The sequence below is a fragment of the Lygodium microphyllum genome, chromosome 15 (genome assembly GCF_053477565.2).
Source record: "Lygodium microphyllum isolate KBCC chromosome 15, Lygodium_microphyllum_v1.1.10, whole genome shotgun sequence".
Classification (NCBI taxonomy): domain Eukaryota; kingdom Viridiplantae; phylum Streptophyta; class Polypodiopsida; order Schizaeales; family Lygodiaceae; genus Lygodium; species Lygodium microphyllum.
In genome coordinates this window covers 106,761,730-106,833,818 of record NC_141149.1, presented here as the reverse complement: position 1 = coordinate 106,833,818, position 72,089 = coordinate 106,761,730, and the positions used below count along the sequence as shown (strand labels likewise).

General features: G+C 40.1%; 2 protein-coding genes across 3 annotated transcripts; both read right to left on the bottom strand.

Annotated features, from left to right (window-relative positions):
* Positions 1–3,743: 3,743 nt before the first annotated feature.
* LOC148024879 (4-hydroxy-3-methylbut-2-enyl diphosphate reductase, chloroplastic-like) lies at positions 3,744–7,077 on the bottom strand. The gene is made up of 10 exons (XM_087694550.1): positions 6,550–7,077; positions 6,070–6,266; positions 5,798–5,977; positions 5,580–5,711; positions 5,424–5,498; positions 5,230–5,335; positions 4,922–5,016; positions 4,619–4,804; positions 4,431–4,517; positions 3,744–4,332 (listed from the first exon to the last, which is right to left on the bottom strand). The coding sequence occupies exons 1-10, from the start codon at positions 6,833–6,835 to the stop codon at positions 4,267–4,269; spliced, it is 1,410 nt and encodes a 469-aa protein (XP_087550676.1). The 5' UTR covers positions 6,836–7,077; the 3' UTR covers positions 3,744–4,266.
* Positions 7,078–17,980: 10,903 nt separating this feature from the next.
* On the bottom strand, positions 17,981–56,204 carry LOC148024878 (O-fucosyltransferase family protein). 2 transcript variants are annotated; one of them, XM_087694548.1, is made up of 10 exons: positions 55,350–56,204; positions 40,396–40,471; positions 22,074–22,141; positions 21,840–21,928; positions 21,552–21,749; positions 20,859–21,066; positions 20,585–20,752; positions 19,458–19,625; positions 19,130–19,320; positions 17,981–19,037 (listed from the first exon to the last, which is right to left on the bottom strand). In XM_087694548.1, the coding sequence occupies exons 1-10, from the start codon at positions 55,809–55,811 to the stop codon at positions 18,830–18,832; spliced, it is 1,836 nt and encodes a 611-aa protein (XP_087550674.1). In that variant the 5' UTR covers positions 55,812–56,204; the 3' UTR covers positions 17,981–18,829. The 2 variants fall into 2 exon arrangements, with proteins under 2 accessions (XP_087550674.1, XP_087550675.1); XM_087694549.1 differs by lacking the exon at positions 55,350–56,204 and adding an exon at positions 50,723–50,821 and having other exon boundaries at positions 17,982–19,037.
* Positions 56,205–72,089: the final 15,885 nt, after the last annotated feature.

The window sequence follows — 72,089 nt, the reverse complement described above, 5'->3', positions numbered from 1 at the left end:
AGAAAAGGTGAGTTAGACCTATTGTTGTCTTCATCATGCGTGCTTTTCTCCATCATTCCTCTCTATGATATCATAAGCACAAGGGAACTATATTTTGGCACCTAAGGAGGAGTAATTCTAGGGGGCATTTTGCATTCAGAGCTCAAATCAAGATTTGTGTATGTGGTTAGATTCATAAGACTAGGCATGAATATAATTACTTTTTTCCATACTTATAAGTTTATGTAGAGTATTTTGTGAAATGTTTTGATAGCATGGAGGGACATACTAAAGTTCTTATTTTGTTCTCTAGCACTAAATAATCCCGTTTATCGTACTTAGGTAGTGAGGGTCTCCTTGGGTATGGTCCTTTGGCTAGAGTTGCAACAAGACGTACGAAGATCTTTGGAAGTACTAATATGGCTTTCTTACAACGCATTCAACAATTGTGTTGTGAAATATCAAACTAGTAGAATGATTCCCTTAGCGATCCCTTGCCACAAGTTGTTGTGACCGATGTTTTAGGGACTTCTTCACCTATGTACGGCACAAAACTAATGCAGGTCTCTACCTCCTCATTAACCAAAATAGACACATGCCTACCAACTGGCATCAAAGCAAGTGAGGAGAAGTTTCAAACCTTCGCTTTCTAGCAAAAGTTTTGAAATGCACATATTGCCCTACAAATCGCGAAAACAAACCTTGAAATCATTGCATAAAGGATTTTCCTAAGAAATCATCATGCTTTTTCTTGTTTGGAAACACATTGTGTGAAACCCCACCAATCTTTTATAAGCAGCGTCAACCATTTCCAATTGACCAAGTTAACGTTTGGGTAAGGTTTTAAAAGCTAGGAAACGGTTATTTACATGCAAATCGTTCTTAAAAAACAACGACAATGTACACGTATATGTATATAATAGTATATTGCAACGGGATGGGCGAAATTGCATGTTTGTCTCTCGGAACCTTAAATGCGCCTCATCAAACGAGGACTGCACTTGTGATTCGGCTTAAAAGGCCTCTCTCTCTCTCCCTCTCTCTCAACACGAAGCTCTTTCCTCCTCTCCCCCTCCTACCCTCATTCTAATCGTGATCACCACACTGTTGCAGGTATCTTTGCTTTTGTACGCTAATTATTTCATCCACGCAAGCTTGTCTTCATCGGTCATCGGTGCCGGCTAGTGTTAATTCTGTCGGTTTTAGCCACTGCTGTAGGGCTGGTGCACCAACAGTATAGTAACTAATACAGAGCTACGGTCGGCTAAATAAACGATCTTGGCAATGCATGCTACGGGGTCCCTCTGCTCATTCTTTGCCTCATATGCACAGTGTAATCGTGTGAGTTTGTGGTATGAACCTGCGCACGCGTTACCGCTGCCCCATTCTGATCTCTTGATCTGAGAGTGCAAAGCAGTTATGTCAATATCACTGCTCATCTGACACTCCGTCCCCGACGAATCCAAGTAAGCCGTAGGGACAACCTCCTCAGGCAGCCCGTTTTTGTTTGCGAATTCTGTCGGTTCCACACATAAAATGTGTAAAGAGTCGCATAGCATCTCACCCTTGGAATATGAAGTATCGAAGGATTGTGTCACATATTGAAGCTCCAGCTCCACCTTCCCGGTGCTTCGAACTGTGTGTTTCGCGAAGAATGCCCTCTTAGACTCGGCTGTTCCGGTAAAACTCTATCCTCTTTATTCTTCAGCATATTCAACTTCTATTTTCTCTGACACAAATCTGATAGAAACATGTTGATGTTACATATCATATCCTAGTTTCTCTGCACCAATTTTGTATACATGGGTATCTGAAACCTAGTAGAACATCTATTGTGCACCTGTAACTCGTTAGAAGGATATAAAATTTCAGCAATCCATACATAATGCTAGCCCAGATTTGTAAGATGACCTGACACACGTATCATTGAAAAAACAAGGAAACTATCCAGTGCGCACTATTGCGTGCGAGAGCATTGCCCTTCTGTCTTCTGTTTTTAAATAAAGAGAGTTTGAAGTATATTGGTTTTTTCATCTCTAAAAGGCTACAATTGTGCCTATTGAGACGAAACAAGTGAGTACATTAACCATATTATCTCGACTTCATAATAAAATGAAATGAAAACAACTAATAATATTGATACTCATATTCCTAAGAACTGCTAGTCTAAGCTAATACCATGTATCAACAAAATGGCAAGTAGGACTTTCTTCCAACAAGCGAGAATCTCCCTATCATGGGGTGATCTAAAACGAGTTGTCTATTGTGAGAGAAAGAGAGAGAGACTCAGCTTTTTAGTTTCCTTGTGACTGCTATTTTAGTAATTAGTACATTTACCCTTTACAAAAAGGGAAAGAGAAACTCAAAAATGAAGAACATTGAAGACCGAAATTTGAAACACAATATGTACAACAGCTAAATATCTAAAGTTGATTAGTCTTCTCCCATATACCTACATACAAGGTGGTTATTTGCCTATAGTCATGCATCATGTGTAGCGATTAATCACTAAATTGTGTTCTAACATATATCCTTATGGAGCAGGAAAGCTACAATGGTGAGAACCATTCCTTCTTTATTAAGACACCTGATTGTGTATTGGCCTATTGTACACCTGTAAAAGTGAGGACATATATATGAAGGCTTATGGGTATATATGGAGAAGGCAAAGCAAGGGGGGGAGGGGGAGGTCGAGAGGAATACAAGGCAATAAAAGTACAAGAGGTAAAAACAAAGAAAATAGAAGAAAATCTAGTGGAGAAAATTTAGTTTTTAAAATAAAAAAGAAAATAAAGTAAAGAATATAGATAACAAAAAGGTGAGCTATATTTCATGTGCAAAAAGTAAACTACTTAAGTGAAGAGAGTGTGCCACTTTAGTAAACTATGAATAATATTATAGCGGCAAGCACCCCCTTGCAACCGTATCATTCTAATAGCAGAAGCCCTAAAGGGCAATCATAACAAACAAAGAATAATGAAGTGACATAAGAAAATGTGCTAAGATGCTTATGGCAAGAAAGTGAAATTTTTTTCTAGGAGTAAAATGCCAATGCTCCCCGTGACAAAGGCATCTTGACACGAGCCTCTTGATGATTCAATCTTGGATCTCAACTACACAACTGGTATCAAAATGTTTAATTGAAGAACATGACGTGTGATGCATATGTTGAAGATCATGTGGTACACTGCTCATACATACTACCAAAACTTCTTGTGACTTTTCACTCTTAAATTTCAAGGATCCATTGGACCTTAAACCCTCAAACTTAAAAATTCTCTCTTCAAGTGTACACCCAAAACCCAAATTGGAAAATTTACCGGACGTTGCAAGGCTTTCAAAGTTAACTCAAATCGTCAAGTCTAGAAATCTTCTTCTACTGCGAACACTTGTAACGTCGTACTAATTTTTGTTTAATTTGTTTTCCTGAATCACAGATTTCAACCACAAGTGATTACAAGTGATTACCTGCAAATAAGAAACGGTTATTATATTTGAAGGAGAAATTAAGTCTACAAGTCCTTGTAAGCATATGTGTAAATAAGATACGGGTAAGGAAAGAAAACTTCACGTCTCTTTTAAGATCATATGCAATTTCGCAAATCAATGGATGTGAAGCTGCTTCCATACGTGATAACAACTAATCATGTTACTGGAAAGGTTTTAGCGGGGCGTTGGTGCATGCGAATTTGGAAATTCACCGTGAATCTATAAACCCATGTAATCATTAATTCGATTAACAAGACTACTAATAAAGGGAAATGTGAGCAAGATTCTCGATTAAACTATAGTTTGAAATGAAAGTAGACTAGAACATAGCATTCAGTGCTTGTTAGATCAAAGAACTGACCAGTATGCGGGAATAGTTGAACATACTGATGCACATACTTGTGTGAAGATAAGCTGTATTGAGGTAAGAACCATTTTTTATATGGTTGATAAAGTTACATGCAAACTTCCTCTTCATTCTAGTTGTAGCATTCTATAACCTTATTCCCAAGTACTCTGTACACATAGCCAAGGTCCTAGAACTCGAAAGGCCTTTAGACTTCAGTTAGGGAGTTCAGCATTCCACATCCTGTCTCCAGAAGAATTTGTGTAACACTTACTATACAAATCCAGCTTAGACAGCGGTCCAATCACTGCAGAATACCCAACGACTAGCACCACTTGCTGTCATTGGCCTTGGGCCGCAATCCTCAAGTTAACAGGTACTACAGTTGCGAAGGCATAAAAGCATCAACATATCGATGAGCAGATCAATATTCTTGCAGACTTTTCCCTTACCTAGCATGCTGCAAGCAGTTCTTCTTGCTTCAGTTGGAAAACTGCCTTCAAGGCATCTTCCACAACCTGCCAAGTCAGAAACACAAGTGTTAACAGGAAGAAACGTGAATTCTCAGAGTGCCATTATACATGCAACGAGTCATACAGTAGCAAAAAACTCTTACTTTATCTGGAGTGGACGCTCCAGAAGTGATACCAATGGTTACTGGACCTACAGGCAGCCAGTTTTCTTTCTCTACATATTCACCATGCTGCAAGCACACCAGCCTGTTAATGATTTTCATACTCCTCAAGAACAAACACAGTTTTCCATGATGCCTATAGATATTTAAGGAAAGCTTATTGCACATACATTTAGCTTATAGGCAATTCTATTTCCAGGTCCAATTCTCTTTTCACTATCAATCCAATATGAAGGTATGCCACTGAGTTCAGCTATCTCTTGCAGATGTGAAGTATTGCTTGAATTCCATCCTCCTACCACAAGAATCAGATCCAACTTCTCCTTGACTAGATCGTACATGGCATCTTGCCTTTCCTGCCACAAAGATGGGAAACCTTCATCAAATGCTCCATAAGCTGTGAAAACATCTACTGTAAAAAGAAATAAGGATTAATGTCACACAAGATAATGGGTTAAACATCCCAAATCTACCTGTGTTGCATCACAGATGGTGTTGAAGCTCATGAAATGGTCATTGATGTTTTGAATCCCATACTTAGTCATCATGGTTTTCTCAAAAAGCTTGCCTGAATTTGCATAAGAACTTAAGCATTAACAATACGGGGATTTGCTCAGGTAAAGCCATGTGCACTTGCAACGTTCCACATTTACAGGAAAATCAATGGTACAGTTTGCAAACTTTGAATCTGGAATGTGTTGCATTGTGAGCATCTAAGTCTTCAAAAATTTTGGAAAAACAAATTTACATCAGTGCAGTAGCATGTACTAAATCATTTTACCTATCTCTTCAGTCTCTCCTTTCAGCATGGTTGTCTGATTAGCTATGCCTACTTTAACCAGATCCACATCTGGATCAAAGCCTGGGGAAATAGCACGCTTAAATTTCTGCAAAAATACAACAAATATAGTTGGTTCAACATGTCATCCAATAAAACATATACATAATAGTGATTGCAGGTTTGGATAGGCTTACTTCAAGTAATTCTTCCTTTGTGCCACTTGAACCATCAAGCTTACCACCAAGAATGTAATCGCAAACATAAGTTGCCTGTCAATGACAGAACACCAACACTGTTAGAATAATGATAGTGGTTTTGAATCTGGAATTTCCACTAATTCATCTTCTCACCTCCTTAATGTCGCGAACAATGATGTAGGTCCCTGCAAATGAAGCTGTAGCTATTGTCTCTTCATGAGAGTACTTTCCATGGATAATAGAAGTGCAAGTTGTCTTCTTATGTTTCTCGACAGTGTTCCATACCTATGATGTGGAGTCAGAGATAATAAGAATCTGAGCCAAACATGATGACCAAAAAGAGGTTACCGAAAAAAATCTGTCAGCAATACCTTAGAGACCCAAGGACAAGTGGTGTCAACAATCTGAACTTGCTTTTGATTTAGTGTCAACATTTCCTGAACAGCTGCACCAAATGCTGGGAGGATAACCACGTCTCCCTTTTCGACCACACTAAAGTCTTTGCCATTCTCCTTGACAGGAACAAGCTTTACATCCATCTCATCCAGCCTCTACATGAGTATACAGCTGGTTATTGATTTGAAACAAGTTGCCTAACAAATCAATAATCAATAGAACATGTGGTTTCACATTGCAGCACTACCTGATTGACAGTAGGATTGTGAATTATCTCATTAGTAACCCAGATTCTCTCTTCTGGGAACTGCTTTCTGGCTTCATAAGCTATTTGGACCGCTCGCTCAACTCCCCAGCAGAAACCATAAGATTCAGCGAGCTTTACAGTAACATTGCCCCAAGTGTACTGGTTGTTGTTTTCCTTCAGAGTCTTAATTATGTCGCCTGTATGAGCAACGCAATTTTTAGAAAACAGAATAGAGATTGCAACTCATCCTACAAGGTAATAGGAAGAAAAACAGAACGGAGATTAAAGCTCAAGCAAAGTATCCGGCATACAGAGCTGCTATCCGAACTCGCATCATAATGAAACAAAAGTGTGGCACTATATGAGAAATGGAAAATGGTACAAGCATAGATATGCGCTTGTGGAAAAATGGCGATACGTAAACGACCAAGGAAAAATGAAATGGCGGCAAAAAAGAAAGCTTGTTGATCGAGGCCTCACTTGTGTACTCCTCGCTTATGAGCTGGAGCATCTCCTGCTTATGGCCGAAGCCGCTGCGGTTGTACAGGCCGCTTTTGTTAAGGTCGCGCCGGAAGGCCTTGGAATCGAAGACCTCGGTGTCTGCAGAGGTAGGAGCTCCGGCACATCGGACGAATCTCTGCTCTTTTCTGCAAAGGCCGCCATGGGAAGGGAACGCGAGCTGCAGCAGGAAGGCATTCTTCTCGCCGGCGAACCCGCAGGAGCTAGAAGGAAGGAAGGATCCCGAGAGCGGGACGGCCTGAGCCATGGGAGGGGCGAACACGAAGGAGAAAGGCAAGGTAGGAGGAGAAGCTGCGATGATGACGAGGATGAACAGGGAAGAACCACTAATGGAGAACGGGAAGCTCTGGTAATGGCGATGGTGACAACGACAACGATGCCGAAGGAAAGTAGAAGGATTAGGTTTGTGTCCGGCTTGTTGTCCAGATGTGGAGGAATGTTCTTTTGCTTTAAGAAGAGTAGGCAGGCAGGCAGGCAGGCAGAGAGAGAGAGAGAGAGAGAGAGCAAAAGAGAATCAAGATATGGAAGCCTGAGGCGGAGCAACACGACATGGAAGTTGGAACGGATGCCCTTTTCGTTAGTAATTTTAGTTTATGTATGGCACCGATATTATGACTGTGAGAGAGAGAAAGAGACTCTCAACAGACCACGTGGGAACAGGCTCCTCATCTCCCTAGGCCCTAAACCCTCCCTAGGGATGGGACGGCACGTGTCACCTTTGTCCAACCCCCCTTGGTACCTTGACTAGGACCCTTCCCTCCTCCTCTCACCTTAAACACCTCTTTCATCGCATGCATACATACACACTTCTCAAACCCCCATTGCTTACCTTGCCAGGACCCTTCCCTCCTCTTACCTTAAACATCTCTTGCATGACATACATACATACATACATACATATGTAAACATTTTGAACCATGAGAATCCCCCCCATAGACCGTGCTACATTAATCACATATCCATACATATCATCATGAGCCATCACCATCCCTCCTCCGCCTCCACATCCACCAATGGCACCACAGCCACACTAGTCGTTTTTGCTTCCCCCCACAATCTAGCTTGCATTCCTATCCTAACTTCCTCTCTGTACCACTCCTTCGATTCATAAGCCTACAAATGTTCCTCCCATGAAGCATGTCTCAAAGTTTCTAGACTCGATCTTTCCAAAGCTTCTAAAGTGACCCATAGAAAAGTTATGCACATGTGGCCCAACACACCTGATTTGTGTTCAAGTCAAACTTGTGTCATGAAAGCATTTGTGGTAGTATCATTGACAATTGTGCAAACTTATACCTACTCCAGAGTAGAACATTTAACTATCATTTATAACATCAATTTCTTATACTTGTGCAAAGCATTTTAATGTGTGCAAGCACATTCTAAGTTGCCCATTACATGGTTTCTTATCCATGGGGTTAATGCAAACGATTTCTAGCTAGAATTACATGATTTATACTCTTACTTAGTCAACAATAAATGTTGCAAAACTTTTGGTACTTAATTCACTAGAAGTGGGAGTGCAAAATGATCAATTCTAGTTTGTCTACACAATTTTTTAGTATTTTCATGGCCCATATCAATTTCTTTGTCATTGACAATGTGGAAGAGCTAATGTCTGATTTTCTTGAGGCTAACATGTAAGCAAAAAATTTTGCAAGCAAGAAAGGAGAAGAAAGCACCATTGGCAAAGAACAAATTCTTGCAAGTAGCTATTAGGCTAGAAGCACATCTAGCCAACTCTCAAGAAGAAGGAGATTTTTTAAGGATGTGATGTCAGCACTACCAACCTTGCCTTCATAGCTTGGAAAGACCATTACATCTTCCTCTTCTCCAAAGCATGAGGAGGAGAAAAGAAACTTCTAAGGAGAATAGGGAGTACCTTCAAGTATAGGAGCAATGCTTTTGAAAGGGACCGTTGGTTATCCAAAATCAATGCTTTTGGAAGGTGTATTTGGTGTGACTTAGGTGATAGGTTACCTTCAAATGATTTGCAAAAAACTTCAATCCAACCCTTGCACCCATAGAACTAACAAAGGGAAACAAGAAAAATCCAACTCATTAAGAAAGTACTAGTAAAAAAGGCCAATTTAAAATATAGTGGGTGAAGGAAAATATTACTTATGCAAAAAAAATTCAAATGAATTCTATAATGTGCCACCCATGGGCCTAAGAAAAACACAAGTGTATGTGACTTTCCCTTCACATAACTATTAGTGTGGCTAGTTAACCTACAAAGCATGTAATCCATGCCTCAACTTGACAAAACACCAAATGGGTTTGAAAGATCCCTTAATAGGTCATAGATATGGGGCCAAGGCCTATAAATACCCACTCATCTCCTTCATTTGTATGATATTGTCATTTCTTCTTATGAACTCCTGTGAGAACTACCTAGCTTGCTTAAGGAACAATCACCAATAGAGTGGATACATGAGAGCATCTCTATTTAATTTCTATTTGTTGGGACACAGGAAGCTTTGAAGAGGAGCCATTGAGGCATATCCACCCAATATGTGAAGAGCAAAATAGGTGGAGCTCCCTTCGAGATCAACTTGATGCCCAACCAAAACCTCCATCCAACCATAAATAGGAGTCATCTAGAGTTTGGATTGAAAGGAAGAGTACAATTAATGCTTATTTTCATTTACAAGTCTTGTGCTTTTCTCAGTATTAGATGCATAGACTATATAGAGAATTAAACGAAGAGTGGTATTTGCAAGTTTTGTATTTGCAAGGAAGAGTGGATTCAAATAAAAAAATCATACTCAAAGAGCACACTCAAATTAACAGTGTTTCATTGAACTTTTTTGGGGACTACTAGGAACTAAATTTCAAACTCAACAAAACTTGATTAGAACTACATATGTGAGTATTGTCTAGCATTACTAGTCACTTAGAGCAAAGTTTGTCAATTGTCAAGGCTACAACACCAATTTTGATATGGATACTAGGTTAGCAACAAGTTTGCTTAATGGCCTAGGAGGAAGCATCATTTCTAAAGAGTAAGCCAAATCCTACTTATGGTAAAGCAATTAGAGAAGGGCGACAACCCATATAGAAACTAGATAAGAGAGACAACACATATAGCTTCATAGAGAAATTTGAGCAAGTTTGTGAAGCCAATGGCCTCATAACTATAGGCAAACCAGCACAAGCCTTTGGACTTGCCTAGTTGAAAATGGGAGAACATGGTTCACTAGCTTGGACTCTATAAAAAAAAGTGAGCTTCTCAACACAAGGATCTCTTCGTTATTAAGAAGCTTTCAAAAGTTGGCTATATGGACAACCTCATAATCCAACACGTGAATGCAAAGCAAGGAGCAAAGGAGTTGACTCAGGATTACAAGTCAAGAAACTAAGGTCGGTTCAAAAGAATATCCACAAATGAAAAACATAACTTGAGAGCCTTTATCAATGACATTTAAGATGAATGATTGTGTGAAATGATAGTTGCATCTTGGATAATGCAAGCTAAACAAGGCTTTTGATGAGGTAATTTGAGTTGATGACCTACATAAAGAAATGAATAAGGATAAACAAAGCATAGTGCCCACTAATATAGGCCAAAAAGTCAATATAAGGAACGAAAAAGAGCCTAGCATCTCTTAAGAGATGAATAATCTTTAAGCAACAAAACCAAGAGTTGACAAAAGCTAGTGAAGAGCTTGAAACCTAAGAACACTTACAAACCAAACATACAATGTATCCACTATGCTAGCAACCACTTACCTATGAAATGCCCTAGGACTAGGAACTTGAGGTTTTATGACTATGGCAACTACCAACCTAAAGTTTCTGTGAATTGTATCATAAGACAACTATCATACACTAGTCTTTATTAGTTGAATAGAGGCATCCTTTGCAGAAGGGGAGTCCCCTTTGCTTTGTGAGGTTCTAGTGGTGCCCAAGGTAGAAATCACCCCATCAAGCATCCCTAGGCCACTTGAGCCTTAAGTAACACACCCAGCAAGTGACAACCAAGTCCAACATGTGGAAGAGCAATAGAGGAAAATGTGTACCAAAAGCCTTATCTTATATAAGGAGGAGGAAAATGTCCATCCTCGACACCTTAAATGAATGCATCCCAATTTTGAATAGCCACATTTTGCTATAGCCTTTTTATTGTTCACATGCCACACGACATTCTCCTAGCAAGCATCATATTCATAATAGTAGATTAGCCATTCTTTTATGCAAGCAAGCCTTTTTTTGGAAAATGACAAGATTGAGCAGGTGTCTACTAACTTGCATCTTGATAGGTAGACTAGATTTGGCATCATTTTCTATGTATGGGACTATCCCCACTGATAGAAAAAGTATCATATTTTTCACTTCAAATACCTTGACAAGACACTTTTGGAGACAAGCTAGTATAATTTTGATAAAAGCACATGAATATATGTTGAATTATTAAATGTCAAGTGTTCCACTTGATGGCATATGGCACTTTCATATTTGTTTATCACTAATCATATTGTGAATGAAAGTTAAATTTGGCCCACTTTTAACCATTTTTGGCCTTGATGACAATCCTAAGGAACACAAAGGGATCCAATATGCTTTGCATTTTTTACAACAAAATAAGTTGATATCAAAGGTAGATCTTGTGATTTCTCAAGTCATAGACTAGTTAGGAAGTCTAGTTTTTGCAATTAGCTAAGATGTTAGTCAAGGCTATGTAGTGTGTAATTAGTGCAAAAGCAATAAAAGTTTTTTCTGAAAATCAATATTGTGTTTGAATGCTTTCTTTTTCTTTTTCATTTACTTGTAGATGTCTTGGTCTTTGTAATTTCATAAACATTTACTTTGCTTGTTTGTGACCTCAAACCAATGTTGGTTCCCCCTTGATCTTATTATATATTTAGTTTCAAACCACCATATCAATGCATCATTGCATGCTCTTGTAACAACCTAGTCCCCAAAAACTAACTTAGAAATGTTTATTTAACTAGGTAATATCCTTTTCAAGTTAAATGCATATTAACCAATCCCTTCATTTTACTAAGTAGTTTAAAATTAGAGAGGTTGTCTTCATTTCTTGGACTTCCACAAGCTTCCATAAAAGTAGAACGATAAATTTTATAATTCATTTAGGATCTAATTCTTGAATTATTAAAATGCAAAGGGCATCATGGAGTATTTATGTTGCCATATTTTGGTAGTGATGTGTGTGAATACACTTAAGACCACTAGGGCACCTTTCTTCCTCTTTAGCAAAGTTTTTTCCCCCAATCTTGTATATGTGCCCATTCACTTTTAGGGCATACTTAGACTTGTAAATCTTCTCTATGCATACCTCTCAATAAACTTTGATTTGTGCTCTCTCAAGCTTTTTCTTCTCCAAGCTTTGTACTTACGCTCATGTAGCCCTAAATCCAATAATTGGTATCAGAGTGGGCTTGGACCTCTTGCACAATGTTGTCAATACCCTCCGCCTAATTTCCTAATATTGGGACGAGATTTGATGAGCATTTCTAGGTTGATAAATATTGCGGGTAAGCCCATAAAGTCCTCATATTTTTTATTCAGGTTTGTTTCAACCTGCATTTGTAATATTGCCAATACTCCATAGGCTATTTTGCCCTTTTGTGTAAAATTTTGACAATAGCCCATTCTACATGTAAGAGTCCTTGAGGTCTAAGTACATTGGTTTTGTGTATATTTTCCTCTATACAAGCAACTTTTGCATCAAGTAGAATTAATGGCCATGGCTGCCAACAATGATGTATCCCATATGTTGGCCATTGATGACAAGTTGGATGAAACCAACTATCCACTATGGGCTTACATGATGCATCATGTATTGGCTACAAATGGGCTTTGGAACTTTATGCATGGAATTAAGAGACACTCTGGTGGTGTTTTGAAAGCTGCTAGTGGAACAAAAACAACAAGAACAAATACTATTGATTATGTTGCATGGTCCAATTTTGCTCCAATTAATGTTAGAGCACCACCACCACCTACTCCATTAGGATGGCAAAGATGTAGAGGCCCATACTTTGATTGCATTGTTTGTTAAATATACCATGATCCCACATAGTCGATTATGTAAGACAACTAAGAATGTATTGGATGTGTGTATATCAAGGAAAAATTGAGACCCATGTTGCTTACCTACATGAAAAGTTAGAGTAAATGCATGGATGAAGGTGACTCCATGGACAATTTTTTAAACAATGATCAAATATCTCAAGGAGCAATTCATTGCTACAAATGAGATTATGACATATATTTCATTTGTGTAGAATATTCTCAATGGTCTCTATTGAAGTTTTACATCTACCCTTCTTTTATAATGAAAGGCAATCCGAATGCTTAGTCATTTGATGCATTGATTTTTGTTTTGCAACACCCAAAAAAAAAAAATCTAGGAAAAACAAGTCCATTACACATGTTGCAAACCAAGCTTTTGTGGCTAGTCAAAAAGATAAAGAAAAAGCTTCATTTTCTGCTAGTATGCATAAATCTACAAATGTTGTTCAAATAAAGAAGCCCGATAAGGATGAGAAGAAAAAGAGAATCATATGTTTTACGTGTATTGTAAGGTAAAAGATAGTATCATTAAGGAATGTCCTAAATTGGGTGCGAAAGAAACCAAGAAAAGGAGACTAGTATGGCTATTGCAAATGCCTCTTCTTTTAAGTCAAAATTTGCGAATCTTGTGTAGGATACAAAGTGGATATTTAGTAGACAATGCAATTATGACCCTTCATTATATGATTCTTGCATATCTATTGTGGATTCAGATGTATTGTACTTTGCTTGTGGTGTCGAAGCATATTTCTTCATTATGTATCATATTCACTTTTCCTAAGTCTACCCCGAAGGGCAATATTGTGACATGTATCAATAACTCCTCTTATACTGTTACAGGAGTTGGAAATTTTGACAAGAGGTGTTTACCGCAGCACAGAGGAGCGGGAAATGGCAAAAAAGAAATAGTAAAAGGCACAGGACAAAAGGAAGAAAAAGGCACCTTAACCGGTAACCAGACCCTGAAAAAATTAAAAGCACGGGCACGACCCTCAGGAAGTCTTAGAGTCGCCCAAGGGAAGTAAAAGAGTAAAAAGCACACCATTAAGTATGAAAGCGCTCCCGAATCCTTGTAAAAGAGCGTCAGGCTCACTCCTGTGCAAATTGTATGCATTAGTTGGGAATAGGATAGACTAGAATGGTGGGAAATGAGAAATGGGCCTAGGCTAATGGCTGGCCATCTAAAAAAGGGGATGACCGCCCATGAAAAGTAGGGAATGTATATAAAGTTCAAAAAGTGAATGAGAAGATCATTCTTGTGTGTGGCCAAAGCTTCTTCTTCTTCTTCTCTTGTTTCTTGCCTTCTTGCTTGTGCTTGTTATTAATGGTAGTACTTTCACATTTACGGATGCTTAATCCAACTCTCTATCATGTGGATTCTATAAGCTCAATAACTATAGTAAATGTGTGGGAGACATGGCATGTGCAGTTACATATTTGTAGATAATTTCTTATGCATTTATCACTCCATATGAGTCTTAGCATGGTAAAAAAATATGTGGCTTCCTTACATGTTTTTAGTTGCTCAATTTATGCTTTGGTGGCAATGCAACAACACAAAAAGTTGGATCACAAGGTTGTTAAATGCATTTTTCTTGGGTGCAATAATGAAAGCAAAGGTTATAAGTTGTACCATCCACAAAGTAAGCTGTATACTCAAAAGATATCTATGACACTTTGTTGCCTCTTTTCAATGGTGTGTAAGCACACGCAGTGCCAAATGAGATAGTTTTATATACTACACAAGCTGCTCATGACACCACATATCAACCTATTTTTTATGTAGATGTGAATGATGCGCTTCTTGATGAGAGAGAAGAGATTAAGCAATATAGGGACATATCGAAATAGTTGCTACAAACATTGTGTAGCAATAAGTTACATGCATCTAGCTAGTTGTACTTGTTCAAGATCCCATAGTGTCTCTTATGATGGTAATTGGTTCTTATATTATTTGTCTATTGGCAAGAAGACCATTGGCACCAAGTGGATTTACAAGTTAAAGTGCAAGCTAGATGGTAATGTTGATCACTATAAATCTAGGCTTGTGGCAAAGGATTATGCTCAGCAACACGTAATGTTGATCACTATAAATCTAGGCTTGTGGCAAAGGATTATGCTAGATTATGCTCAGCAGCAAAAGGGTATTCATTTTGATGAGACCTCTGCTCTCACTTGCCATATGATAACTATTCATAGCATTTTTGCATTAGGAGCTCATAATGATTGGAGTGTACATCAATTAGATATCAAAATTGGCAAGAAAACAAAGCATACAGATTGAAAAAGGCTTTGTATGGTCTAGAGCAAAGCACCTCGAGCTTGGTATGAAAAGATAAATGCAAAGTTGATTGCATGTAGTTTTAGAATAGTCAAATGGACCGCACGCGAAATGTCTAAGGGTGATGTGGCTCTAATCATTGTGGTTTATGTTGATGACATGTTGCTTAGTTGCTCTAATGAGACATGCATTGATGATTATTTTAAAGTTGAAGTCAAATTTAGGCTTACTGCATAATTATTTGGATATTCATTTCAAGTAGTGTGATGGAGGTATTGCTTTGTGTCAAACGAAGTATGTTGGGACATTATTGCAAAAATGATATTGAACCGTCCGACACGTTTTTCCCTTATAAGGTTTTTTCCCCCATCCTTGTATATATGTCTACTTACTTTTAGGGCATACATTAATCTTGTAAATCTTCTCTATTGATACTTCACAATAGACTCTCAAGCTTCTTCTTCTCCAAGCTATGTACTTACATTTCTACAACCCTAAATCCAACAACTTATGAGAGAGAGTACTCAATAGCTTCAACTAGGCTCTTCGATGACACTATCATTCACAAGAAGTATGGAATATTTATGAAAGACATTACTCAATAAGTTCCACTGGTATATCCAATGACATTATCATTGTCATTTGATTGGATATACTTTGAAACTTTACTAGGAAATGGCAACTTATTGACAAGACAAGTGCTTATGCATTTTACTGACAAATCCATGAAATTGTCATTAAGAATTTGTGTTGTGTTAAAAGGTTGAAGAGAAAATTTAAACAAGTTTTCCTTTCCACAATGTGACAAAAAGTTTTATTATGAATGCTTTTTATTAATTACAAACTCTCACCATATCTTCAATGTCACCAAAAACTATTTCATGGAATACATGTTTTCTTTTTTAGATTCAAAAATTATGAAGACTTTGAGACTAACTTCACACATGCACCAAATTTGAACTTATGTTGCAATACTCATTAATGTAGGCATTAAATGAAACACCATTGTGTTTGGTTTGTGGTAGTCGCACATATCCTTCTTGGACATACATGATTCTTTTGCATTAATTACTACAATCTAGAGCTAAAAGCACTTGCACAAAGGTTTGAGATAACATTTCATTGATTTTTATCCTCATGGATATCCTAGATGCACCACACAAACCAATATTTAATTTGGTTATTTCATTGAAGTGATATTCTAATCTTGACATTTTCACATCCAATATTGCCAAAATCAACACCCATGAAGATGGGTTCGCATTTGGCATATGGAATCTCTTAGAATGTAATGGAGCAATAACAATTAGGTGTTAGTTGTATTGACTGAGGAGTTCGACCACATAAACTTTATGTAAATTCAATTTATTTAGACCAACTCCCAAACAGCCATGCCATTCTTATAGGACATTGTGCCCATGAGTATCATGTTTCTACCTTTATTCTTTGAAAAGAGATGATTTATAGTAAATATGATTGGAAGCACAACTAATATGATTGGAAGTGCAAAATAATATAAGACAATGATAAGCATGATGAAATGATCTCTCTTTCATATTTCAAACAAGGAGATGCAATAACAACGGCCTATCAAGGTGAGAGGAGAGTTTAGGTTCAAAGGCTTACTAACGCGAAAATCTAACTTGACTAAAGACAAGAATGAGTGCAAATATGTTAACTAGAGGGAAAATTCATGGGAAAAAACCCCCATAGTAAAGCCTTCAAACTTTAAAATGGATGGGATAAAACTCTATTCACATCACATTCTTGGGAGCTACCAAGCTACCAAGCTACCAAGAGATTTATAAACACCCTAGCCCATCTTAAAATATATTATATCATATACTCGAGCCCTTTCACAATTTGCTTCACAAAGCTATATTGGGTAGCATATATTTGTCCTAGCCAATCCAAATTAACTCCATGATATAGATCTACATATACGTGTGTACACAAGTGAGTGGTGAGCATAATTGTGTACAAATATATGTAACCATGCAAGTACACAACATAGTTACGTACCAATATGTATATGCATGTATGGATGTGTGCATGTCTATTGCATGTGCATATGTGCATGCATGTGTGCATGTGTGTGTGACTAAATAGTAGAGAGAAAAAGGCCTTTGTAAGGGGGGGGGGGGGGGGGAGAGAGAGAGAGAGAGAGAGAGAGATACATTCATAAAGAAATTCTAAAGACAAGTGCACAACGCCATCATTGCTCTAGCCTCATGTCACATTCTTCAATGCAAAGTTCTTTTCTAAAGAAAAAAACCATAGAATTTCTTCATTTTTCTTCTTAAGGAGAATTCAAGGCTCAAGACCATCCATTACCTACAAAAGTTGCTACCACATACGGTCTCAAGGAGACAAATTAACTCTATGAAGGGATGCATCCAAGCTTTGGGGAATATTCCTCTACACTTGCCTACAAGAGTTGCTTCCACATTTGGTCCAAGGAAACAAGCTTCTTGACATTTAGCTTCCTCATCATGCACTTCTAGTCAAGGATCACAATTCCACTGGTTTAGGGTAGTAGCATGCCTTTATCAAAGAGGCATACCTCCCCAATTAGAATATTCAACAAATCCTTGTTTTGCACCCCTCCAACAAGGATCCCGAGTCTACCTTGATCACAACATGTATGAGACTTTGATTGTAGTATACAAAGAATTATTGGCCAACAAAAGAAGTAGAGCTACCCAATAACAAGAAGATGCAACAAACAAAGCCCACCAATAACATGTACCAAATTCCTAAGGCTTTCCTACTAGCTAGACGTTCATTCACATTGAGCAAAAAGAAATAATGAGACGTCACTACAAACTTAAAGCCCAAATATCTTACAATATGACCTTATGTATCCATCTAGCCCTCGATGAATGCCCTCTCTAACGAGTAGTCTAGATGGAAGCTCAAGTTGATCAATAATCACACTATCTCCAACATCACTTGCTCACCCATAACAAGTAAGGTATTGTGCATTGCTCAACTCCTAACAAGCTATACAATAAGCGTTAAGGCCTTGAAGTCTAGTTGTAATGAGATACAACCACTATCCAAAAAGAAAAAGCACATGGCCCATGAACATCTTTGACACATTAACCTTTTGAAAATAAAGATACTATCTTGTAGCTCTATAATCATGATGCACATCATTGTCATATAGAGATCTAACATGCCAACAATACCTCCCACACACAATAAAACCCTCAAGGACCTTCCGTTGTACGTCATCATATGCCTACTCAAATCTAGAGTCATACACAATTGATTGTATTGCGCCCACTTTGCAACCTGATGAAAGGTGGATAATTCTAGGATTTGTTGTCCCCCAAAAGAAACCATTCGAGCATTGTGAAAGAAATCATTCGGACGTCATCATTGTAGCTCATTTTCATCAAGCTGATAAGTGTGTGCCCATCTAGGGATGTATATGACTCCTGGTAAGAGAAGGCCTCCAGCGTCTCCAAGGAGAGCTCTCAAAAGCCAATCCCTACGCATTGTATGTGTTGCTTCTACGGGGAGAGGGCCTCAATATCACATCCTTTGAGAGCAACCTAAAGGAATAATATTAAGGGCCTACAACCTCACACGCCCTATATACTACCTACAATAGGGCAACGTCAAAATTTAGGAAGGCCCGTCATTTTGTCCCAATCGAGTCACTTGTCTAAGGAGGCCGTGCAATAGAGCTACCTATGTTGAGTAGCAACCTGCCATGTTTCTATTCCTTCTGTAATCCATTCCAACTCACCTTTTGACTTCATAGAATCCTTTGTGCAATCAAAACTAGGCATCATCAAAATTAGGCTCTCCATCAAAGCAATTTAGATGCCTAGGAGTAAAGAATAAATGAATAATTGGTGTATGTGAACTAAATGAAGGTAATTACAAATAGATGCCTGTAGACAAGCTGAGCTAGCCTGGCAGAGAACCAACAGAGCTGTTAGTGGTGGTAATCCCAGCCTCCTGTATTGAAACAGCAGCAGACTGATTTTCTTTGTGAGAACACATACAGTCTGGTGCAGGGTATGTGTAAATTGAAGCACTGGGCTTTCTAAGTTCATGGCCCTTGAAGTCGCTGTGTTGCAGCATGGCCTGCATTTGTCTTCTAAAGGATGACCAGCTGCAGCAGAGGCAGACTGACCATCTTAGTGCCAAGTTATGATGAGTATAAAGCAGCACTAACATCATCTCTATTCTGATAGTGAAGCAAACCTGAGGTCAGGAGAATCCAATAATACAGCTAGCTTCCTTTTGTCAGGCTTGATGGTCTTTGAATGCCCATTGTTTAAGTAGCGCCTATGTCCAATCAAAAAATGAGGAAAATTGCCTCCTTGAGTTGTCACAAAAACCTCGCTATGGACACATACGGTATAATCTAGTGCTGCCAATCGAGAAGAATATTTCTGCATCAACCCAGCATATGTCAACACTATCAAGTGCATGCTCAAGATGAACAGCTTCTTGTATGTTGTTAGATTCCAGAAGAAAGATGCATCTGATAGGTCACATTCATATGAAACAAACTGAACCTCTGACATACCTTGAAAGGCTCAAGTTCGTCTGGCAATAGTAGGGACTCTTTTGTCTGCAAGTATGGAAACATTTGTCGAAGTGGAGCCATATTTTTTTCTGCTTTATAAATCTTTCCTGCTGCCAAAAAAATGGGTGTATTGTTTTGGAAACCCATGCCCCTCAACATCATCCCCACCTGACAAAGGACCAGAAAGTTCACTGGTTACAAAAAAAGTTGTGCGCTTGCTTTTCCAGTTTCCCACTTTCACAACATGAAACTAATAGATGTTTCACAGGACTATATTAAGAAAGCGGTAGAGAGAACATTCTTTACAACAGTAGCTCTCCAGCTGTATTTAAGTATTTTCAGGTATCTGACACAAAATGTTTCTCTATATATTGCATCAAAAAGTTTGGGACAAATTCAGGAAGCATGTCTTTCACTATGCAATGCAGGGCTGGAATTTCAGGGCCTGGCTATAAATCAAATAAACCTCTTCAAGTAAAGCTTTCAAAATAGAGGTTATAAATGGTCTTGCAGGGACAAGTTAGATGGTCTGAGTTCACAAAGAAAGGCTCCATAATTGAAGAAATTGCAAAACAACTTGGAAATTGATTCGAAACCAGTTTCATATGCTCGCTTGTTAATGACCTCATTAAATATGTATGTTAGGAAGCCTCCTTGTTCAATCCTGCAACTATGAAGTCTTGAATTTTTTAACTCTGGTTCTTTTAGAACTGTTTTAACTACAAACAAAAGTGTGGAGTCTTTGGGCATGCATTGGGTAAACTATGCTTGTGATCTTAGTAGTCACAATGTGAAATCTATGGTGATTGTATCTGTTAAATGCTTCAAGCTTGTGGTTGCAACAGATCCTGTACTCCCCCTTTGCATAGATGTTGGTTGATTAGAGTAGGAAGTTAACTGTGGCGGAGTATGGCATTTCTGTTGCATGGTTTGACATGATTTAAGAAACGAGCCAACATGACAGTTTGGCATGATTTAAGAACTAAGCCAACATGTTGAAAGAATAGACAATATTACATCTTATTTGGTACATACAAGGTCTCAAAACCCCAAAATTTCCAAGGAATCACTACTCACAAAAAAAATCACTCCAATAAGAAGCTTACTAGTAAACACTAACAACAGACCTCTAGTGGTGTCAACGGACATTTTCCATCCATCCTAATAGCACCCGGATTGATAACACGACCAGTCCGATTGAACTTCCCTCTCCAACCCCTTTCTCTTGCAGCATCCAGTTCACGCTTCTCATCCTCCCCTCCATCGTATTTGCAACAAGAAAATGCTACCATATCCTATCAGCATCAACAAAGGGTGCAATTACAATGTCAGCTTGGTCCTCAAAACATAAAATAACAAAAAGACACAATTGAGTTTTTAAAACTTCTGAAGAAACACCACCTCTTCAAAGCGGAGATGGACTGCAATGTACTTTCCATCATTGTTAACACTGTGGTGCATCATGCGGTCAACCAACAGCTTCCCCATCTTTGCAATTGGCTGAGCAAATCTAAGAGATTCAAAATTCGCATAGCATCTAAGCTGCTGGATCCTTCGAGGGATTTGATCAAATGAAAGTCGGTTTGCAAAGGGAGAGATGCGGATGACCCTGGAGATTAGAACACAGCTACCAATATCACTCAAAGATCACAGGCCAATATAGACAAAGTAATGGAAACACTTAACACTTCTTAATCGTTGGCAGAACAAGATCATAGTAGACAATTTCTAAGCTACCTTCACATCAATTATTAACTGGTGCAGAAAAGGGGCTCCGAAGCTATGTGCTTCCCAAGTCATTACAATACTCAAACTTAAAAATAGGGTCACTGGTTTCCAAATTCGCTGAAGCCCTATTTTCAGCACGCAGTGCCTGCCTCCAGTCAGGAGTCCTTCCAGTTTGCAGGTTTTTGAAGTTGGCTGTGTTCTAGGGTGAATTGAAAGGTGGAAGGCGAAATGGACAAAAAGATGGGGCTTAAAGCTCATCATCAATTCAGACAACAAGTTCTATGCTTGAACAAAAAACATGTTTTTGTCACCTAGTTTTAGTAGCACAACGTATCTTAAAGATTAGTCTCAGCTTTTGATATTTACCCAGTCTCAAGTAGCTTGGGGAGAACCGCCTCCAAATAAAAGCTTGCAGGCGCCCATGCTTTTACCTTGAAATTGTAAATTAGGCTTACATTGTTTCCAACACTTTCCATGATGTAGTCAGGTAGTTGTCTCACCACTCTTACATTATCCATAAGAGAGTTTATGAAGTAATCCTCATCATAAATGTCTCCAAACAAACTGTGGAACAGAACAGTATGTTCACTAATTTTGTGTCTGAAAGGTATTACAAACTGCGATCAGCATTCACATACATTGCAGAACTGTTACCTTGGGTCTTGCCAGACGCTGTTCAGATGAAAACTTGGTATAACCAGAGTTGCATTTAGGAGTCCAGCAACAGCAACAGCATTGCATATCTGCAGTAACTCAGATCATGAGGACAAAGAGAAAGAAGGTGCATTTAAGTTAAGGAGTGCTCTAGGAAGCTGTGAATATAGTGCTGGCCTCTACCATACAGAACTATGGTCTTGAGCAAATGGCCTATTTTACGAGAGACTATACCGATGATCGTTGCTGATTCAGGCCCCCATTTGCTTCAATGATGATAAACCCATTTGATTCCTGCAAGCCTAAACGTCCATTCAGAGGTCACTAATACAGGGCCCGAAAAAAAGACTGTTAAGACATGCAATCAATGTGGCATGAAGGACCAGAATCTAGATGGTTGAAGAACTATTTCAAACAAAAACACTACTCATCATGATAGTGTTCGTTGAGTTCAAAGTATACCACCAAATGACACACTGGCATCATGGAAAACAAAGGAGCATGACCTTCACACATATTTACAAAATATATTTCCCAAAAATTATTGTGGCATGGACCTAAATTGATTTAGAGTTTGCATTTCTCTTCTGTCACTCTAAAGATGAATGTGCTATTAATGAGACACTCACAGGGAGTTGAACACAAACACAAGAACTGATTAAGAAGCCCCTAACCCTGCCCCCAGCCCCTCTCCCAGCTTAAAATAAAAAGCATGATCTTTTTATAATACACAGGAGCCTATAAACAGAAGCGGCTTCCCTTCTATCTAATACAGAGATGCTCGCACACCAATGAATGGCCTATCATCCCAACTGAGGCCCATCTTGCTAAAGAGATTTTATCCGCCATATATTATTACCATTATCAGTCCAGAATTGGAGGATCTTACTGCAAGTATCAGGAAAGGAAAGAAATAACTTGATATAAACAAGAAAAGAATGCAAGAATGGATTACATGCATCTGCTATACCTTGCTCAAAGATTGTCCAGAGAAGGCCGCATAGTCAAATTGACTCCAGAGCTTGAAGGACAAGGTATGTGTTTTTACTGATGAACATCAATGGAGCAATTCTGATACTTAAACACATTCACACCATTTACTTGTAACTTCCTTTTTTATTTGCCTTTCTTTTGGCTTGTTTCTTTTCTTTTCATTCTTGAAAGGTGGGCCATAGCTTCAATTTAACTTTGCTTTTCTGTGGCAAATAGCTGCACTAACAATTGTTACTTTTATGTGCTTCAAATCAGGGTTGATGGGGCAATAGATGAAGCCTATCAAATGGCTGTTTGGTCAAGCCAACTTAACAATGTTGATTACTCATGGAATATTTAGATCTGCAAAGCCTATGAATGATGCTTAGAATTTTGATTGATGGCAGTGTGGGCTTCATGTGACACTTCTTCAACCTTCCTTGCCAGCTCTTCCTGCTTCTGACATGTTCTGGGGTCCCTCTACTGTGGGCAGTACACCTCCAATGCTCATCTCTCTCTCCTCTTCCGGCTTTTCTCCCCACCTCCTCCACATGACCTGTCATGAGCTGCAACAGTCGAGGGGGGGGAGGGGGGGGTGGGGATGGTTTTCTGAAAATAAAAAATTACCTACTAATCTTTGGACAATGGACACCTAGTTGGCCCCGAAGCTGGCGCCCCTTTCAATATTTCTTTGATTTATTGAAGTAGAAGTTGATTTACAATGGGAACCTCCTAATTTCCTTTGCAATCCAAACTCCCCTTGCTGTCCAAAATAACCACCAAGCCTTCAATCTGATTTGTCCCTTGATTCGAGCAATCAATTGGCCTTCACCCAATTCGAGAAGGGTGGAAATGCTCCATATTTGATGGCTGGCTGGTCGTCCACCTGATTTCAGCTGAAAATCACCTTCAGCCCTGAATAATTCAGGTCTTGGAGTCTTCGATGTCGGGCACACTTACTGAGGCAACTGCTAAACCCTAATTTTTCTTGTAGATTAGGGTTTTAGGGCTTTGAAAATTGAAATTCCTGAACCCCAAGGATCCAAATGCTAAGATCTTCAAAGTGAGGCTTTTGAAATGGTGGGGGAATGAAAGAGAATGCGAAGAAGAGACAAAATTCAGAGTTTTGTCACGAGAAATGACTAAAAATAAGCCAAATGCAGCTACTGCCCTATCCCAACAACAATAAATGTTATCACCTACACTTGGAGACCCAAAATCTACTAACGCCTTCAGCCTACCAACTGCCTAGGATCTCGTGCAACTGTCGGCTGCTCCAAATCTGTAGACGCCTACTAGTAATGGCTGAAACTCAACTCATGATGGCTGCTCCAGCTCCTCACGATGTATTTCCAGCAAGAATGAATATTTCTCTCTCTCTCTCTATGTCTTCACCGTGTTTTACGCAACCTTCCTTTGGAAAATTTAATGTCTAAAATAACTAAAATTTAATATAATACTTATTTCAGTGCCCAAAAAAATAGTCTAACGCCACATCTCTACTATCACCAACAAGTGACATTTATAGCCAAATAAATGACTTAGGCCAATAATTGGCACCAGATACCATCTAGTGATTGTGCGACATAACTAATTGCAACTTTTGCCTTTCACATATGCAAAATTTACTTAAACATGTGATTAAAAAGTAATCCACATGTTAAGTGAGACTTGCAAAAAAGCTTGTCGTCATGACAACCCTCTCTCTTAAAATCCTTGCAATAATTCCCGATCGCACTACCAGATGCATTAAAAGCAAAGTATTGCTCTAGAATTTCCACAAGACATCATAGTCAACACAACATTGTGCACCATTGTTCAATCATTCTATATGCCCAACACATGCTGAAAATTACCAGCCAACAAAACATAACATAAGACTCACAAAAACATCCGAGACCCACTACATCTAGAGCTCTCTATCACAAAGAAGTGGAGGTGCTAGCTCCCTCACGAGCATCGCGTAATACTCTGCTGACCCTGATTGGCTCTAATTGAAAAGTATCAATTGAGGATGGTTTGCCAAGTCATCCTCCTCCATCCATTTGGCATCCATTGGTGAATAGTTCTGAAACTTCACCAAGTACTATTTGAAAACCTTATCCCTGATCTTTCGCTCTTTGTATGCCAGAATCTATTCTAATACCAGTATCTCATTGAGCTCTTCAACCTCAACTTGAATTTCAGCAAATACATCCTTTGGTACATCACCATGAAAATGCCTAAGCAAGCTCACATGAAAGGCATTGTGCATCCGTCAATGTGGAGGCAACTTCAACCTATAACATGCATCATTGATCCTCTCCAACACTTGAAATACCCATAGCATCGCATACTTGACTTTGGATATAATCTCTCTTTGCCTTTCATCATTTTCAGCCATGCCTTTTCAAAACACAGCAACATATAATCACCCTCTGCAAAGTACAAAGCATGGCTATGATGATCACCTGCTCTCTTTTTCTTTTCCTGTGATCTTTGAAGCACATACTTAACCTTCTAATAAGCTACATCCATGCTCTCCATATAGCGATCAACCTCAAAGATCTTATCTTCTATGTACAAAATAGGGGGTACTTTCTTACCACCCTCTACCACCTCAAAAGGAGCCTTACCAATGGAACTATGCACCATGTTGTTATATGCAAACTCAATCAACGATAAATATTGTTTTCACTGCACTTTGTGGTCTGATACATAGCACTTCAAAAGATCTAAAACAGAAGAGTTAGTCTACTCAAATTGACCATCAATTTGTGGATGGAAGGATGAAGAGAATTTCAGATTATGCCCATATTCTCAAACAATCTTTTCCAAAACAAACTTGTCATCCATGGGTCACGATCACTAATGATCAACTTTGACATATCATGATACTCAAGACACATACTACATAAAAAGAGGTACCGTATAATCATCCTTTATCTTTTTCCTCACTTGAATGAAGTGGGTCTACTTACTGCACTTACATATGATAGTCCATATCCCATAATTCCCTCTAGATGTATGTGGAAGCTCCAAGATAAAATCCATAGCAATGCTCTGCTAAGGCCTATCAAGAATAGGCAAGGGTTGCAATAAACCCGACATCTTTTGCCTATCATACTTAACTTTCTGACATACTATGCATGTGCTAACAAATTGCTCAATATCATACCTCAAAGCTAGCCAATAAAAGAAGTATTCAACTATCTTAACTGTGGCATCAATACCTCTATGACCCACATAAGAAAGAGCATGCCTCTCAGTCATCACCTTGGCCCTCAACTACTTTGTGACACATAGCCATCCATGCATCATCAAAAAGTCCTCTCAAAGTACAAAGTGACCATGCCTCTAGCCAATGCAAAGCTGATCATATACATTTCCAAAATCTGAATCAACGGCATACTGATACTTCATGGCATCCAACTCAATGAGATAAACCATACTGACAATCGATAACTCAGGCTTACGAGAAAGTGCATCAGCCACTAAATTCTTTTTGCCATCTATGTGCATAATCTAAAAGTGAAACATAGACAAGAAGTTTGCCCACCACATACGCATCTCAAATAACTTCGTTTGAGTCAAGAAGTAGCGCAAAGTCTAATGGTCTGTCTACACTAAGAAATCGGCCCCTAAAAGATAGTGCTTCCATATAGAAAGTGCAAAAATTACAGCCAGTAGTTCTTTCTCATAGACTTGCAAATTCCTCTCTGCACCATGGATAACACAACTCTCATAAGCAATTACACAACCATCCTGCATTAAAACAGCCCCAATGTTGCTCTCACATGCATCACACTAGACAACAAATGATGTCCTAAGATCATGCAATACAAGCATAGGATCTGAAGTCATTTTATCCTTTAATCCATTGAATGCTAAAATTTCCACTAATGTCTATCTAAATGGCACATTCTTCTTCTACAAAGCATGCAATGGAAAAGCAATTTCACCAAAGTTAAGTGCATACTTCTTGTAGTACGAACAAAGACCCATAAAACTGTGGATCTCATGAACATTCCAAAGATGTGGCCATGAATGAATTGCCTCAATTTTAGCAAGATCCATACAAATGCCATCAACCAATACAATGTGGCCAAGAAGAGAATCTCATATAAAAAGAATTTACTTTTCTTGCCATTAATGAACAATCGATGCTTGTGCATCTCATTGAATACTATTGCCAAATGTTTGGTCTCATTCTTCGAAAAGAGTCAAGACAATCATGTCATCAAAGAAAGTGTCCATAAATTCCCTATGTTATTGAAAGATGCGATTCATAACTCTATTGAACGTGGTAGGAGCATTGGTAAGCCGAAATGGCATGACAAGAAACTCATACAAACCAAAAGATGTTTGGAAGGCTGTCTGAAATATATCCTCAGGCCTAATCCAAATCTAATCGTAACCACTTTAAGTCTATGTGGCTGAAAATGACTGCCACTTGCAATATGTACAAGATATCATCAATCCTAGGGATCAAAAATTTGTTCTTTATCGGGATTTTTTTCAAAGCATGATAGTCAATGCACATGCGCCATGACCCATTCTTCTTCTGCACTAGAGGCACTGGAAAACAAAGCAGAGATAAACTAGACTGAATCAGCCCTTTCTGTAACAGCTTATTAACTTGACTCATTATCTCCTCTTGCTAGGCTGCACTAACTCTATAAGGTGGCTTATTAGAAGGGCTACTACTACAGGCATAAAATCTATGTCATGATCCTCTAAGCCTTTCAAGTGGTAAGTGTCCCAAAAGTAATTAAGAAAAGCAATCAGCATACATTTGCAAAAATGGCATGCGATCTTTATCCAAACGAGTCACATTCCCAACATTTTCATTATCACTCTTATCCTTAGTGAAAACCAAGTAAGCTAAAAGATTATTTTTTCATTGCTTTGGAAATAGCAAAAGCAAATATAATAAGAACAAATTTCCCTTTCAACTTTACATCCAAAGTACAAACTTTGCCTCTATGAAAGAGGGTCATGATCTTATCATGGAGCATCAATAACTACATCCACACAATTGCACCAAGGCATATCAAGCAAGACATCACATCCTTCCAAAGGAGCAATAAAAAACTCTTCGTTGTCCACATAACTCTGAATGTACAAATGAACATTGTCAATGATAGGAGTGACCAGCTTTGCATGCCATACCAATCTCACCCATGGGCCTCGTCTCACCCTCTTTGATGACTAAGCGGGCCACCATACCAAGAGAGATGAAATTTGATTGTACCCTGAATCAAGAAAAATCAATGCATGCTAAACTCCAATTTTTCCCCATGTTCTACAAAGTTCATTACTATCATCATTGGGCGGCTAAATTGCCACTATATCCGACACTAAACTAGCGGTGGTTTGGCCTTTCTTTCCCTAGTTATAATCTTTTTCAGCTTGTTGCCTATTAGGACAGCTCCTTGCCATATGCCTTTCCTGCTCATAAATAAAACATTTATTTGCAAACATCAATTCCTTACGTCGTGCATCATTTTTCCCACTCTTTCTTCCCTTTTTCTCAATCTTAGCCTCTTTGACATGTGACTTGGCATCGAAGTCTTAGAACCCTACATCTTTTCCACACAGCAATGAATTAGCTGTAGTAGCGGTTTCTATGAGCTAAAACATGCTTCAAACAATGGACTTTATGCAAAAACCCCATATACCCTTTGGCAAATCACAAACATACTTTACCTGCTCATGGAGTGGTACTGACTAATAAGAAGTAATGGGAAACAGAGCATCCCAAAACTTCTTATTACACTAATCCAAGTTCTTGTAATCCTTGGAATCCAACTAATTCTATGCTGTCATAATGTCTACTTCAAAGGAACTTGTCAACCAATTTGAAGCAGACATTTGCTTGAACTTGACCCAAGTGGTACGTGCCTCTCCTTGAATGAGAAGTATAGACCACCACTGCAATGCATTTCCCTTCAAGAATAAGGTTGCCTTGCATATCTTAGATGCCTCTATGAAGTTGCCTCTAGAATAGGCTACTTCAAACTGTTGAATAAAAGTAAGTGTTTTTAGCCTATCTTGTGCCCCATTGAAAGATTCGAGCTTCATGCTTTTGCCACCTTCATCATAGTCATTCAGTGGTCCTATGTTGGGAATAAAGACCCTCATGCCTTTTAATGTGCTCGGGTGTGAACACACCCTTAGCACTTGTACTTTCGTATATATATATATATATATATATATATATATATATATATATATATATATATATATATATATATATATATATATATAAACCTAAAGTGGTACACTTGTCATTGTACCCAAAAAAATCGTGATCACTCTCACTCTCTGTCTCTCTCTCTGCTGCTAACAGCCACTGACTATCTTGATCCTCGCACTCCCAACCACTACAAACTGGTATCAGAGCATGCAAGGAGTGCACGCTTCTCGAGACGTCAGAAGTGAGCCAGCTAACAGGTGAGCTCTCGGCGGGTAGCAGATCGACAATCGACAGGAGGGTTGACTGTCAAACATAGACCAGGTGCTGAGCGACAGAATACGTTTCTTGTAGGCGACGGCTGGCAGTGGGGTAACGGCTATTGGTGCGCGGCGGACAGGACCGACAGGACGTGCCAAGGACAAGACCAACGGGACTCAGGGGCACCAGCTGACGGGTCAACGGACCAGTCACTCATCATCTATTTTTTTTCTTCAAAACCTTTTTTGAAATTCATCTTCCCCTATCGAGGGTTCATGTGTGGAGGCACAGCTTCAAATTTTCGTAAAATCTAAACCCAAAAATTTGGGGCTTCTCTAGACTGAGCACTATTCATGCAAAATTGAGACATCTGTGTCAGAAATTGCGGACATTGTATGCATTTCAATTGGGGATTTAACCAAAATTAATGGAATTTTGCTCATCTGAGTGAAATTTCTCAACATTGAACCATAAAATTTGGGGCTTTTACTATATTGGTGAAATTATGTTCAGTTGAGTCAGATTGGCTAACATTGGTGCACATCTGGACCCGAAAATTTTGGGGCTTTTGGAAAATTTTGTGAAATTTTGCTAATTTTGCCCGGTTTACGCTTTTGGGAACATGTATTAATGCAATTGGGATAGATTGGTCAGTAAAATTTGGAGGTTTTGCTGAAATTGCTCTATTTTGGCAAAATTGGCCTATTCTATGCATGTCAGAGACAGCTCAGATATATGGTTAATCCTTTGAGCACAAAATTTTGGGATTTTTGACCGTGCGTGTCAAATTTTATGCCCGTGGGTACATGTACAACAGAAATTCCAGCTAACATTTGGGACTTCTCATGTAATGTGATGCATCTGCCCTTGGAACAGCTGTAATCAGTTGTGGAATGTTGTAGCACATGGTTTGGTGCTTCTGAAAACTTACTTACAGATCTGAAATTTTTGCTTCTACGTGGTCATTTATTGGTGGTTGGTACTTGTTTGTACCTTGGTCACTTGTGTGACAATTTGGGCTTGCATTTGCTGAATTTTTTGTCACATTTGGGCTGAAAATCATGACTAGCAGCAGTGACAACAGTAATCTCATGCACATAAAGAAGCTTGAAGGAGCACATAACTTTGCTATCTGGCAAAAACAATGCTACAATATCCTGTTGCAAAAGAAGCAGGCAAATCCGATTAAGACAAAAGGGGTAAAGCCCGCAGATATGGAACAGGACGATTGGGATGAGTTAAATGAGCTTGCACGCTCAACTATCGAGCTATCGATTTCTGATGCCTTGTTGTTTAACATTGAAGGATTGGATTCTGCATATGCTCTTTGGACTTGTATGCTCATGTAGAGAGTGCTCTACTCATGGAAGAAATGAATAGGTAGAACAATACATCCAATAAGTCTTCCAGTGCTTTGCATACTAGGGGCAAATCACAGCAGAAAGGCAAATTTGATAGCAAGGGATGCAGTAAATCATATGGCAAAGATATTGAATGCCATCATTGTGGCAAGAAGGGTCACTTTGAACATGAGTGCTACAAATGGAAGAAAGAGAAAGGAAAGGACAAGAAGACAGATGATAGCAAAGAAGAGAAGAAAGAGAGTTAACCTAAGAAGAGCAGTATCAAAATTGAAGAGGTGAATGTAGTCACTCATGACAGTGACAGTGGGAATGACGTACTCTTTGTCTCTTCACACTTTACTGCACATGCTTTACTTACAGATATAGATGAGGACATGCATACCTGGATTCTCGATTCAGGTGCTTCCTTTCATGTCACCCCTCATCGAGAGTGGTTCTCTGCCTATACAGGGGATCGACATGGTGTTGTCCATCTTTGGTGATGGAAAGTGGAAGATCTGTAAGGGATCTAGAGTAATTGCCAGAGGTTGTAAAAGTGATACTTTGTATCCTCTCCATGTATCTAGTGTGAGTGATCATGTTGCTACTGTGACCGAGCAGCCAAGCGTTTCTTTGTGGCACTACCGGTTGGAATACATGAGTCAAACAGGAATGAAAGTGCTTTCTTGTTTGGACTACTTACCTTGTCTTCGTTATGCTGATTTTGAGCATTGTGATCATTGTATTTATGGTAAACATACACAGATGTCTCACAAATAATCTCTTTTGTTGAAAACTTCTCCTCTAGAGTTAGTACATTCAGACTGTATGTCAAATGCCAGGATTATCTTTAGGGGGAAAGAAATATTTTGTCACCTTTGTCGATGATACTACACAGAAGGTATGGGTTTATCCTATTCGTAGCAAGGATGAAGTGCTTCACAAGTTTAAATAATTCTTGGCATTGGTTGAAAATCAAACAGATAAGACACTCAAGTATCTTTGCTCTGATAATGGTAGGGAATATGTGTCCAAGGCCTTTCAGGCATTTTGTGACAGTAAAGGGATAAAGAGGGAGCTCATTGCTCCTCATAATCCATCCCAAAATGGAGTTCTAGAGCGTATGAATCGAACCATACAAAATAAGGTCCGTACGATGCTGTCTCATGCTACATTACCCCATGGTTTTTGGGCAGAGGTTGTTATGACAGTCGTACACTTGATTAATCGGTCACCAAACAAGTCTTTTGGGGGGGGGGGGGGGGGGGGGGAGTTCCCCAAGAAGCGTAGTCGAGCAAGCCACCTTCATATGCTCACCTGAAAGTGTTTGGCTGCGAGGCTTTTATACACATTCGTAAAGAAAACCGCAGCAAACTTGAGCCAAAATCCTGTAAATGCATTTTCCTAGAATATGGTGACGAGGATGAAATGGAGTATAGATTACAGGATTCCAAGAAAAGGAAAATAGTACACAGCAATGATGTTATCCTCCGAGAAGATCGCATGCATAAAAAACCGAAAAAGACTGAGGAGGTCCATAGGGTTGTATTCCAAGAAGATATACCTTTTGGACAGCAAAATGTGCAGGTTGTACAACAGCAAATACCTGCTGTAAATGAACTTGTAAATGCAGATGCAAAAAATAATGCTCGAAATGATCAACCAACTATTGCCCATAATAATGAGCCACTACATGTGCACGAACAGCCAGAACAGCAAGTTGTTAATGCTAATTTGCAGGCTAAAATGCCGTGACAACAAGCTGAAAATGCTCAACAGCCAATAAACAACGATCATTGGGTTAGGAGATCATCTAGGGCTACTAGACAATCTCATAGGTTCATTCTTGGTGCAAACAATGTAGCTGATTATGTCATGTTAACAGACTGTGATAAACCGTCTTGCTTCAAGGAAGCAATGGACACACAGGACAGCAAGAAATGGTATAAAGCCATGTTCTCAAAATGAAATCTCTTGTGAAAAATGGCACTTGGGACTTGGTGCAGTTGCCCAAAGGGCAGAAAACACTTCCATGCAAATGGGTTTACAATATGAAGGTCACTTCTGGTTCCTCACCAAAGTACAAAGTAAGATTGGTTGCAAAGGGATACAAGCAGGAACATGGAATTGGCTTTGATGAGATATTCTCTCCTGTAGTCAAAATGACTACATAGAGAACCATTTTGGACTTGGTTGCAGCTGAAGATATGGAGCTCATACAGATGGATGTAAAAACTGTATTCTTACATCGTGATGCGCATGAAGGCATATATATGCAGCAGCCTAAAGGGTTTGTTGAACAAGGGAAAAAAAAAATAGTATGTAAACTCAAAAGGAGTTTGTATGGGCTGAAACAAGCACCAAGAGAATGGTATCATTAGTTTGATACGTTCATGCAGTCCCAAGGCTTTCATAGAAGTCAAGTAGATCACTGCTTGTACACCAAGAAGGCAGCAGATGGCAGCCTAATTATCTTGGTTTTGTATGTTGATGACATGCCAATTACTGGAAGGGATACTCATGCCTTGGATTCATTGAAGCAAAGTCTTCATGGCAGCTTTGACATGAAGGATCTTGGTGATGCAAATCACATTCTTGGCATGCGAATACTCAAAGATAGATCGAAAGGCTTACTCTATCTATCTTAGCAGGAGTATATCTTCAAAGTTTTGCAACGTTTCAATATGGAGGGGGGAAAAGCAATTGGGGTTCCATTGCCTCCATATGTGAAACTTAGTGCAGAGGACAGCCCTACATCTGATGATGAGAAGGTTGAAATGGCCAAGATACCATATACTTGAGCTGTTGGCAGCTTGATGTATGCTATGGTTGCTACATGTCCTGACATTGCCTTTGCAGTGGGAGTGGTTAGCAAATACATGGCAACCCCTAGCAAGAAGCATTGGGATGCAATGAAAGGTATTATGAGATACCTCAAAGGCACAAAGGAGTTGTGCATCTGCTTTGGAAAGCAGAAGGCATCTGTTGTTGGCTTTACGGATGCAGACTATGCTGGTCATGTGAACTGCAAAAAGTTCACTTCTGGGTATGTGTTTACTTTCATAGGAGGAGCAGTCTCTTGGATCTACAAGCTACAAAAGTGTGTTGCATTATCTACTACAAAGACAGAGTATGTAGCTGCCACTGAGACATGCAAGGAGGCTTTATGGCTTTCACGTCTAGTGGGAGAGCTTGGCATTACAGAGTTACATGTTCTCCATTGTGATAGTCAGAGTGCTATCATGCTAGCACGGAATCCTGTCTTTCATGCAAAGACAAAGCACATACAGGTGAAGTACCACTTCATTAGAGATGTACTTGACAGCAAAAGCATTGAGCTTGTCAAAGTGCATACAAATGATAACCCTGCAGACCTTCTCACGAAGGGTCTTCCAGTAGAGCAGTTTGCTCATTGCCGACAAATGATGGAAGTTGGATAGATATATGTATTTCAGCTTTGTACATACCTAGACTTAGCTGATTCTTTTCTCCTCTTAAGACACATTGCCTTTAGGTGGGAGGTTGTTGGGAATAAAGGCCTCGTGTCTTTTAAATGTGCTCGGGTGTGAACACACCCTTAGTACTTGTACTTACACATATATATCTATCTAAAAACCTAAAGTGGTACACTCGTCATTGTACCCAAAAAGATCGTACTCACTCTCACTCTCTATCTCTCTATCTGCTGCTAACAACCACTGACTGTCTTGATCCGCGCGCTCCCAACCACTACATCCTATGGGTGTCAAATTATCATAAATAGGTTGCTGCAAAAATGGTGCATTTGCGGTATCTACATGAAAACCAACACTATCAAATGCATTTGCATGACTAGTACCAAATCCTTCTGCTCCAATAGTCTCTGGGGATGCAGATACATGTCCGTATAACCCGATTCAAGCCCCGGCGACAAAACCATGAAACCAACCTTCCTTCAATGGATGGGTGGTAATTCCCCGATTACAACTTAATTACAACACTATGCATTTATTGCAAAACTGAAAATACAAATTTACTGACAAATCTCTGGACAATGGACACTTGGTTGGCCCCAAAACTAGCCCCTCTTTCAGTATTTCCTTAGCCTTATTGAAGTGGAAGTCGATTTACAATGGGATTCTTTCAATCCCCTTCATAATCCAACCTCCCTTTGTTATCCAAAGTGACCAGCAAGTCTTGAATCTGATTTGCCCCTTGATTCCGATAACCAATTGGCCTTCATCCACTTTAAAAAGAGTGGAAATAACCCAAATTCGATGGCTATCTAGTTTTCCATCTGATTTCAGCTGAAAATTACCTTCAACCCTGAATAATTCAAGACTTGGAGTCTTCAATGTCTGGCACGCTTCCCGAGGTGACTGCTAAACCCTAATTTTTGCTATAAATTAGGGTTTTACAGCAAAGAAAACTGAAATTCCTCAACCCCAAGGGTCCAAATGCTAAGATCTTCAAAGCAAGGCTTTGAAATGGATGGGGAATGAAAGAGAATGCTGAGGAGAGAGAAAATTCAGAGTTTCGTCGTGAGAAATGACTAAAAATCAATCAAATGCAGCTGCTGCCATGTCCCAACAGTAACAAATGTTATTGCTTGCACCTTGAGACCAAAAATCTACTAAAGCCTTCAACCTACAGCTATCGCCCAACTACCTAGGATCTCATGCAGCTATTGACTACTCCAAATCAGCAAACACCTGCTGGCAATGGCTGAAACTCGTCTCATGATGACTACTCTAGCTCCTCACGATGTGTTTCCAGCAAGAGTGAATGATTTTCTCTCTCCCTTTGAAAATTTCACAAGTGGCAGCCTTTCCAAATGAATTTCCAGCATTATCCACATTATAATGTTAATTTTTAGTCTAAAACTCCTGAAAATTAATATAATGCTTATTTCAGTGCCCAAAAAAATAGTTTGGCCAGCCAATAATTAAGTTAGCCAGGCCACTTCATCTCCCGAGTATCCCTGTGCCATTTTGACCATCAGATTAGCATAAAGTACCGTTAAATACCACATCTCTAGTGTCACCAACTAACACTTATGGCCAAATAAATAACTTAGGCCAATAACTCGCACCAGACACCACCTAGTATCTCTGTGATGGAAGAAGAGGACAACAAGGTCTTCATGAATGGGCTGATGTATAGGGAAAGAGACAAGCATAAATAGGGCTGCAATAAAGTGTACAAGGATGAACTGTTATAGATTTCTCCAGGGCTGAATTAAATCATGAAGGACAGGGCTGAACTGTCATACACAGGACATCAAACAAGATTGAGCTGTTATAGAGAACTCCAGGGCTGATTTATCATTTAAAGAAAGGGCTAAATAGGTGCAGTTTTGGGGTTGTTTTGAAGGGGAAAACAAGGCAAATCTGGGCAGTAACAAGTGTGGACTCCAAATACTAAAACATATGGGCTGATTTGCTTTAACATAAGAAGAAAAACAGGGCATAAGAGGTGTACAACAAGCTCATGAAGAAGAGGGCTTTTTTCATGCATAACAAAGCTGACCTTTGTGATATAGAGCAAGCATAAACTGCTATAAAAGAGGGCTGAACTGTTATGTCTAAGAACAAGCCTGAATTGTTCTAACAGAGATGTACACTGCTGTCCCGAATCAAAAGAGGCATGAAAGGGATAAATTGATACATAGAGCAGGGCTGCTTTAGATCTCCATGTCACGGATGTTTTATGCTGAATATAAAGGGATGAATTGACATAAAGCAGGGCTCAACTAATAAAAAGAAAAGCAAGGCTGTTCTTGATCCATAGAAATGTATAGGATTGTCTACAAACACTACAAGATGTTTGAAATCATACAAGGCTGATTATAGCTTGCATTATACTGTTCATAAGCCTTCAAAACTGAAGCATATGTTTATTTTTGTTGAAAGAAGAGATTATCTGAAGACACTTATTGATATGATGTTATGCCAAACATCATGTGATTGCTCATGGATTGAGATACTAGGTATTTGATTGGGTATATTGAGTTCATGGTTTGTGTTCATGACTAAAATATGTACCTTGAATCAATAGAAATATTGAGGTCTTGAATATTGCTTTTGGATTTTAAGAGAATCCATCTTCATCTTCTCTTTCTCTACTTCTTGCACTCTCATAATCAAAGACCCTGGTGTCTGCCCGTCGCACTGGCATAAAATTTCTCTCAACATCTTTTTGGCAAACCCGGTGTGAAACCAACCGAGATGGGGGTTCAAACACGGTGATCCAAACATATGCAAATGCATAATCAAAGGGGGATATGATGGAGATGTTTCAAACAACCATGGGATTCCAACAGCCGATAAAGGCACTTGATCGGTCGTTAGAGAAACTGGATTAATTTAATGGGAGGGATATAACTAAATATCTCAGACATGGAGATGCAACTATATGGAGTTCCAGAAGATCAAATGATGGTATATTTTGAACAGATTATAGTGAGCAAAATCAAGATATGTGTTTGGAACATACGGCTATAACATGGCACAACCTAGGAGAACTTCATGCATGCTCTTAAAGACGGGTATTATATAGATGATCCAGAACAAGTCTCTTCAAGATCAAGGCTTCAATATCAAACCTCCAAAGTCAAAGAGGGTGGTTTATAAAGATGCTTTACACCAATATGCAATAAAGATTGTGCAAGATGAACTTGGGGATTCACTAATTTCTTACTTGGATGATGTTTAGGGTGCTTAAAATGTTGATTTGTTGTTTGATACATTATTTGATTATACAAACATATTATCTACAAATAATTCAACTAAGGGCACACATGATACATTGACTAAGGGTGCAGATGATAAATTGATTCAGTTTTGTTTGATGATATGGATGGATATATGAACTAAGGGTGTTGATGATACAAATACTTTGATTGGCAATGCAAATGTGTTGATTGACAATCCTATTCAACCTGATGTATAGCAAATAAGCATGGTACATGTGATGAGAATTCTTTACAAGCCAAGGAAACTCTAGAGGGGTTTTGTGGCACCCTAGATGATATTATCTTATGCCTATGCAGCTATTGGATGTTGTTTTAGAAGGTTTTGTCCAAACCAAAGATACTTTTCAAGGTGTTTCCCTTGTACCAAACAAAGAGATAAATGCTATGGAGTTGGCTTATCTATGGATCTATAATGACAATTCCAAAGTCAGAGATGGTGAAGCTACTTCACCAATGTTTCTACCTATATTGAAGGGCAACCAAAATTGAATGCTAGATAAAGGGACATTATGCTTGTATGTGCATGATGATGGGAAAAATGTGAGTATGTTTTGTGGACTTAAACCATTTGAGCAAATGACAAAAGGAATGTGGGAGAACTGGATGCTACCTTATGATCTAGGGGGGACTGCAAGCCATGGTATACTTCAAAGGTATTATGGGTTAACTCTTACCACCTGATCCAAGTGGTTCTAAGGATTTCATGCAATAGAATACATATGGATACGTGTTGTGTGATGTAAGTATGCTATGCTAGCTACAAGAACTTTTCATGGCACATGATACAAGAGGTAGCAATTGGATTGGTTTCTTGCTTCTGTGGGTGATAGGACTTTGGGTTTTTGATTTTGGAGGTGACAACATATTTATGTGCATGATACTTTCACAAAGTACATAATTGGGTTTATGATCCATGAGGATGCCATGATGCTCACAACTTATGGGAGATTACTATTTGGTTTTATGATCCAGGAGGATGTATTTTTGACCTAGAGGTTGGTTGTGTGCTTGGATGTATGGGAGATTACTATTTGGCCTTTTGATCTAGGCAAACACGGATCATGCTAATGATTAAGAGCTTTGGTACATGTTAGAGGATGTGCAAGTTTAGAAGGGATGGATGTCATATTTTATGAGCAGAGCATAAAACTCGGATTTGCATATGGCTTGCACGTATGTGTGAAGACTATGGTTTAAACCACTTGTTCATGAAGGATAACAATGAGAGTTATATTTGGTAAAACAGCATGACTTTTGGGGGGGAATATGGCCAGCAAAGAAAGTATGGTCTGAAGGAGGCAAATCCAGCACATTTTGTTGTGCAGCAAATGAGTGGAAAAAGCATGGAGGATACGTGCCAATAAGGCTGGGCAAAATCATGGACAGCAAGAAGACTACATGGCAGGGAAGAAGAGGACAGCAAGCTATTCATGAATGGGCTGAAGTACAGGGAAATAGAGAAGTATCAACAGGGCTGAAGTAAAGCATACAGGGCTGAACTGTTGTAGATGCCTCCTAGGCCAAATGAAATCATGACGGGCAGGGCTGAACTGTCATACACAAGACATCAAACAAGGCTGAACCGTTAGAGAGAACTCCAAGGCTGAATAGGTGCAGTTTTGGGGCAGTTTTGAAGGGGGCAACAGGGAAAATCTGGGTAGTGACACCAAACACTAAAACGCATGGGCTTATTTGCTTGAACATAAAAAGAAAAACAGGGCATAAGAGGTAGATAGCAAGCTTAGGAAGAAGAGGGCTGTTTTGATACATAACAAAGCTGACCTTTGTGATGCAAAATAGGCTTAAACTTTCATAAAAGAGGGCTGAACTGTTATGTTTAAGAACAGCCCTGAATTGTTCTAACAAAAATATATGCTGCAGTCCCAAATCAAGAGGCATAATAGGGCTGATTTGATATACAGAGCAGGGCTGTTATTTTTGTTGAAAGAAAAGATTATCTGAAGACACTTATGTAAATGATGTTATGTTGAACATCGTGTAATTGCTCATGGATTGGGATATCGGGTATTTGATTGGGTATATTGGGTTTATGGTTCAGGGTTCAAGACTGAAATATGTTGCTTGAATCGGTAGTAATATAAAGGTTTTGCATAATGCTTTCGGATTATAAGTGTGTTCATCTTCATCTTCTCTTTCTGAACTTCTTGCACTCTCACAGCCAAAGACCTTGCCCAGCCCACACAAAATTTCTCTCGACAATGCTTCCACATTCGTAGCACTTTGACAATAGCAACAGCAACAACTTCTCTTAAAAGGGGGTTTCCAATTGCAACTCTAGGAAACTGCCATCACTTTTGTCAATATGTCTCCTTGTCCTCGACTCCCTTTAAGGAAACTGACCTTTTGGGTGCACCACTAAGCTCTCACTAGCTAGAAAAGCTTCGGTCATCAATCATGCGCTTATGCCTAGTGCTTGGTTCACATCCTCTTGTTGGTGTTTTTCTCTTGAAGTGGTATTAAGATGGCTTGTCCGTAATTTCTTGTGGGCTAGGAATGATGATACTTAGAATACTACCTCGGTTATACAAAGAGTGTAGGTCCTTTTAGATCCAGTTTATGAACCAACCTGGAAGTAGCTGGTTTAGGAAAGTGTTAGTAACTGCACCTTGAAGGTAGGGTACCAATATCACTTAAATAGATGTTCTTACATAGCCAACATAGTTGAATAGAAGATAGGGAGCAACTAATATCCCTCAAGTTGATATTCTTACATTGCCAAGATAATTGAATAAACATTAGCCAACCTAACTGAACAAACATTGAATGAAACCAGAAACAAAATGACTAGATCAATTATCACAGTAGTTGAATTTAGGGTGAGAATTGCTAGTGCATTGAGTGTGACTTCCTAAGAGCACAATTCACTAAATTGCATATAGCATCTGCATTTGAAAAAGAAGAAAGCCAACCAAATAACATCTATCTGAGAACAAAAGTCTGCCTTAAACCATGTAAAATTTACAACCCTTCTTAAACCAAAGCACGTAAAGACATTAAAGAGTTTAACCATTTATGGTGGTATTAGAGAAGAAATATGAAGACTATGGGTACCTTTTGAAGAGCTCATGTGTTTGATACAAGGTTTCCAGCACTCTCTTTCTGATGGAAACTTCCACACAGCTGCAACCTGAAATAGCAGAGCAACATTTACATTAACTATTCACACAGACTTGTAAGCAGAAATCTTTTTTTACAGCATTCTGATACAATATTATCGAGTGCAAGGGCTTTGGTAAAGCATACAACATCATTGCAGGTGTAACTCAGTCAGACTTGAAGGCAAAGCCGATCGTTACTTTTTTTTAACTTCCTAGTTCTTGCCCTCATGCAGTTCTTCTTTTGGATTTCATAGACCCTACAAATACATAACTAGCAATATCATGAGAAGAAAAGAGCTAACCAAAGAAGTAAGGACGCTAGCTAAAAGCCCATGGACAGTGTGTCCAGCAACACTATGACACAAAACTCAAAAACATAAAAAGTGAGTGAAATAATGAATCGTTAACAATGCCAATACAATGGAGAAGCCTCAGGATTGTGTGTGAGATGAGCAAAGTCAACTCGATGACACCGATCAAAGCCCTTTTGTAGAACTGTTACATTAATAAGGTAAATTATGGGAAACGGGCGCGAGGGATGACCGTCTGGGGGCCTTGGGCACCCGAACGGAGTTTAGGGGAGCCTAGAGAGTTAGAGAGTCCGAGAATAGTAGGACTCACCTGAAGTGGACGGCTGGCAGAGGAAACGAGAGGGGAGGTGCCAGCAACTATCTAGGCCAGGTTGGGAGGAAGAAACGAGTCTCATACCACTGTTTTCAGGATCGTCAGACGTTTTCTGAGTGATTCGGCTATTCGTCAGTATTGTTTCACGTATCCATGTATCATTGGTATCAGAGCCGCCCGGTCCTGCTTTAGCTTGTCTCTCATGAAAGCTTTCGATTGTCCTTGCGAAGGCTTTCTCCGGTGCCCACACGTCACACGTCACACGGGTCAAGCGAGAAGACGGTGCCCCCCACACATCACACGGGTCAGGTGAGAAGATGGTGCCCCACACGTCATACGGGTACCAGTTTTGGGAAGACAGTGCCCACACGTTATACGTCACTAGACCGTATCTTGTCATACACGATTGATTTCGTGAGGCGCAACAATCGAACGGCAGTATTTTGGGAAGCGCAGCAATCGAACGGCAGTTAAAGCCAGTCAAACGAAGCCAATTTGACAAATCTGACATAGCAGGCGTACAGCTGGTTCACGTGACCGTTGGGAAGGGCTGTGTTTAGTCCCCTCCTTACTCGGTGTTTCTGCCAATAAGCTTTATTTTCAACGTGACCGGCTCAGTTTAGGAAAGACAAACTATTCCTCACTCTTCGGGGTTATTACTAAAAGCCATCAACAGTTGCCCTATCACTATAACCAGGGAAGTACTTCACTTTGCACGCAAATTTCCTATATTTGCTTTCAAATTCTAGTGTATTAATGGAGGGGAAAGGGAGAGAGGGAGTAATTGAGGGTTCTAGTTCTGGGGACCACCCTATGGTAGATCCCCATGAAACGGAGATACAAGAAGAGCAATGGGAAGAATTTTTTGCCACACGAGAACAATTTGATGATCTCAAACACTCACCGAAATTAAATCTCAATTAACTTTATTATTAGAAAGGGATAAAACTAAGCTAGAAACCTCGGATATTCCATCTTCATCGAAAGATTTGAATGTGACTATGCGAGATCCTAAAGAATCCCACTACAAGTTGAGGGATAATCCAGTTTTAAAATATATGAAACCCCCTCAGTTTCATGGGGAGGAAAAATATAGAAATAAAGACACTATCTTTAATTTTCTCCAAAACGGGAGGATTTGCACAAACTTAAAAATACTCCACCACATCTCCAAGCGTTGGAGGCCAGTTTAACTTTGGGGCCAAAGGCGTATAAATGGTGGTGAACTTTAAAGGAGGCAAATAAAATACCTGAAACTTGGGCTCAATTTGAATCGGTTTTTTTGAAAGAATTCCTTCCTGAAAATGAAATGGAAAGAAATTGGGAAGATTGGGATTATGTCAGACAAAAGGGAAGACCCCTGCTAACATATTTGGAGGAATATCGTGAGACAATCCTCAAACTGGAAGGAATAGATGAATTTCAAAAGACAAGAGGATTCATTAGGGGACTAGATAAGGCCTGTAAAAAGGAAGTGAAAAGTAGTTCACCTAAGATGCTTGAAGAGGCAATTAAATTTGCATTAATCAATGAAGATAGTACGCGTCCAGGTACACTCACTAGTCTCACTGATACGGAGCCCAAGTCTAAAGAATTAGAAACCTCAAAATTTGTAGGCAAATTTAAAAGGAAAATGCCATTACTTAAGGGCAAGAAACAACCTTTTGAAAAGAAACAATATGTAAGGCCAAAGTTAAGTCCAGATGACTTTGATAAGGCCAAAAAAGAAAAGTTGTGTTTCAATTGCCTATCCCCTAACCATGCTGCCTAGAATTGCCCTCGAAGGAAAAAGGGGGAAGATAAAGGAAAGGATAAGGACAAGGGCAAGGGAAAAGAAAAACAAATCCATGTAGTGCAGACCCTAGAATTAAAGGGGCATGAAAAGTATAAATCTTTAGAGGTTTTGCACAAGGATGTACAACACAGGTGTTGTATGTCAATTTCTATGTGGCAACCTACTTTTGGGCCACATGATTTAGTTAGAGTGTATGGATTGATAGCTAGAAAGAGGATTAGAGTCATGATTGATGACTCCGCTACCCACAATTTCATAAATTATGCACTTGTCAAAAAATTGAAACTTCCCCAACAAAAGAGTGGGCATCAATATGTTGTTCGTATGATGCAAGGTCAAGATAATAAAATATGGGATACAATGGTATCCAATTTGGAATTTGAGATCCAAGGATATAAAGATAAACTTGATTTCCAAATTATGAATATGGAAAGAGCCGATATTGCTTTAGGGAGGGAGTGGCTATGGAGATTGAAACCATCCTTAAAACGTAGTTATCATCATAATACACTGGAATTTGAAAGGGATGGTAAGACTTTTGTGATTCAAGGTGAACATGAAGTATCTAATAATCATTTGTTGTGTTCCACTGAAGTTCAAAAGCTAATAAAGAAGGAAGCTTGTGAGGTATATATGTTATGGTCTCTTCCTGTACAAAACACTTTTACTTTCTGTAATATAAAGCAACAATTTTCTTATATTTATGAGTTGAATGTAAGTAATGAATTAAGTGGTGTGTTAGATGAATTTAAAGATGTATTTCCTTCTGATTTACCAAGTGGCCTTCCACCAGATAGAGGTGATATAAATCACCCAATTGACACAAATAAGGATACACACCCTATTTCTAAACTACCTTATAAGTTTAAGTGAAATATAGCACCAAGAAGTTGAAAGACAAATTAAGGATTACCTTGATAAAGGGTTTATACAACCCAACAATTCACCTTGGGCTTCGCCAATTTTATTGGTAAAGAAAAAAGATGGTTCTATGTGACTTTGTGTTGATTATAGAGCACTTAATAAGATAACGGTGAAGAATAAATTTCCTATGCCCAGAATGGAAGATCTTTTTGATCAATTACAAGGGGCAAAAATTCTTCACAAAAATAGACTTAAGATCAAGCTATCACCAAGTAAGAACTAAGGCACAAGATGTTCCTAAGACAGCATTTCGTACTAGATATGGGCATTATGATTTTTTGGTGATGCCTTTTGGCCTCACTAACGCACCAGCTACCTTTATGAAGCTGATGAATAGTGTGTTACGGCCCTATCTAGGACATTTTGTAGTAGTCTTCTTGGATGATATCTTGATCTTTAGTAGATCAAAAGAAGAACATTTGGACCACTTACGATTGGTATTCTAATTGTTAAGAACACATTCCCTTTATGCGAAGAAAACTAAATGTGAATTCTTCGCACAAGAGGTCAAATATTTGGGGCATATTATCTCGAAAGAGGGAATCAAGATGGATCCAAAAAAAGTAAAGGCAATTATTGAATGGCCATCTCCAAGGAACCTGGAAGAGCTGCAGATCTTCCTAGGATTATCTAGATTTTATCATAGATTCATTCGAGATTATGCCAGAATAGCTGTTCCAATGACAGACCAACTTAAAGGGAAAGGAAAGAGTTTTAATTGGGGAACAGACCAAAATGAAAGTTTTCAAAAACTTAAGGTAGCTATTGCTATAGCTCCAGTACTATTAATTGTGGATCCCAATAAACCATTTGTGGTTGAAGCTGATGCCAGTGATAAGGCGATAGGCGCGGTCTTATTACAAGAAGGTCGACCAGTTGCTTTTGAAAGCAACAAATTAGACCGTGCAAAACAGAATTATTCTGTTTATGAGAGGGAGCTGTATACAATAGTACATGCAATGAAGAAATGGAGGCACTATATGTACGGTACCAAACTTTTGATCCTGTCGGATCATGAAAGCATTAAGTGGCTTAATGACCAACCGGATCTACAAGAGCGTGAAGCCACATGGGCCGAACTCCTCCAAGAGTTCAACTATGAGATAAGGTATAGAAAAGGAAAGTATAATATAGTGGCTGATGCACTCAGCAGAATGCCCATCATAAATGAATTGAGTTTTACTCAGTTCACTTCCGATTTGCTTGAATCCTTAAAAGGGAAATGCCAGGTTGATCCGGCATATTCCAACATATGGGAAGCAACAGAAAATGGGGATCCAAACGGAAGGGCCTCCACTGAGGAGGAAAAGGTTCAGGCAGCCAAGGATTTTTTGGAGGATATGAATAGTATGTTAAAATTTGCTCAAGAAAATATTAAGAAAGCTCAAAATCGAGCTAGAGCTTATGTAGATCCTCACCGAAGAGACATCTCCTTTAAAGAAGGAGAATTGGTCTATCTTAAGATGCCTGAACAAACTAAAACCATGAAAACGGAACGATGTCCAAAGCTTTCACCCAGGTATTGTGGTCCTTTCACAATACTTAAAAAGGTGGGAGAACAGGCTTACAAGCTCCAACTACCTGCTGGTAGTAAAATACATCCAGTTTTTCATGTAAGTAAGCTAAGGAAGAAGCTGGGTGATTTGGATAATCTAATCTTAAATGATAAACTTGAGGAGCTATTAGATGACCAATCTAATCCACATGAACCAAAAAGAATATTAAATGTTCGTAACAGACGAACAAGGAATACTATTTATCAAGAATGTTTGGTTAAGTGGAAAGATTGTTCAGAAGAAAGCTCAACATGGGAGCGAGTAAGTACCCTAAGGAAAAAGTTTCCCAATTTACAGTTGGACCTTCCAAGTATCGTTTTCGAGGACGAAACCGATTCTTAAGGGAAAGGAAATGTTACATTAATAAGGTAAATTATGGGAAACGGGCGCGAGGGATGACCGTTCGGGGGCCTTGGGCACCCGAACGGGGTTTAGGGGAGCCTAGAGAGTTAGAGAGTCCGAGAATAGTAGGACTCACCTGAAGTGGAAGGCTGGCAGAGGAAACGAGAGGGGAGGTGCCAACAACTATCTAGGCGAGGTTGGGAGGAAAAAATGAGTCTCGAGCCACTATTTTCAGGATCATCAGACGTTTTCTGAGTGATTCGGCTATTCGTCAGTATTGTTTCACGTATCCACGTATCAAGAACATTCTAAAGCAACTGTCCTACTGAAATGTCTCCAGTGGCATCTAAAACACAAAAAGACAATTATTTTTTTGAGCTGCTTTAAGAGCCCAAAAAAAAGATACTTTGAAATGCAATTTTAGGTAGCTTAATAGTTATGACACTTGGGTGTCTCCTAATGGAAATTATATTATCCTTGCTATTTCATGCATATATTGGTTCAGCAAGAAGCTATGAGGATATGCATTGTGCAAAGAAGACATAAAGAGTGTACAAACACAACTTTGAAATGAACCCAAACGAGTGTTTTTTTTTTGGCAAGTGTGGCTAATTATATTACTCAGAAGGCTGAATACAACGAAGTGCACATGCTCAACAGACCAGTTGGAGCTCATGCAAATCACAAATAAATCATATATACAAGCCTCTCAAAGGGGTCTTGGGGGGATGGGGGCAAGAAGCCATGGAGGGGGGGTGTATCGCCATCTTGGGCTGCCAGCTTGCATCATGAAGAACAGGTCATGGCCGCCCCAAGTGCGCAGAAAGTGAAAACGGAGTTCCTGCATCATCACTATCATTGGCAAGAGTAGAAGCCACCCCCTCTCAAACTGAAAGGGAAAGCAAGAGTGAAGCACCTTCTCCTCATCAAGCTGAAGAAGTAGGGGAGGGTGTACCCAAACCGATCCTAGGTAGCAGGTATTGAAGAACCTGTCGGTTGACCACTTTGGTCAAAATATCTGCAAGATTGTCGGATGTAGGCAAAAACTCTAGGCGAAGTGCCTAGCTCAACCTACTCTCTGGAAAAATGGAAGTGGACTCCCACATGCCGCCTCCATGGTGTAATGATCAAATTGCCCGCAAGGGCAATGGCACTCTGGTTGTCGCAATAGACAACGGTGGAAGAGTCGCATGGGAAATGAAGACCTGCCAACAAACTCTTTAGGTAGATGGCCTCGGTAGTGCCATCAAAGAGAGTCTGGTACTTAGTCTCGGTCGTAGAAGCCGCCACCGTCTCTTACTTACGGCTTGACCAAGAAATGGGAGTCGTGCCCAAGGTAAAGAGGTAGCCGCCATGAGAACGCTGGGTGTTAGGATCTCCTACCCAATCAAAATCAGTCTACCCCTGAAAACATAAACCAAAACCATAGGTCAGGCCATAAGAATAAGTACACTGTAAATAACGCAACACACGAAGACATGCAATTCAATGTGACATCCTGGGTGCTGTGAAATACTCACTGAGTATACTGACTAAGTAAGCTAAATCTGGCCAAGTGTGAATTAACCAAAGAAGTTTTCCTACAACAGAGCGATAGGTATGTACATCGAAGGGCTGTCCTAGAGTATCCTTCGACAAGTGGACAGTAAGTTCAAGAGGCGCAGCCTGGCTGTGCCTTATCCGAAGTGTGTTGTTCCACTAGCTGAAGTGCGTACTTCTGCTGTGACACAAAAATGCGTCTCCCATAACAACACCCGCAAACTCTGAAGTGGGAAATGACAAGCTGAGAGCCAAAAAATGCCACATACGAGGTCTTTTGAAGAAGAGCCGCAATCGGACACCAAAGTGTTAACAGCCTTGACCCAAAGGCGCTCAGGAAGCTCTGCTGCGAACAGCATAGAGTGTCTCATTTCCATGGCTATCCAATTCCTACGCTCTACAACTCCATTCTGCGAGGGACAGTTAGTAGAGGTGAGCTGGCAAGAGATGCCATGCTTCAGTAGAAACTCGGAAAACTCATGGGAGATAAACTCACCATCGCTATCACTCCTCATGCAACCGACACGATGACCAGTCTAGTTATGAACCACAACACCCAAGCAGAAAAATATGTGAAAGCATCGGACTTATGCTTGAGAAAGTACACCCACATGTATCTAGAATGATTATCCACTATCAAAAAGAAGTACGGTCTGCCCTTCAAGGCGGCAATGGTTGTCAGCCCACAAAGATCAACATGAATCAATCTATGAGACTCCTCAATACGATGTCTGGACTGCTAAGGCAATGGGGTACAGTGCTACTATCGAAGCTGACAAGCTTTACAGACATCGCAAGCTAGTTTTAGGCGGGGAAAGCCCTCAACCAGCTGACAGCGTGATAACTCATAAAGAGAGTCATAACCAATATGCCCTAAGTGAAAGTTTCACAGACGCTCATTGTTCGTAGGCTCCCAAGATGTGGCTAATGCCTGGATGCTATGGAACACAGAGTCCTCGGCTGTCGGCTCGATCAAAAAGTGTGTCATGTGGAAAAGGCCATTAGGTTGTGCCTCACCGCGGGCAATCACTAAACTAGTCTGAGAGTCAAGGATCTCGATTGTGGTCGATGTGAAGAAAACTGCTCACCCCAACTGGCAAAGCTACTGAAAAGATAACAAGTTCACCCCGAGCTAGGAGACATGGTATACATTGTCCAACGAAGCCAAATCCGGACACTTGTCAGTGGCAAAACTGTCGCTACCTTGAGCCTGAATCTTGACCGAGGAGTTGTTTCCTACGCGGATCCGCCTGGCTGCAAGGGCTCGAGTATGGAAAATGTCCTCTATAGAAGTCATATGATGTATAGCTCTACTGTCCACAATCTAAATAGGAGATGAAGTGCTCAGCTATGACGAGTGGGCCTCTGCAATAACGTCATTGAGAGGCAACTCACAAATGTGGACGAGACTCGCATCTGTTGTCTCTATGGAGACAATGTGGGCCTCTGAAGAACAGTCAAGCAAGCCCTCTGGAGCTGATAATGTTATCGCGACTGAGATGGCTGAGCGGTGGCAGTATGAGTCTGACCTTTAAACTGTCCCTTGCCATCACCCTGCCTTTCTTGCTGAGGGTTGCTCGACTAAGGGGTGGGGGTCTATGACTTAGGTTTTGGTCCTGTGTCTCTTGCCTTTGATCGACACTCATCGTCAAAATGGCCAGCCTTTTGACAATGTTAACAATACCTATTCTTTTTAGGTACATTCTGCCACCCAAGTTTGAGAAATTGGGATGTTCCTTGTGATCCCCGGATTCATTTTGCTTTTAATTTTGATTTTGATTTTGATTTTGAGTGGAGGTATGGTTTTGTTTTCCCTTCCCTTGGTGCCCTTTTTGAGAATGAGCAACAAGAGCCCCCTCTGAAGAGGAATTCATGTGAAACTGATCGAACAACCGTGCGTAACGCAACAGCTGACACTCAAATTCATAAAAAGTAGACATGGTAGGCTTTAAAACTATACCTTCCACAAAATTGAAGTATTTCTTGGGGATTTTGTTCAAAAACAATGTGACTTGATCGTCAAAGGACTTGGGAGTCCTCGTACCGGAGAATTCCCCAAGAAGTCACCGATACTCAGCCAACTTGACTTTCAAGTCATCCCAGTTAGTGATTTTAAAGAGTTGGAGCTCATGGTCAAGATTTATACGACAAGTCCTATCTCGACTACATAGCGGTCAATTAAGTGTGCCCATCACTCTGATGCTAAGTCAAAATGTTGAAGCTGAGAATTAAACTCAGGCAATAAGCCCTGCATTAGCTCGATAATAGCAGAGACATTCCTAGCCTTCCATGAGCGGACAACCTTGTATGGAACAAGTGCGGGATTGGGTTGGGATTCCAACCCTTGCACAAGATCCCATAGGTTCTAGGAGTCAAGGACATGTCTCATCAAGTTCGACCAAGTGGTAAAGTTTTGACCTATTGAAACGAGTCTTATCATTGAAAGCATCCTTAGCAAAAGATGAGGTGGAACCATGAGATGTCGTGAAAGTGGAATAAGATGGAGTTGGAGGGTAAGATGGTGGTGGTAGGTGTGTCTAATAGGAAGAATGAGGGGGGAAAAGTGGGTAGACAGAAATAGGTTGGGATTATCCAGTGAGTGCCGATTGATGCAGAGGCATTGGAACATGAATGTTTCCATAAGGTACCGATGGAGGTGGAGGCACTGGGACACAAAAGCCCTATCCAAAGCTTGGTTGGGGCACAATAGAATGACTAGGAGGTCCACTAGGTAATGCTGTAGAGGCAAGCTGTGGTACCAAAACTAATCCACACTCAAGAGAGACTAGGAGGGATACCTAAGCTGCAATGATCTCGAAAGTGTATGAGAAGTAGGTGGAACACCATCCGATGGAGGAAAGGATGAGGTCCTAAAGGCAGTGCCTATGTTTCCATAACCCCCCGATGCGGTCTAATGTGCAACATGAGATGTTTGATAGGGAAATATAAATGGTGTGAAGGAAAGTGGGAAAGTAGCGAAACAATGTGGTGGGATGGGTGGGTTTTGAATTTGTGGTGTAAAAGATGTAGATGTATTTTGTTCATTTTTATCATTTAATGATTAAAAATGAAATGATTATGATAATAATGTACCATGTAATGTAAAAATAGGAACCCCAAATTCATTCTAATTTTGAGAAGTAAACTAAAAAGAAGGAAGGATAGAAGAAGAGGTACCTGGCTTTTTTTTATAATCCCTACAACGTGTGTTAACATACAAGAATTGGTCCTCAAGAGAACCTTTTCAGTAGTCAAGAAATTGTACTCTATCTTTCTCATGATTTCTACCAATATATTACAAAGTAGAAGAAGGAAAAGACGAAGGAACAAAAGACGAATCTAAAGAACCTTGCACCAGAGTGAACGGAAGAGGATGAAAGAATGGAACATACTCCGGATCTCTTCCTTCAACAGGGAGCCCATCCCTGAGGGAGATCTCGACATCCCTACAATATCATCAGATTTATACGCAACATCTGAAGAGAGAAATTCATGCATACCTTCATTGAGTAGCTTCTTCTAAAGAGCAATCCTTCAATCGAGCTCCTCAATCTTCTTTCGTCTAAAGTCCATGATCTCATGATATTCTTTAGTGGAAAGCTTGTATAGCCTTTCTTCTGTGTTGTCAGAAGTGTCTTCCACCATGTCCGAACTTTGTGGAGTAAGTTCTTCTGCCCACTCTCGCTCGGTTCTTGGCATAGGTTGTTCTAGAGACTGAATTGGTGTTGATGTGTTTGAAGTCATTTAAACCTACTATTGTTATTGATTCTTGCAGAGAGCTTTCTCGTCAAAGGCCTAGGTTTCTCAAAGAACACCAGGCTCTGATACCATGTAAAGAAATGCCCTAACACAGAAACATAAATAAAAACCATACGACAAAGCACAGACTGATAAAAAAACACAGTTAGGGTTAGGTTAACTCAAAGACAATGAATACATTGAATGAATAAAGTCATATGACTGCTGAATATACGATGCTCATGCAACAAACACACTATACAATGAATGAATACTGAACCTCGAACTCCTGTATCTCAAGAATCAAGGTAGGGGTAATGAGCCGGAGAGTGTGTCGTACTCCGAACAGATCCCGAATCACAACAAGACAACCTCCGGGTGTCGAACACCAGCAAATGCAGCAGTGAGAAGCTGGATCTGATGCAAACAACAGTGAGGAGAGAGAAATACTAAAAACGCACGCTGCAGAAGAGTGACTAAAAACAAAGACAGGACAACCGACAAGAGAGAGAGAGAGACTAAAAACGCAGGCAGGACAGCCTGCGAGAGAGAAAAAACTGCCAAACACAGGCTGCAGATGACGTGGCAGGGCAGTACGGCAGCAGGTCTGTATAGGAACAACAGTCGCCTGGCTGGGATCAACTCCAAACTGAGAGAGGAGGGCTGTAAATAAGGCGCCAACTCATGTAGACAGCAATGGACAGCTTCGACTGAGATGTCCTCTGCAAACGGGGTGTGGGCAGCAAGCTGGAACACCTAAAATCTGCAAAAACGAGATTGTAGACTGAATGGAGAGCAGCATACGTATTTATAGAAAGTCCGGGCCCTCCCAAGTGGATTCGTGCTTATGGGACACAGAAACTCTCTAAGATTGCGTTTCTTTTAAATAAACTAGGTTTCTTCATTAATTACGCAAGTTTTGGGGTTGTTTAAGTAAAGCTAATGTATTTTTAGCTCAAAAACCCCCACCCTCCATTCCTCTCCCTCCTTTCAAGTTGCCTCTTAGCACCCTTCTTTGTCTTCGGCTCCTCCCCCTTCTCCTTCACCCTCTACTCCAACTTCCCTACCACCTTTAACAGATGCAACTACTTCGTCATCGCATACTTCCACTCCTTCACAGTCTTCTAGGGCTGATCAGCCATCAGAGAGGGAGCCTTCTTCAGATGAGGAGAATTTACCTTATCTTGGTGTGAAAGAGTCTCTTTCACGGATAAGTGAATTGCAAGTACTGGAGGCTACTCAATCTCTCTCGTAGCCACATGAGCCTATTTAGAATCCTCATTAAAGATTTATCAAATGGCACAAGGCATTTTTATTTCACAACATACATACATTTCCATGCTTCTCTCTAAGTTTGGTATGGCCAATTGTCGACCTATTTCTTGCCCCATGGACCTAGAGTCCCAAGCTTTTGACTGCCAGAGCTCTCCTTACAGATGCCACCCGTTATCGGTGTCTTGTTGGTTCCCTCATCTAGCTTATTCACACTTGGCTAGATGTTCTTTTTGTTGTAGCTTTGTTATCTTTCTTCATCAAGACTCCCACTTAGGAGCATTGGAGAGTGGCCTTGCATGTTCTTTGTTATTTACAAGGGACTCGATCCTACAAGATCATGTATAGAGATGGGGTTACTCTGTCTAGTTGGAGTGATTCTGACTGGGCAAGTGATGTGGATTCACACCGGTCCACTACAAGTTATGCCTTCTCCCTTGGATGGGGAGTTATTTCATGGAGCAGCAAGAAGTAGCCTATTGTGGCCCTTTCTTCTACAGAGGCAAAGTATTGTGCATTACGTTCTGCAACTATAGAGGCCGTTTGGCTTCGCCGCATATTGGCAGAGATTGGCTTTCCTCAACTTGGACCTATGGAGCTACATGTCGACAACCAAACCCGATGTTTCATGCTCGTACGAAGCACATCGAGGTTTGGTATTACCATATTCGAGAGCGGATCGTGGATTTCAAATGAGCGGTGACCTATTGTCCCACGGAGGACAACTCAACTCATCTCTTCATGAAGCCTTTGTCCCAAATTTCTATACTTCATCACATGGGGTTGTTTTTGTCTTCAAACACTCCCAAGATCTAAGAGGGGGTATTAGCATGCCTATGTTAGTCTTGTCAATCTGTCATCTCCTAGTTGTGAGCTCTTGTTAGAGTCTAACAGAGATATAGAAGCTCTGCAGTTTAGGTGCATTTTCGTTATTTGTTAGTTTCTTGTGTGCATTCCTAGGCCAGTTTTTGCTTTCCACAATGTGCCTACACCTACTGAGCATTGTCATTGTCATCTGGGATTTTTCCAACATCCCCCTTATTTTTTTCTTGTATTTTTCTTTAGTGTGCTGGTCGACCAACATTTATGGCCTCTTCAGGAACAAGTCAGCCAATTTTTTTGTGCTTTTGCTATTTATAGATGCATCCCCCACTTGGCAAACACATACACTCTTCAATCTTCAATCTTCCCTTTGCAAATGCACACTTCAACTCTCCATGCTTGGTGTTGCCATCATCATCAATCTGATCCAGTGCACTCATTGACACTTTGGGCCACATACAAGGACTGATCAATCCATTTTGTATCACCATTCTTCTTCAATCACTGCAGCATTCTTCCTTCATCTTCTGCTTTCTCTCTCTCTCTCTACTCTCTGTGTTGGTGTTTCTCTTCCATTGCGCACTCTCACAAATACATCCGACTTTTGACCAATAGGTATCATACCAACTACAGCTGATATGGGTGATCAATTAAGAATGTGGACAACAGTGGCCACTACTTCAGCCTAGACGATGGGGTATCTGCCGATGCTCCATCATAGTCCGCGCCATCTTGATCACACTACGATTCTTTTACTCCAATATACCATTCTCTTAAGGTGTATTTGTGTTGGCACACTTCTAGTGAATGCCAGGATCTACACAAAACCTAGCTAGCTCGTTAAAGACAACCTCCCCTTCTTTCTTGGATCACGAGGTCCTGAGTTGCCGACCAGACCTATTCTCCTCAAAGATTAACCAATCCTTAAAGTGTGAAAATGCTTTAGACTTCAATTCGAAGAAGCACGTCTAGGTCATCCTACTAAAATCATCAACAATTAGCATAAAGTATAAACTCCCCTTAAGAGACTCCCTCCTTGCAGACCACATAAGTCCGTCGAAATAAGCTTCAAGGGTGTCTTTGCCCTCAACAAAGCTTTGTTGGGAATCGCATCTCTATGTTGCTTGCTACCAATGCAAGACACATATGGCAAGTGGCTCACCCCAATCTACAGCAATCTACAAACAAGCTAACCACAAGCTACCTTCAAAAGGTACTCAAATTGAGGTGGTTGAACCAAGCATGCCATAACTCGGTCTTGTGTCTAAGAAAAAATAAGAACAGAGGTAAAGGCCGAAGAAGTCCGCACTTGTAGACTCTGTTCTCATGACCTCCACAAAGAACATGTCTCGAATCTCCACTAAACTCGAGAGGAGTCCTTATCAAACTCGACCATAAGGCCAAGAGTACAAATCGATTGGTCAAGATTGGGGCATTGGAATATTAAGAACTTAAATGATGAATTAGAATCCAATTGAGAACTAGATTGAGCTAAAGCCAAGCCTAAAATCCATTGATTTCTTGTGACACACAGGAAAAAGGTAACTGCTACTGAATTATGCAGCCACTAAGATGTTGCAACTAAAAGGTTGAATAGCTTATTAGTATGTCTACATAGCCCGCTTTTGAAAAAAAAATTATGAACAACTCCTTTAGCAAATCAAATTTTTTTTATTGTAAATATCTAAGCTTGTGAACCATGTTCCCCCTTTTTCTCCAAGAGACGACCTAAGAACTTGAGTCTTCTTGTCCATAACCCTAAAGATTGTTGGCCTCAAAGAATTTCTCAAAATCATTCAATAGAGCTATTAGGATTATCTCCAACTCTATACTTATGTAATTGCTTAGTAATCAATGGGATCTTAAGATTGCTCTTTAGTATCTAATGTAGTCCATGAAGCAATGTATTTCCTATAGCTATTCCTATTTGGGTACCACAGAGTTATCTTAAAGTCTTCGCTTTCCTCAGGATGGGTACTTACTAAAATAAGTATAGATCCTTGCCCAATGTGTGGACTGCTCAGATTTCATAAAGGCGCTTGCAGTTTCTAAAAACGTTTATTAACCACATAGTTGCAATTTAACCAGCAGATAGGAAGATAGATGACTTGCAATGAGCTCGCTTGCAAGGATCAGCAAATTTTACAAACAACGTGCTAGCTTCATAGTTGCAATTTAACTAGCAGATGGGAAGACAAATGACTTGCAATGAACTCAGTTGCACGGATCAGCAAGTTTTACAAAACCCAGCGTGTCAAGAAGATTAAAATCATGTGCATTGATGGGCTGAATTACCTTGAGAGAGCTGTTATCGTTTTGCATCTCTGGCCACAAGGCTTTGAAAACATCACGGCTCCGGTAGAGTGATCCTGGGTGCGACACCCTGGCAATGGTAGGGCCATCAAAAGAGGCAGTTCCCATGTAAAAGAGCATACCAGAGATGTAAATGAGGGGAGCCAGCAGGAAGAGTCCATGTCGCCTCAGCAAGATTGACAAGAACAGGCAGGAAAGGCGCTGCAAAAAGGTGCTGGGAGGAGAGAGGAGGGGAGACGTTCCGCCATGAAGATGATGTATCCTGCCACTGGTCTTAGAGCGGCCATAACGCAGGCGGGGGGAGGAATGACGGGGGGATACTGGAGGCGAGGGGAGGGTGAGGTGTCCTGAAGATAAGCGAATGTACGCACGCATAGGCAGAGAAAGGAGCTGTTGCTGCTGCTGCTGCTGCTGATGATGATGATGATCCTGCTGCTTCTTCATTGCGAATGAAGAAGAAGCAGCAGCAAGTCTGCCATGGCGAGAATCCTTGCTTAACGCGAGAGGTCCCTCTCTTCTGTTATCTCCCTCTCCTCCATAACGCTATGGAAGCTTGAAAGGGGGAACGCGAAGGCCTCCCGAATCAGCTTGCGAAGAGCGCATGCGAGGTATGACAAAGGAGCAGATTCTTAGGAGTGAAGTGTTGAGGGGCGGGGGGGGGGCCTATTACGGTCGCGAGACGTCCGTCCTGTACACTTGCTGTACAACAATGGAGGTCCGAGACACAGAGAGAGAGAGAGAGAGAGAGAGAGAGGGAGAAGGGGAAGTGATACACCGGACCGTAAATATATTGTGACGTAGAGAAAGCTTATGCCTTTTGGATCTCTCTCTCTCGCTCTCGCTCTGTGTCTCTCCTTTTATGGCTGCTGCATCGACGCCGGCTTGCTCCCCGCCTCGCCCGACTGCGCTGGCACGTGATCTTCTTCCGTGCCTCCGGCCCCCTTTTGCTCCAGCGTCCCGTGACTTTGAGAGAAGCCTTTAGGCTTTTTCGAGCCTTTGAGGGCCCCCACGTGAACACCCGCCCCCCCAAAACACGTCAGCAGATCTTTGATGTTGGGTACCATCCAACGTCAATGTGAGCACATCCTAAAGCGCCTGTTCCCACCATCTACCGGCCCAAATGCTAGCGTAAAGGGGTCTGTCTGATGACAACTTCCATGCTCTCACCCCCTTTGATCTCTGTACATCCATCATTTCTACATATTTCTCCTATAGCTGCAACTTCACCAGTCGAAACTTGCTCTCAATTCAAAGCCTGGCTAGAGTTGATAAGAAGCTCCCATGGTATTGATGTTTCTCTATATTTCCATGTTTCAAAAAAATGCCTAGAGAACTCTGATTTTATTGCGCCTTGCAGAAAAAACGAACTAGCATTGTTTGGGTGATAGTTCGACAAGCCCCTTCCTCCAACCACTAATAATAAATCATCACTTCTAGAAAAAAAAAAGGTTATGGTACCTTTAAATATTGCCACCACAAAATAATGAAATGTCACTAATATGAGGACCATACATTACTTTAACAGCCACCTTACCCTACCCCAAATTGCATGCCTAAGAGTCACAATGTCATCATCCAAGTATTTTTTTTCAATTTAAACTAGAAAAATATGGGTGGATTTTAAAAAAGTAGCAAAAATTATGGTCGTCTCTTGGCCCCAATGATGACGATGATTGCAAACAATTCAATTTTTTGCCTCAAATTTTGAATTTTGTTCATTTTAAAATATATATTATTTATGAACAATCATGTCAGAAGTAAGGACTTTGTCACCCAATTCACAAGAGGCTATTTGAACAAATATGCATTGATCAACCCTTAGGCATTCTCCCTACCATCCTGTCTCCCTCATTCCTATCTTAATGCAAAGAAACCTCATCAAAGAAAACAAGAGGACTATTGTGCTCTCTCTCTCTCTCTCTCTCTCTCTCTCTCTCTCTCTCTCTCTCTCTCTCTCTCTCTCTCTCTCTGTGCACACAAGTGTGTGTGTGTGTGTGTGTGTGTGTGTGTGTGTTGGGGGGGTGGGGGGAGGGGGTGTTTGCGGAGGACTAATGGGATGATGGAATGGGGGGGATTGGAGATGAGAGGGCCATGAATTCAATGAACTAGAGTTGAGGTGAGTTAACTTTTTGAAGTGCTAAAGTGATGGTGCATCTAACCATTGTATCAACATATACGCTTTGTGACCAATGTTAGCAAGCATTATAAATGACATGCCAAAATGCTTCCTAAGGTAGAATGGACATTAAATTCACTCACTAGAAGGATAACCAGTTTTGAGGAGCTTGTGAAGATCCACTAAACTACAAAGGATTATCATTATATATCGGGTTGTAGAGTATGTAGCTATTGTGCAAAGGCAGATGCAAGGTGCGGAAGTTTGTGGTTGAAAAATGGTGCATCCTACTTCTCAATTTGGTAAGGCCACATTTTTTAATGCATATGGCCCAACTTATGGTTTGTTTCGTAGATAAGAATCACGAACTTGGTTTTCTCATTACTAAATCAATTGTTCACATCAACAAGGCAATTGATCAAGATGAGATAGAGAGGACAAAAATTTGGAGATGGAAGTTGAAAACCACATCTTGTTAGCAAACTAAATCAATATATAACCTAAAATATTTATCCTCTTCTTGGAGATGAGATGGGGGGATTAGATATGAGAGAGCCATGAGTTCAATGAACTAGAGTTGAGGTGAGTTAACTTTTTGAAGTGCTAAAGTGATGGTGCACCTAACCATTATATCAACATATACCCTTGTGAGCAATGTTAGTAAGCATTATAAATGACATGCCAAAATGCTTCCTAAGGTAGAATGCATATTAAATCCACTCACTAGAAAGATAACCAATTTTGAGGAGCTTGTGAGGATGTCCTAAACTACAGACAATTATCATTATGTATCGTAATGTAGAGTATGTAGCTATTGTGCATAGGCAAACACAAGATGGGCTACTTTGTGGTAGAAAAATGGTGCATCCTACTTCTCAACTTGGTAGGCCCGCATTTCTTACTACATATGTCCCAACTTATGGTTTTGTTCATAGACAAGCATCGTGAACTTTGTTTTGTAGTTATTAAATCAACAATTCACATCAATGAGGCGAGTGATCAAGATGTAATAGACAAGACAAAAAATTGGAGATGGATGTTGAAAACCACATCTTGTTAGCAAGCTAAATCATTTTGTAACCTAAAACATTTCTCTTCTTGGATTTGAACCTCTTTGTGAGAAGACTTAAATTAACTAACTCTTCTCAAGAAATTAAATAAATCTACAAATACTTGTTGTGAAGCCAATGCATCATGCACTTAACCTAAATAGATGAATCGTGTGACAAGGTTGTGCACTCTATTTTCTATTCTCTCCCTCTCAAAGCTAAATGGAAAGGCAAAATTGTAAGCTATAGGAAAAACAAAATCTTGACATCATGGGGTATTGCTCCATCCTAGTTGTAGCACCTTATTATGGTAAAGGTTCCACCTTTATCCTTCTTAAGATACTCCCACCTTTACTTCAAACCAAGACAAAAAGGTTCGAATTTCATCATTGAACGTCATAACAACCAATAAAGTTGCATGAATATTCAGCTATGAAAAGACACTTTCTTATCTTTCAATGCTCACGTTCCTTACTTGATGCTACAAGAAAAGTATACTTCACTCTAAGAATAAAATTCTAGTATATGTAACAAAAGCAATTCGAAATCTCTATCAACTTAAAACAATCTCTCTCTCTCTCTCTCTCTCTCTCTCTCTCTCTCTCTCTCTCTCTCTCTCTCTCTCTCTCTCTCTCTCTCTCTCTCTCTCTCTCTCTCTCTCTCTCTCTCTCTCTCTCTCTCTCTCTCTCTCTCTCTCTCTCTCTCTCAGGGGGGCACACTTGTGTGATTTTTGAATTATTGCAATAGTTTGGAAATTATTGAAAGCAATAATCAAGAGATGATGCATTCTTCTCACATGTGGAAATATGGATTTTTGATATCTCTTATAATAAGAACTGTCACATGTAATGGATACATACATCTTGATTTCTAATCGTAATGAAGGCACTCCTAATGCTTGATTTAAAGATAGCGGGCATGATCATACATGGTGTGTGTTTTGATCAAATTCAAAGCAAGTAGCTTTTCAATTGCTCTTATGTCACCTCCAACTTGATAAATATCATTGATTGGATTTATAGTTTGATCAATTTCAAAGCAAGGTAGCTTTTAATTTGCTCCTATATCACCTCCAACTTTTGATAAACACTATTGTGATATACATATTGCAAGATTTCTAGGTCTGTGCTTTTAGAGCCTTTACTAGTATTAATTTGCACTAGCTAGCTTGGCGAATGTTGATAACCAACCCACTAACCATGCTTCACATGGTTGGCATCATTGCAAAGATTATGAGGCTACCCCATGCTCACTTCACATTTTGGTGAGCAAAGGGATATTGCATGGTTGCTTTCCTTTACTCACCAAAAAACACTAATATAATACACTCCACATTTACAAAAGATGTACTCAACACACAATGATGGGTAGATTTGTGAATTATAAACATAGTAGACAATTGAAGCCACACCGCTTTGTTACATTCCTTTCTTGTTGCTTGTTTCTAGATTTAGGAATGCTCTACCTTTACCACATATGCTAGATTTCCAAGTTTGGTAGATTCATGCAAGTGTTTATGTGTTCTTAGGTTTCCTTATAAAGTTTCCCAAAAAGAAAAGTATGGTATGTGTATGTATAATACATGTACATATTAGATGCTTTGTATTGTATGAAGTGTGTTATATGAGGATTCAAAGTGTTCATGCATCCAAGTCAGATGATTTTTAGATCCATGTGCTACACATGTTTGTATTTAGAGTTATGCAATGAGTATTCAATGTGAGATAGTTCATTTTTCAAAAAGAAATATAAACCCCCCCTTCATGCAGGCATGGGATAATTTGAATTAAAAAAAGAAAAAATTAACCCCCCTACAAGGGTGCATGATAATTCCTTTTTTCAAAGAAAACCCTCTCTCACACGAGATTCTTCAAAAAAATTTAAAAATATAACCCCCCCCTTGCATTGCCCTTACCATGAGATTATTTTATTTTCAAAAATAAATATGAAATCCCCCCATAAATATATACCCTCGAGGCTTCTAGCGTGAAAACAACCCATCCACCCATGGACCCTCCCCCCCCCCGCCCCCCCAAAAAAAAGTAAGCGACCCGTGCAGGCAATGCCAAGCAAGCTCCTCCATTATAAGGCAAAATGTTCACCAAAATGAAGTTTGCATTCTTGCACTCGAAGGCCAATATGATCTGGCACAAGCTTCTTTGGAAAAAAATCAATACAATCTAACGATCGGTGCTTTTAGTTCAATGTAGATGGATTGATTGATTTTTCAATTGAAAAAATAGTTCTCTATCTACTTCTATTAAGATAATCTAATATTACATATTATCATATAGTATTTATTGTATATATATCTAATATTAATTATCATATAATATTATATATGTATGTATGCATACACACACACACACACACACACACACACACACACACACACACACACACACACATGATAGTTATATCTAATAAAAGGCTCAATAACTTCAAAGGTCTCCAGTAAGTGTATATAAGAAGGGATCATGATTTCTACAAAGTGTTGATGATCATCAACACTACAAAATACAGACCTCATACTAACGTTCAAAGCGATGCAAATGTTCATTAAAAAAATTGCCCCTATCGTTCACTAAAAGCATCGGTATAAGCATATTTACAAAGTTGCCGTAAAGAGTGACGCTAATTGTGAGCTAATAGCAACGTAAACAGCAACACTTTGCGACGCCGATAGTGATGTGTGTAGTAAATTAGCGATGGTTACATAGGAAAAAAAAGTGTGGCCATGTGTTGCATAAATTATGCAAAGCAATTACATATTGGATACACAATCTCGTTAAGATGGGCACAAAAACTACTTAAAACCACGACTAATAACTCATAAAATAAGTACAAGACTGGTGATGACAACTTATGAAATTACATGGAACCATGGAGAGTAGAGCCAAAACAAACATGAAAATCTATGTGTAAATATCACAAAGTGCGAGTCTATACAAAGGATGATAAGTACATCAAAGGAATGCTACATGGGAGAGGCCTCCACAGATCACAAGACCAAAAAAGCAGATGACATGCGCTCCATGAATCCAAGTGTGTGCTACAGATCCTCGTCTTCTGAAAGCTCTCGTCTAGATGCAAAGGAGCGTTGAACAGACTCTGCAAAATGAACAACCAAACATTAGTCCATTATACATAATGCATCATTAAAAAAAACTAGTGACTACTAACAAGAAAAAGGATTGACTTATTGGGCCATCGCGCACCTATAATCTATTGATAAGTGCAGTGAGACCATGTCTCTCTGCATATCAAGTCTCCAAACCTATGGGATTGCGGTTTGTGATGGAGTGCTGCAAAGAAAATGGAATAGCATTGTTAGAAACACGATTGTTAGTGCAAGTGATATTCCAAATAAAAAAGTGAGAAAAACCAAAAGAAAACTTACAAAGTCCTCCAAATAAGTCCAGTGGCCACCACTCCCCAGATGATGCACGAGCCCTGCCTCCAATCGTGCCCTCGTTGCCTCCTGCCTGTCGCCACCATTGTCTTGGAGAATTTGTGGTCTCCTCCCCGAGTCTCCACTAATCCTTTGCATCTAGCTACTCAGGCTTTGAGGCGCCACTCTTGATTGCCTTGCGTGCATTTGATCGTCTATGTGACATGTATGGAAGCATACACTCCATCATCTACCCAGTGGAAAACCTCTCTGCTACGTAGGTACCAAAAACTGCTCATGCAAAGACGCCACTACATAGTCCTCGCTCCTCTCAAGTATATCACCCTCCTCCCCTCATCATTTATGATTACTGTCAAGATTGTGGGAGAGAAGGAAGGAGTCTCACTTGTAGCTTTCTTGCTTGCACAATGGGGGAATACACACAAGGGTGGAGGCTGAAAACAGTTTTCCTCTTCTTAGTTGTGTAAGCCAAAAGAACTCTAGTACAAAGAAATAGAAGAATCCTATATATGGGTCTCAAACCAAACTCAACTAACTAAGGTGGCATACTAACTGAGCCACGAACTAGAGTAGATAAGGATAGCTGTCATGTAGCTATTATTCATGGGCGGTGTACCAAGCGCATCTACAACTGACAAGTCGGTGACATAAATGCACAACGGTCACCCTGGCATATCAGGAGTGGAGCTCGATATCTCAACACTCCCCCTCGAGCTCAATCCCAATTCCTGCACACCAAGTAGGTCTCTGAACTTGCGCAGCTTCTCTGCGCCCAATGCCTTCGTGAATATGTCAGCTACCTGATCCTCTGTGCTGACATAAACTAGATCAATAAGACCTAGTAAAACCCTCTCTCGCACATAGTGATAATGCACCTCAATGTGCTTTGTTCTAGCATGATAGACTGGGTTATTTGCCAAGTGTATACTACTCATGTTGTCACAATAAATGACAACTGGCCCATCTGTATGCTGATGCATATCATAAAGTAGCTTATGCAACCAAGCTACCTCACATGCAGCTATTGCTGCGCCCCTGTACTCAGCCTTTGTGCTCGACAAGGCAACTGTAGGCTGTTTCTTGCTGCTCCAAGTGACTGCAGTCCAATCCATACTGCCTCTGCAAGAGCTGTATCCCACTTGGTGATCTAATCACCTCAATGCCCAAGAAATAACGCAGCTCTCCCAAATCCTTCATCTCAAACTTCTGCTTCAATAGCATTTTCACATGAAGGATATCTTCATCACTGTCACCTGTCATAATCAAATCATCAACATAAATGACAAGTAGCATAATACCTTTCTCTGTTTTTCTCACATAAAGTGAGAAATCTGCCTTGGAAATCTAAAAGCCAATAGTGACAAGATACTGTCCTATCTTGTCAGACCATGCTCTAGGTGCTTGCTTCAAGCCATACAAGGCTTTCTTCAACCTGCAAACAAACTCAGGATGAACAGCATGCACATAACCTGGTGGCTGCTCCATATAGACCTCTTCTTGCAAATCACCATGCAAGAAGGCATTCTTTACATCCATCTGATGTAAAGACCATCCCTTTGATGCAGCCATAGCAATGACTGCTCTTACGGTTGCCATCCTTGCAACCGGACTGAATGTTTCTTCATAGTCAATGCCATATGTTTGTGCATACCCCTTGACTACTAATCTTGCCTTGTATCTGTTCACAGAACCATCTGCATTGTGCTTCATCTTATAAACCCACTTACAGCCAATTGCATTTTTACCTTTAGGCAAAGATACCAATTCCCATGTAGCATTTGCTTCTAAGGCATCCATTTCTTCATCCATGGCTTTCTCCCATTTTTCTTTTCCCATGGCTTCCTCAAAAGAAGTGGGTTCTGGTTCCTGTATCACTTTAACCATATATGCATAGTGAATGGCTGTAAATCCATCATATTTCAGCCTATCCACAGGATACCTAGCTCTCGTAGACCTGCGCAAAGTAGGTTCACTCCCAGGTGCTCTCAAAACATCCTTGGTCTTCCTTACTCCAGGTGTAACAATAGAAGGAATACCCAACTCATCATCAATGCTCTGTTCTGAGCCATTGGATTCACCATCCACATAAGAGTGACCTGCATTCACATCAAACATGGGCTGATCAACCTTCTCTTTTCCTTTTCGTGATACCTGCATACCACTATCTGCATTGCTTTGAGAAGATTCTCCTGATCTCAATCTGCCTGTCCATGGCGAAGAATGTGAACCACTGCTAGAGGACGCTCCAGGTCCACTAATATTTTGTGACTGCTGCTGTGAATTCTGTGCAGCATTACCATTTTGTGCATCTACATCATCAATCACATTTACTGGTTTATACCAGCTACTCATCTCATCAAAAACAACATCTCTACTCACTGTAAACTTACGAGTAGAAGGGTTATAGCATCTATACCCTTTTTGCTGCAGAGAGTAACCAATAAAGATGCACTTCTCAGCTTTTGGATCCAACTTGGATCTCAACTCATCTGACACATGTACATAGGCAATGTAACCAAAAATTTTCAAATGAGAAATATCTGGTTTCCTACCAGTATACCTCTCCTCTGGAGTCATTCCATGTATTGCTGCAGTGGGAGTCCTGTTCATTATGTAGACTGCTGTAGCAACTGCTTCAGCCCAATAAAAATCTGGTAAGTCTTTTTCATTGAGCATGGCACGAGATACCTCTCCAATATGCCTGTTTTTCCTTTCTGCAATTCCATTTTGTTGTGGGGTATGACTGCATGAATATTGCTGCTTTATGCCATGCTCCTGCAGGAACCTTGCAAACTCATTTGAGAGGTACTCTCTCCCTCCATCTGACCTTAGGCATTTTATCTGCAGGCCTGTTTCTTTTTCAACCATAGCTTTAAGAGTTTTGAAATGCCCAAAAACTTCACTTTTCTTTTTCATAAAATACACCCAAACTTTTCTGCTATAGTCATCAATAAAAGTGACAAAATAATGACAGCCTCCAAGAGATGCAGCTTTAGTAGTCCACACATCAGAGTGGATTAATTCCAATGGCTTCTCACTCTCTTGAACATGTCTAGGAAATGGTTTCCTTGCCTGTTTTCCAAACTGACAGGCTTCACATATCTTATGCATTTCTGCAACCTTGAATTTGGGCAATCCTGCAACAATATTTTGGGCATGCATTGATTTAAGTCACTGTACATTAACATGACCAATGCGTTTATGTCAGATATCAATATCTGCAACTACACCGGTCCCATGTGCAAACATTGCTGCACTCAATTCAGACATGTCTGCATCCAATGTAAACATTCTGCCCTTCTTCTTTCCTTTTGCTATCAAGCGACCTTTATTTTTCATATCCTCAACAAAGCATCCATGAGGATTAAATCAGACCTGCAAGCCCTGCTCAACCATTTGAACAACAGAAACCAGATTCTTGGTGATATTCGGGACATGAAATACATCGGACAGGTATTTCTTTTTTCCATCCTGCATAGACAAAGGAATTTTTCCAATCTGCACAATAGGATGTGCAGTATCATCACCAGTCTCCACAAATCCTGGTTTTTCCATTTTCCTTGCATCCTCCATCCATTCTGCATGACCTGTCATGTGGTTTGATGCACCTGAGTCAATATACCATATATCGTTGCTTTCTTCTGCACTTGTCACAGAATTGTTCATGTGCTGCACCATAAACAAATGCTCATTTCTGTCATCACCCTGTCTACTAGAAGATGCATAATTCCCTTGTTGCAGTTTTCCATTCATGATGTCATTCTGCTTTTTATAGCAGTCTTTAGCCATATGACCCATTTTACCACAGTAGTAGCATTCAACATTACTGTTTGCATTTTGGCCTCTTTGCTATCCACCACGACCTCTTTGGCTCCCCCTGCCTCTAGAGTTACCACGTCCTCCTCCATAGGACTGGTTTTCTTGAGTTTGCTGCATATTCTGATTTCTACCACGGCCTCCATATCAGCCTCCTCTACCTCTTCCAGCATTTGAGTAGAAGACAACTTCTTTTGAAGTTCCTCCTGAAGAAGATGCACCACCATTTCTCTGCTCCTCGGAAATTAGAAGAGCAATCAACTCCTCAAAATCAGGAAATCTTTCACGGACGGAAATGGATGTTCGGAACTGTGCATAATCCTTTCCTAGACCATTCAAGGTCACTGAGACTAAATCATCATCTTCCACTGGCGACCCAATGGAAGCAAGTGCATCTGCAATCTTCTTCACCTTCATGTGGTAGTCATTGATGCTCATACTTTCTCTTTGCACATTGTGCAACTCTTGCTTGAGCTGCATTTTCCTGGCTTGCGTATTTGTGCTATACATTTTTGACAAAGTATCCCATGTCTCCTTTGGCGTACTTGCATCTTGAATGTGCACAATCATAGAGTCTGAAATGCTGATAGAGAGCCAGTACATAACTTTCCTGGCTCTCTCATGCCATGCTTTAAATGCCTGCATTTGTTGTTGATTGGGAACATCAGGAAGAACTGGTTCTTCTTCATTTCCTGCAACAAATTCCCAATATCCTTTTCCCATAAGGAAATTCGTCATTCTAAACTTCCATGCTTGGAAGTTGTTCTTGTTAAGCTTTTCAGTGATGACAATCTGTGAGAGAGAATCAGACGCCATTACAGAACACTGCAAAAAATTCTGTCACTGCAAAGAACATAGCTTCAGCCTCACAAAGGTAAATCTGCAAAACTGACGAAAGTGGTATTTGACCACACAGTCACTTCCTAGTGACGATTTTGCATCAACAGGCAACAGGGATGATTCTGTAACTCCCAATGTCTCTGCGCACAAGCATACGATGCAATTTCTACAGTAACTTTTCACCGACCTGTAGAACAGTGGCTGCATAGCATAAAACTGGGCCTTTTCCTGAGTGTGTGCAGAAAACTTCCGCCTCCAAAACAGGCCCCGAAATGGCCTCAAATAAAAAAAATAAGGTCGCCAAGGGCTAAAGCCCCCTCCCGCAGCATATACTGCCCTCTTGCTTCACCGCGAAGGGCGTCTCAACCTGAGACAATGCACTCCTGCACTTTCCGGCTGTGCTACCTGTAGAGATCTGCTCCCAAAACAGAATATGAAAGCAACACTGCTCCTCTTACCAGAACACCGCGAGCTTGGCTTGCTTTCTTGAGCTCCTTACCACGAGTAAGGCTCTGATACCATGTCAAGATTGTGGGAGAGAAGGAAGGAGTCTCACTTGTAGCTTTCTTGCTTGCACAATGGGGGAATACACACAAGGGTGGAGGTTGAAAACAGTTTTCCTCTTCTTAGTTGTGTAAGCCAAAAGAACTCTAGTACAAAGAAATAGAAGAACCCTATATATGGGTCTCAAACCAAACTCAACTAACTAAGGTGGCATACTAACTGAGCCACGAACTAGAGTAGATAAGGATAGCTGTCATGTAGCTATTATTCATGGGCGGTGTACCAACCGCATCTACAACTGACAAGTCGGTGACATAAATGCACAACGGTCACCCTGGCATATTACGAGTGGAGCTCCATATCTCAACAATTACAACACCTGTTCTGTCATCTATAAGGTATCCATACCCTACCGGGGTATGTCAAAGGCGTCTCCTCTCCCACCTGCGGCCACGCTGCTGGGCATAACTAGGAAACCCTTGTATGTTTGGCGTACCTGTGGGGGTAGTATCTCCCAGTGTAGCACCCATAGGGGTGCCACCTATGGATGGTTGAGCGAAACCCAACCCGGAGTCACGGGAGTAGATGTCCCCACAGGCGTGACAAATCCTTGAGGTGATAAGTATCCACTAGAGATTTTCACTCCCCTTGTTCACATGCCAAGAGTGAGATGCAAAAGTTATTAAAATTCAATAGATACTTACAAAATCCCAATCAACCCAATGCACGAAGCATGAGTGCAGGAAAAATAAAATTTAAAAAATAAATTAAACCCCCCCATATAGGTGCAGGGTAATTTCAATGCGACATGCAAGGATCCCAATTGGCATGTCAGCTCGCGGCATGGAAAGTGCGAGATAATTAATTATTTTTTAAAAATCCCCCCAACACCCAAAACTCCCCTTTTGCATGAGCATGCCGCATAAGATAATTCAAAATTCTTTAATTTTTAAAAAGAAATTTATCCCCTCCCCCACACCACATGGGCATGGGATGATTCATTTTTTTGAAAGAAATACAAAAACCCCCTCATCCTCACACATGATGATTTAATATATATATATATATATATATATATATATATATATATATATATATATATAAGACCCTCCCACCCTCTTCCTCGCGTGGACATGGGATAATTCATTTTTTAAAAAAGAAATATAAAACCCTCCCTCACCCTCATGTGGGATTATTCAAAATTTTAAAAACTTATTAAAGCTCCCCTCCTCGGATGGATGTGGGATAGTTCATTTTTTAGAAATAAATATAAACCCCCCCTTCAGGCGTGGGATAATTTGAATTAAAAAAAAGAAGAAAATTTAACCCCCTTGCAAGGGTGCATGATAATTCCTTCTTTAAAAGAAACCGCCCTCTCTCACACGAGATTCTTCAATTTTTTTTAAAAGTATAAACTCCCCTTGCATTGCCCTTACCATGAGATTATTTTATTTTAAAAATAAATATAAAATACTCCCATAAATATATACCCCCAAGGCTTCCAACGTGAAAACAGCCCACCCACCCATGCACCCTCTCCCTCCCCCCCCCCCCCCCCCCCCAAAAAAAAAAATAAAAAATTGTAAGCGACATGCAGGCAATGCCGAGCAAGCTCTTCCATTATAAGGCCAAATTTTCACCAAAATGAAGTTTGCATTCTCGCATTTGAAGGCCAATATGATTCGGCATGAACTTCTTCGAAAAAAAATCAATACAATCTAATGATCGGTGCTTTTAGTTCAGCATAGATGGATCGATTGATTTTTCAATTGAGAAAGCAGTTCCCTATCTACTTCCATTAAGATAATCTAATGTTACATATTATCATATAGTATTTATTGTGTATATATCTAATATTAATTAGCATATAATATTATATCTATATGTGTGCGTGTGTGTGTATATGTATGTATATATATATATATATATATAATATTTATTATCATATAATATTATGTGTTTGCATGTGCATGTGTGTATATATGTATGTATACATATAATATATATATGATAGTTATATCTAATAGAAGGCTCTTCAAAGGTCTCCAATAAGTGTATTGAAGAAGGGATCACAATTTCTACAAAGTGTTGATGATCATCAACACTATAAGATACATGCCTCATAAAACGATGTTCAAAGTGACTCAAATGTTTATTAAAAAAATTACATATGTTGTCGTTAAAAGTGTCGGTATAAGCATCTCTACAAATTCTTCACAAAGAGCGATGCTAATTGCGAGCTTATAGCAACGCAAATAGCGACGCCGATAGTGACGTGTTCAATAAATTAACGATGCAAATAGTGACAATTATAGAGGTTTTTTTTTGCCATGTGCTATATAAAATTATGCAAAGCAATTATATTGGATATGCAATTGTTGTTAAGATGGGCACAAAAACTACTTAAAACCATAAGATTGATAACTCATAAAATAAGTACAAGACTGGTGATGACAACTGATGAAATTACACGGAACCATGGAGAGGAGAGTCGAAACAAACATGAAAATCTATCTATAAATATCACAAAGTGCGAGTTTATACAAAGGATAATAAGTACATCAAAGGAAGGCTACACGGGAGAGGCCTCCACAGATCACAGAACCAAAAAAGAAGATGATGTGTGCTCCACGAATTCAAGCATGTGCTACAGATCCTCATCATGTGAAAGCTCATCCCAATGCAAAGGAGCGTCGAACGGACTTTGAAAAATGAACAACAAGACACTAGTCCATTATACATTATGCATCATTAAAAAAAACTAATGACTACCGACAAGAAAGAGGATTGACTAACTGGGCTGCCATGTGCGTACAATCTATTGATAAGTGTAATAAGACCATGTCTCTCTGTATATCAAGTCTCCAAACCTATGGAATCATGGTTTTTGTGATAAAGTGCTATGCAAGGAAAATAGATTAGCATTGTTAGAAATAGGATTGTTAGTACAAGTGATATTTCAAATAAGAAAGCGAGGAGAACCAAAAGAAAACTTACAAAGTCCTTCGAAAGTCCTATGGTCGCCACTCCCTAGATGATGCACGAGCCCTGCCTCCAATCTTGCCCTCACTGCCTCTCATTGTTGCTACTGCCATCATCTTGGAGAATTTGTGGCCTCATCCTTAAGTCTCCGCCAATCCTTTGCATCTAGCCACTTGGGCTTTAAGGCACCACTCTTGATTGCCTTGCATGCATCCGATCGTCTATGTGACATGTATGCACGCATACACTCCATCATCCACCCAGTGGAAAACCTCTTTGTCATCATAGGTACCGGAAACTCCTCATGCAAAGACACCGCTACATAGTCCTTGCTCCCCTTGGGTATGTTTTTCTAATGGTCTAGAACATTGTGCCTAAATACTTGTTGACACAGCTCTCGCATGCGAGACATCACCCTCCTTCCCTCATCATTCATGATTACAACACCTATCATGTCATCTACAAGGTATCTATACCCTACTGGGGTATGTCTAAGGTGTGTCCTCTCCCACCTGTGACCACATTGATGGGTATAACTAGGAGACCATGTATGTATGGTGTACCTACGGAGGTAATATTTCTTGGAGTAGTATCCATAGGGATGCCACTTGTGGATGGTTGAGCAAAACCCAGAGTCACGGGAGTAGATGTCCCTACAAGCATGACAAATCCTGGAGCTGATAAGTATCCACTAGATCGACAAGATGGAGACACTGCATATGTGCCTCCACAACACCCACCTGAGCCACCCTCTGTGGAATTGGTATATGAGAGTGAGAAGTTGCAACCCTCTCTGGAACCGATTGTGGGCTCACATCATCCACATCTCCGTGGCACCCCCCCGAACCACTCCCTCCATCCCGGGCTAGTTTAGAGCGTCGACCTCATTTACTAAAAATTGAAGCATCAAAGCGTGCCGAAGTAGACTTCACAGAACGGCCTAATAATATATGTGGTCCTGGCCGTTATATCTCTAAATTGGGCCTTCTGCTTTAGAGACTTACATGTGAATATCTCCTACAACTCCTCATCAGTCTCATCCCTTGACTCATCGTGCTCTCTGGGTTATTGAGAGTATAGGCATATAAACTCTCCTTACGCATGAGCGGATAAGGGCAGGCAGGTGTGAATGGTCCTGAGGGGAAGGGGAAACCCTAACCCTAGCCAGTTGGGGCTATATAAACAACCCATGGGTCTACATCAACTAATTGAGTGAGGTGACCCTAGTTGTACTCATAAGCAACTTTATAAGCAAGACATGTTCTAGAAAAAAACATGGAAAAAGAGCAAAGACACGCAGGCGACCTCCAAAGCTAAGCCGGGGCAAAAAGCGCAATTTTAAATGAAAGGCGCCTCAAAAAACTTGAAAAACTCTTGTAAAAGAGCGCCAGGCTCCCTCCTATGCCAATTGTAAAATATTAGATAGGTGTAGGCTAGAGGCATAAGGCTAGAAGAGGGAAATGGAAAAAGGACCTTGCCACAATGGCCGGTCATGTAAAAAAGGGATGGGTGCCCATGGGATTTTAGGGCTTGTATATAAAGTTCAAAAAATGAATGGAAGCTCATTCTTTGGTGTGTGGCTAACAAGAGCTCTCTTCTTCTTCTCTTCTCCTCATCTTCTTGCTTGTGTGTGCTCTTGAGAGATGGAGTGTGAGAGTGTGAGGGAGTGAGTGTGTGAGAGTGAGGGATCAAGAGGGTGAAGCTCTTCACCATCTCCTCTTCTCTTCTTCTCTTCTCTTCTCTTTTCTCATGCGCGTGGCTATGGAGGATGGAGCTTGGAGATGGAGGAGGGTTGAGGATGCTTGAGCTCGCATCTAGGATCGTGGAGCTACCGGGGTGTGCGAGAGAGGAGGCAACTCGTATCGGCATTAAGGTAAGCTCACTACACTCATAGGATTGACGGCGCATTGGCTAGGTGAGAGATAGCCATTAGAGCTCGCTTGAAATGCTTGAAGTAGTAAGCGGTCCGTGGGTCTTGGCGGTTGAGCGTGAGCTCCCACTAT

What these genes read in the sequence shown, in the direction of transcription:
- LOC148024879 (XM_087694550.1), bottom strand. Translation starts at nt 6,835, where the DNA reads ATGGCTCAGGCCGTCCCGCTCTCGGGATCCTTCCTTCCTTCTAGCTCC. An exon ending in CCATCTGTGATGCAACACAG is followed by an intron (nt 4,805 to 4,921) that starts GTAGATTTGGGA and finishes TCTTTGTGGCAG; the next exon opens with GAAAGGCAAGATGCCATGTA. An exon ending in GAGCGTCCACTCCAGATAAA is followed by an intron (nt 4,333 to 4,430) that starts GTAAGAGTTTTT and finishes CTGACTTGGCAG; the next exon opens with GTTGTGGAAGATGCCTTGAA.
- LOC148024878 (XM_087694548.1), bottom strand. Translation starts at nt 55,811, where the DNA reads ATGAAGAAGCAGCAGGATCATCATCATCATCAGCAGCAGCAGCAGCAG. An exon ending in ACACATGAGCTCTTCAAAAG is followed by an intron (nt 22,142 to 40,395) that starts GTACCCATAGTC and finishes ATGGACGTTTAG; the next exon opens with GCTTGCAGGAATCAAATGGG. An exon ending in TGAATCAGCAACGATCATCG is followed by an intron (nt 21,929 to 22,073) that starts GTATAGTCTCTC and finishes GAGTTACTGCAG; the next exon opens with ATATGCAATGCTGTTGCTGT.